The sequence below is a fragment of the Helianthus annuus genome, chromosome 3, assembly GCF_002127325.2.
Source record: "Helianthus annuus cultivar XRQ/B chromosome 3, HanXRQr2.0-SUNRISE, whole genome shotgun sequence".
NCBI classification, from domain to species: domain Eukaryota; kingdom Viridiplantae; phylum Streptophyta; class Magnoliopsida; order Asterales; family Asteraceae; genus Helianthus; species Helianthus annuus.
Window position 1 is genome coordinate 87,869,430 of NC_035435.2, and position 72,089 is coordinate 87,941,518.

At 37.4% G+C, this 72,089-nt stretch overlaps 2 protein-coding genes and 1 non-coding gene across 4 annotated transcripts; 1 reads left to right on the plus strand and 2 right to left on the minus strand.

Moving 5' to 3' along the window:
- The first annotated feature begins 28,937 nt into the window (after nucleotides 1-28,937).
- On the plus strand, nucleotides 28,938-33,301 carry LOC110929044 (stromal 70 kDa heat shock-related protein, chloroplastic). Its single transcript, XM_022172142.2, has 8 exons — nucleotides 28,938-29,694; nucleotides 30,308-30,560; nucleotides 30,653-30,732; nucleotides 30,836-30,978; nucleotides 31,069-31,167; nucleotides 31,247-31,436; nucleotides 31,521-31,919; nucleotides 32,705-33,301. The coding sequence occupies exons 1-8, from the start codon at nucleotides 29,170-29,172 to the stop codon at nucleotides 33,098-33,100; spliced, it is 2,085 nt and encodes a 694-aa protein (XP_022027834.1). The 5' UTR covers nucleotides 28,938-29,169; the 3' UTR covers nucleotides 33,101-33,301.
- A 3,075-nt stretch (nucleotides 33,302-36,376) lies between these two features.
- On the minus strand, nucleotides 36,377-42,245 carry LOC110929045 (shaggy-related protein kinase kappa). 2 transcript variants are annotated; one of them, XM_022172143.2, is made up of 13 exons: nucleotides 41,937-42,245; nucleotides 41,024-41,254; nucleotides 40,858-40,950; nucleotides 39,652-39,711; nucleotides 39,296-39,568; nucleotides 38,637-38,711; nucleotides 38,498-38,554; nucleotides 38,285-38,425; nucleotides 37,727-37,777; nucleotides 37,517-37,612; nucleotides 37,349-37,432; nucleotides 37,123-37,225; nucleotides 36,377-36,714 (listed from the first exon to the last, which is right to left on the minus strand). In XM_022172143.2, exons 2-13 carry the CDS (start codon nucleotides 41,174-41,176, stop codon nucleotides 36,623-36,625), a joined length of 1,278 nt encoding a protein of 425 aa, XP_022027835.1. In that variant the 5' UTR covers nucleotides 41,177-41,254; nucleotides 41,937-42,245; the 3' UTR covers nucleotides 36,377-36,622. The 2 variants fall into 2 exon arrangements, with proteins under 2 accessions (XP_022027835.1, XP_035844100.1); XM_035988207.1 differs by having other exon boundaries at nucleotides 36,403-36,714; nucleotides 41,024-41,182; nucleotides 41,937-42,160.
- An 11,660-nt stretch (nucleotides 42,246-53,905) lies between these two features.
- Nucleotides 53,906-54,012, minus strand: LOC118490969. The gene has a single exon (XR_004890194.1). It is a non-coding gene; the product is annotated as a small nucleolar RNA R71 (small nucleolar RNA).
- Between the last annotated feature and the right edge of the window lie 18,077 nt (nucleotides 54,013-72,089).

Genomic DNA, 72,089 nt, shown 5'->3' on the forward strand with positions numbered 1-72,089 from the left:
AGTACAAAACTTTGCTCACAGCAGATGCTCCTATCTACCTGCAAACCCAGAGAGAGTTTTGGAAAAATTGTACCCTTGACAAACAAGGTGAAGATGTCATAGCCATTAACTCTACTCTACAGGAAAAAGCAGTTCAAATAACACCACAATCCATATCAGAAGTCTTTCAGCTCGATGATCAGGAAGGTAAAGATTCTTTCCCTAAAAACGAGTTAAAAATTGACTTCATTGAGAGAGGGTATGCAGACACAATGATGAAAAGGGATACCTTACAAAAAGGTTTCTTCCCTCCTGCAACAAGATTTTTATTCCATACCCTCCTCATGTGTGTTTCAAATAAAACCACTTCTTTTAATGAAATACCAATGAAGATTCAAAACTTGGGATATGCTATTTTACAAGAAGAAAATTTTAACTATTCCAAGGTAATCTTCAATGATTTGGTTAAAAATGTTGAAACAAGATCATTCTTACTCTTTCCAAGATTTTTAAGTTATTATTTTGAGAAAAAATTCAGTAAGGACGATATTGCTATAATAAACCAAGGTGAATCTTTACAAATGCACAGCTTAACTGCTGAAACTTTTACAAGAATGTCAACACATTGCAAAACACAAGCAGAGGTGCCTGAGCAGACTTTAGCAGCAAACATTGCTCCTCAGGCATCTGCTGCTGAGCCCACTGCTCAAGGTGATCAAGGTAGCAAAACAACTGCTTTGAAACCCACACCTAAAATCACCAAAAAGCCAAAGAAAAAGAAAAATCAAAAACCCCCAAAACCTACCAAAAAGGCAACTCTGGAGGATGAGATACCAGAGCAACTGCCTGTGACAACACTACAGTCACAAGAAACCACTGCTGCTACTTCCTCACAGCAGTTGGTAAAAATATCTCAAACCATACCTGAAACTCCTCCTGTCTCTTCACAAAAAGAACAGGTTGTACAAATAGGGTCACCACATCATGATGCTCTGGAAGCACTCGCTTCCATCATCCACAGCCCAATGCCTGGGGCAATTTCTCTTTCTAAACCTACCTTCACATCCCCAATTCCACCAAATACCAAACTACTGTTGGATGCAATTGATCTGAACCTGGCACAAACCAGTCCTTCTCAATCACCTGTTCATGAGAATATACCTCAACAACAGACTGGGCCTGATGCATCAATCTTTGCTAACCCACCAACACAACCTGAGCAGGTTACACCCCTTGAGTTACAAGTAACTCTTGGTGGTAATCCAAGTGAAGCAGCCACTACAAGTGTTGAACCTACCGGTTTACACTTGCACAGTGGTTACATCAATAAGACTTCCATGGAGGCAATTCCTTCCATAACACCTCTGTTATCTGCTAGTGAGTTTGTATTAACCACTGGTTCCATCAAAAGATTATCAAGTGTTGAAGGAAGAAGACCCCAGTACCAAGAAAAAGGGGCATCAGTTATTGATGTTTGGAGTACACTCCCTAACTCAGCCTCTGATAGAACCACTGCTAGTGGGAAATCAGATGATCCCATTAACTTGGGTGATGGTTTAAAGTACCAGGAATTGACGGAAAGAGTTGAAAAACTGGATACAACTGTTGTAGAAATCAAAGAAATGCTGCAACAGTTGTTAACAGTTCAAATGGTACCATCCACTGTTGTTCCACCTCAAGCACCTGCTCCACCACCAGCAGATGTTACAAATGAGCTCTGGAATCTTTTTCAACCATTTCTCCACCAACAACAACAAATGGCTGAGCAGCAGCATGAAAAACATGTTCAAGAGCTCAGAGAAGCAATGGAGTCTAGTTTCAAAACCACACAAGCAGACATCAAGGCTCTAAAAACACATCTATTGGCAACCACTGGCACTGCTCCTCCAACAGTTCTTTTTATTGATGAAATCCCCTTAGATAATGCCAAAAAGGGGGAGAAAATTAAGGAGTGGATAAAGAAAGGGATTGATAATGGGTTGTATCTTGATACAGAAAAGGATGCAATGCTCAGAAAAATTCTCTTGCCAGATGGTAGCAAGAAGGTTGATGTTACCCAAAATGCACTTGATGATGGTGTCATAAGTGTAAAAAGGGATAGAGCGGCAAAGGATTTGTCAAGGTGGAATGAGGAGAAGAGAGCTTTAATGAAGCTGAATGCACAGGGTTGTTCTGGTGAAAAGGATGTTCAAAATCCTGTTCCAAAAAGAAATCTTACTAGAAAAGTAAGGAAACCCAAATCCACATCATCCAGTCTTCCTAAGCATGCTTCAAAACCACCATCCAAAAGCCACCAACATCAAACCTCCACCCAAAGAGTTGCTGAAACCTCTGTTGTATCAACATCTGCTGGTACTTCAATTGTTACAACAACTGCTCTCACTTCAACACACACCACTTCAACACACACCACTACCACTGCCTTATCACCACCAAAAACATCTCCACCATCACTTCCTGCCATAAAGCAGAAGTGTAACATCCCAAATTTTATCATTTCTAACAAAGCAAATGAATTGACTATCCAGATTGTTTTAGTGGATCAATTAACAGGTTTTGGCGTATACACGATTGTATGTAGCGAATTGCAAGGATCTGGTGTATTGTCATATAAATAATTTCGGAGATGAAACACACAAAACAGAACTGCAGGGACCCAGTTGTTAATTGTGAAATATAATAATATTACTTTGGGAATAAGAAAGCAAATCTAGAACTCCAAGGGGGGCATTGTGTAACATGGGTTATTAAAAACACATTCCAAACCCTAAACGCCATACTGGCGGCAGAAAACTAAAAGAAAGAGAGAGATCGAATGAGGAGGACGGCTACGGGGATGGTGGGGATGGTTCTCGGTTCGGTTGATCTTCAAAATGGCACCATAAGGTAACCTCTGGTTCCAATTATACTTCTTTGTGTTCATTTTGCATGAGATTTGTATGGGGTTCTCTTTGGTTCTGTTTGTGACGATAGAACCGTGGAGGTGCACGGTGGTGCATGGTGTTTGGTTGCCTTAGGTAGCAATGGTGTTTGGTTTCGAAGGCGGCGACAAGTGGAAGGAAGTGTTAGATGATGGTGTTGGCGGTTTGGGGTGACGGTGTGCAACGTCGATAAGGATGATGGTGTGCTCGGCTAGGGTGGTTTACGGCAGAAGAGAAAAACGAGAGAAAGATAGAGTTCGAGATCGGAGATGATTCCACGAAAGTTTGTGAGTGACAACTTCGGATCATGATCAGGTACACTCCGTTTATATTTCCCCGCTTTCATTCAGTTCACTTTGCATTTGTTCGATTTTGGGTGTGGAGGTTGAGGTTTATGGCGATGGTGAAGGTTGGTGATGGGTTATGAGATCTCATGATAAAATTGATAAAGATGTTGTTAGGAGGCTCCTTGAATCGAAAAAAAAATACATTAATGGCAATCCATCTAATAGAGTTTCGATGTGTAAGACACTTTTCAACTTCTTTTTTTTACATCACAATTTATTATTAGGTTGATGATGGTGGGGTTTACATGAGATAATAATGAAGTTGTAGATAGGGTATTTTTCTCTTTACTGGCTTAATATATGCATGAGGTACATGCATAATCATGGTTTAAAAAAAAAACCTAGTAAGCATGTCAGCATAATTTTACTTTGTTATCGTAGGCAACTTGTCTTATTTTAAGGTCTTTGGTAATGTTTAAAATTCATATTCTATCAGGCCGTCCTCGTTGATTGCAACTTACTAGGATCACCTGGCTTTTGGTGAACGAAATTTTACATTCTAGGTGAGTTCTTGAGCCCACTCTTTTAAATGCTTTTAAATCTTTCGGGCTAATGTGTATGCTAAACTCGTATGATTATTTTCATGAAGGAAGTTGTGAAGTTCTTTTTATATATTTAAAAAAAATCATTTTTTTACTCATATACTTTTTAAGTATAAATTGTGAGTAGGGTTATAAGTTTTTATATACCTATTCGTGTGAAGGCAAAATAATATATATATACTCATATCTATATATGTTTACACATATATAAGAATAAATTTATATAGATATATTGTTATATAAATACTCGAGTTTATGAGGGAATATATATATTTATGAGGTGTGTATGTACGAAGGTACATGTATGATGGTTGAAGTATATATATATATATATATATACACGTATGTATTTAAGTGTAAGTTCATAATGCCCTTTATTTAATGTCTTAAAGTTTAAGGGCTTATAGGCATCCTGGATGTATTAAATTGTTGATAAACTTGTAAGATGTTTGTATAGTTACTTTGAATCTGCATATTAACTATACATGAGGATTATTTGCTTGCTCAATTTATGTGCTAGTGTGTGAGGTGTTGGGTCATGCCACAGCTAGGTCGAACAGAGGAAGTCCCCTAGCAGTTTATCTGTCCTTGGGGCAAGAGGAAGTCCCTTAGCAGTTTACCTGCTCTTGGGGCAAGAGGAGAAGAAAAATTCCTTTATCCCTTACTTTGTGTTTGGGATTTAAGGTGAGGAGATCTGTGTTGTGTGTTTGACCCATAAAAGATGAATTTTATTTATGAGGATAAAATAAATACATTTATTTATTTATGATCATGATGTAAATTTAAAGGATGAATTTTAATTATGAGGATAAAATAAATACATTTATTTATGATCATGATGTAAATTATTATATTGCATTATTAATATGTATGTGAATATGAATTTGAATGTGTAAGTTTTGGGTCTTGCCATGACTGGGTCGAAAAGTCCCCTAACTGTTTAGTTGACTTATGTGGGCAGAAGTAGTCCTCATAGCTTAACAGTCCTTGGGGCAGAAGAAGTCCCCTAACCGTATCTATCTATCTTGGTGGGAAGACCCCTCACAGTTTAGAGGTCCTTGGGGCGAAAAGGGTCCTTTTTTCCTTACTTTGTGTTTGTCTTTAAAGGTCGAGGAGACCCATTGTTATGTGCTTGACCCATCTGAACGGATGTTTGAAGTTATCTTAAAGAATGTTTTAAGGAAGTTGGTGTTTATTTAAGACGATGTGATGAAAATGTTTTCCAACTATTTTTATTGTATAACAATATTAAAAACTTGAATTCACTCAGCCTAGCTGACTTTTGCATGCATGTTAGATTGATTTCAGGTTAGTTTAGTTGGATGAACGATGACCTCTTGGATGTGGCATGAAGCTACCCGGCATTGAAGTTGGCATTTCTAGTTGAAGACGATGTTTTAAATAAATGAATTTCAAACATTAAAATTTTGTATTTTAGTTTGGATATTTCCCATGATTGGGAATTTGACTTAAAATTTTTCCGCTGCGTATTCTTCAAATTAAGATAATAATAATAATAATAATATTTAAAATTTTCAAGTGTTTGGACTGTTTATGCAATGATGTCCCAACTGTGAGACACCCGGATTTTGGGGTCTTACAAGTTGGTATCAGAGCTATAGTTCGAGAGATTCGGGCATCCCATAATGCCTGGACTTGAACTGAGAATGGATCAAAGCTAGAAATGCCAATACGGGTAGCCGCACGCCAAGAGTACTCTTTACTGTATTGAAGTTTGTATAGATTTTTTTTTATTGGAGGCTTAATGGCATTTGGTGATTGGTTGGAGGTTAAATGCCTTATACGTTGATGTAGCAAAAAAAAATGTTTTTTTTTTGGTGAGCGTTTTAATGTATAATTTGTTAGATGGGCTGTTAGTGCCTCAAACTCGAGGTGGGATAGAATTAATTAATATTTTTACGTTTTGTGGTATGTTAGGATGTTTTCCCTTTGAATGCCTAAGGGCATGATGTGCTAGGTAGAATTCTAGTACCTTCATGCTTTGACGTTTGCATTGATGTTTCTCACTGAGTTTTAATTGCAACATATGGTAAATTGAATGTTAATGCCCTTGTATTTATGCTTGAGGTATGGTAGGATGTTTTTCTTGAATGTCTATCTGCATTACGTGGAAGGTAAAACACTAGTGTAACCATGGCGGGAAATGTTTAGAACGTTCGCGGTGACATGGACAACCGATAGCACTTGATCAACGTTGTTGGCGGTCTATTGTTACTTCCCATGTTCTGAATGATGACCTGGAATGAATTATGCAAATGTTCTGCCTTGGGTAGGTGGTTAATAACGGTTTGATGATGGCATTTTGCGTTTAGACGAGATTACATAGTCTATCGACTATTATTTGATGGGGTTTATGAGTCTTGTTACATGGATTCGGTGATTTAGACGTTCGTGTGTATATACGTGGTTGTTGTTGGATTATGTGTAGCTATACGTGGCCCGGTGGCAATACTTAAATAGCTTGATTTTGTATTAGCATAATTCTTTGTGGTATAACGATCAATTGTAGACCAATCTATGTGAATAAAGTAGTATAGACATAGCTTATGATTTGTCTGTACTTGTGGTATTGACTGCGTTGTGCGCATGCATGATGTTTAAGGTGATGTGATGTAAAAGGTTACTTTAATGTAACCTATAAAAACTGTGATTATTTTTCTAGGCTTGGTATGGTGTCTAATATGATGATTGGTACGACTGCGTGAATTTTATGGGGTATGTGGGAGATGAGTGGCGGTAGCAAAAAAAAAAAAAAAAAAACTAGATAAATGTATTTACTCAGGTTTAGAGTTTGAGTGGATGATGTAAGAGGTGGGTAGTTGGGTTACTAAAAGGCGATCTTTTGTGCCTTGCTATTTTGAATTTTATGATGGTATTGTTCTAGCACTATTAGTCTAGGGTAGGATATGTCGTGGTTGTGCTTCATAGAATATTCTTATCTTTTCAAATGTCTTTCACGATGGATGATATGGTGCTAAGATGTTAGGTGTTTCAACGCCTTTCTGGTTGTGGGATGGTTTCGTGCACTACTTGAGTTGCAGAACGCGAAGTCTATGGACGAGGTAATGGAAATCAATGCAAGACTCATCTTCGCTTGCACGAGGACTAGCAAGGTAATGGTGAAGAAATGATGGGGATGCTGAAAAATTCAACACATAGTCACGACATGAGGTGACGACTTTCAGGAAGTGAATCCTATGGAAGGTTTCATCAACGCATCTTCTTGGGACTTAGTGATGCTACCCATGATTATGATAGACTACGGAAGCTGAACTTCAGTAGGAGATAATTAAGGGCAGTCAATAGACATTACATCCAGACATCACGATGGTGATTTTAATGGTAGATATGGTATCCATAGAAATGGAAGTATGAACCAGCTCCTGTTGACCATCAGTCGAGTTAGATGAAGTGTCTACGTAGATTGGCATTTGGTAGGTGTTGCACGAGTTTATGACAACAAGGGCAGTGATGATTGTACGACCGATTCTGGATACGGTAAGCCCTACTTTCGGGTACTATGGACAGCGACGACGCATCAGGAAGTTCTCAGGTTCGGAGGCGACATCAATCTGACTGTTGTAGTTAGTAATGGTACTTGCCTGGTGAGTCGACGAGCGGGTGGCAGTTACGTATATTGGACGGTATAGACAATTTAATAACTGATGAAGTAGGCGATGTCATTGGTGACCATGTGGACAATAGTAATGTGATTGCTTGTTATTGATAGAACCCTCAGGTGATGGTCTTCGCGTTGGGGATTGTGGGGAGTCACTCAGTAGTGACTAACCAGTAGAGATGCAAAACCCGAGACATGGATGCTTCGCAAACTGTATGGGTAGTATCTAAGCGAATGATATGAGCCCGAAGGTGGAAAGTAGGCGATGGAGAAGGATCCTTGGTCTACCATGTATGGTATTTGATAAAGACGAAGACAGTGATGTGTAATGGTCACAGGATGTCACACAGAAATGTGGACATGTGTATATTAGGTGCTTGATACATATATGGTCTTTGGCGAGCGGGATTCGGGGACGAATCCTCTTTTAAGAGGGGTAGACTTGTAACATCCCAAATTTTATCATTTCTAACAAAGCAAATGAATTGACTATCCAGATTGTTTTAGTGGATCAATTAACTGGTTTTGGCGTATACACGATTGTATGTAGCGAATTGCAAGGATCTGGTGTATTGTCATATAAATAATTTCGGAGAGGAAACACACAAAACAGAACTGCAGGGACCCAGTTGTTAATTGTGAAATATAATAATATTACTTTGGGAATAAGAAAGCAAATCTATAACTCCAAGGGGGGCATTGTGTAACATGGGTTATTAAAACCACATTCCAAACCCTAAACACCATACTGGCGGCAGAAAACTAAAAGAAAGAGAGAGATCGAATGAGGAGGACGGCTACGGGGATGGTGGGGATGGTTCTCGGTTCGGTTGATCTTCAAAATGGCACCATAAGGTAACCTCTGGTTCCAATTATACTTCTTTGTGTTCATTTTGCATGAGATTTGTATGGGGTTCTCTTTGGTTCTGTTTGTGACGATAGAACCGTGGAGGTGCACGGTGGTGCATGGTGTTTGGTTGCCTTAGGTAGCAATGGTGTTTGGTTTCGAAGGCGGCGACAAGTGGAAGGAAGTGTTAGATGATGGTGTTGGCGGTTTGGGGTGACGGTGTGCAACGTCGATAAGGATGATGGTGTGCTCGGCTAGGGTGGTTTACGGCAGAAGAGAAAAACGAGAGAAAGATAGAGTTCGAGATCGGAGATGATTCCACGAAAGTTTGTGAGTGACAACTTCGGATCATGATCAGGTACACTCCGTTTATATTTCCCCGCTTTCATTCAGTTCACTTTGCATTTGTTCGATTTTGGGTGTGGAGGTTGAGGTTTATGGCGATGGTGAAGGTTGGTGATGGGTTATGAGATCTCATGATAAAATTGATAAAGATGTTGTCAGGAGGCTCCTTGAATCGAAAAAAAAATACATTAATGGCAATCCATCTGATAGAGTTTCAGTTTCGATGTGTAAGACACTTTTCAACTTCTTTTTTTTACATCACAATTTATTATTAGGTTGATGATGGTGGGGTTTACATGAGATAATAATGAAGTTGTAGATAGGGTATTTTTCTCTTTACTGGCTTAATATATGCATGAGGTACATGCATAATCATGGTTTAAAAAAAAAACCTAGTAAGCATGTCAGCATAATTTTACTTTGTTATCGTAGGCAACTTGTCTTATTTTAAGGTCTTTGGTAATGTTTAAAATTCATATTCTATCAGGCCGTCATCGTTGATTGCAACTTACTAGGATCACCTGGCTTTTGGTGAACGAAATTTTACATTCCAGGTGAGTTCTTGAGCCCACTCTTTTAAATGCTTTTAAATCTTTCGGGCTAATGTGTATGCTAAACTCGTATGATTATTTTCATGAAGGAAGTTGTGAAGTTCTTTTTATATATTTAAAAAAAATCATTTTTTTACTCATATACTTTTTAAGTATAAATTGTGAGTAGGGTTATAAGTTTTTATATACCTATTCGTGTGAAGGCAGAATAATATATATATACTCATATCTATATATGTTTACACATATATAAGAATAAATTTATATAGATATATTGTTATATAAATACTCGAATTTATGAGGGAATATATATATATTTATGAGGTGTGTAGGTACGAAGGTACATGTATGATGGTTGAAGTGTATATATATATATATATATATACACACGTATGTATTTAAGTGTAAGTTCATAATGCCCTTTATTTAATGTCTTAAAGTTTAAGGGCTTATAGGCATCCTGGATGTATTAAATTGTTGATAAACTTGTAAGATGTTTGTATAGTTACTTTGAATCTGCATATTAACTATACATGAGGATTATTTGCTTGCTCAATTTATGTGCTAGTGTGTGATGTGTTGGGTCATGCCACAGCTAGGTCGAAAAGAGGAAGTCTCCTAGCAGTTTATCTGTCCTTGGGGCAAGAGGAAGTCCCTTAGCAGTTTACCTGCTCTTGGGGCAAGAGGAGAAGAAAAATTCCTTTATCCCTTACTTTGTGTTTGGGATTTAAGGTGAGGAATCTGTGTTGTGTGTTTGACCCATAAAAGATGAATTTTATTTATGAGGATAAAATAAATACATTTATTTATTTATGATCATGATGTAAATTTAAAGGATGAATTTTAATTATGAGGATAAAATAAATACATTTATTTATGATCATGATGTAAATTATTATATTGCATTATTAATATGTATGTGAATATGAATTTGAATGTGTAGGTTTTGGGTCTTGCCATGACTGGGTCGAAAAGTCCCCTAACTGTTTAGTTGACTTATGTGGGCAGAAGTAGTCCTCGCAGCTTAACAGTCCATGGGGCAGAAGAAGTCCCCTAACCGTATCTATCTGTCTTGGTGGGAAGACCCCTCACAGTTTAGAGGTCCTTGGGGCGAAAAGGGTCCTTTTTTCCTTACTTTGTGTTTGTCTTTAAAGGTCGAGGAGACCCATTGTTATGTGCTTGACCCATCTGAACGGATGTTTGAAGTTATCTTAAAGAATGTTTTAAGGAAGTTGGTGTTTATTTAAGACGATGTGATGAAAATGTTTTCCAACTATTTTTATTGTATAACAATATTAAAAACTTGAATTCACTCAGCCTAGCTGACTTTTGCATGCATGTTAGATTGATTTCAGGTTAGTTTAGTTGGATGAACGATGACCTCTTGGATGTGGCATGAAGCTACCCGGCATTGAAGTTGGCATTTCTAGTTGAAGACGATGTTTTAAATAAATGAATTTCAAACATTAAAATTTTGTATTTTAGTTTGGATATTTCCCATGATTGGGAATTTGACTTAAAATTTTTCCGCTGCGTATTCTTCAAATTAAGATAATAATAATAATAATAATAATAATAATAATAATAATAATAATAATAATAATAATATTTAAAATTTTCAAGTGTTTGGACTGTTTATGCAATGATGTCCCAACTGTGAGACACCCGGATTTTGGGGTCTTACAAGAAGACAGCAAATGTTAAAACATCTGTTGTAATGACAACAGTGGTTGAAACACCAGTTGTTTCAACAACTGTTAGTCAGTCACAAACCACTGCCACTTAAATCACCTCCACTGTTCCACCCAAAACATCATCTGCCTCTCCTAAAATTAAAAGGAGAAAGATTATCATATCAGATGATGATTCTCCATCACCACCACCAACAGCTTCAAAATCCCAAGCACTTGTCACAATTTCGAAACCCATTCCTCTTTCTTCAGCTCAAATCCAAAAGCCATTACCTCCTGCAGGTGTTGTATTTCCTTTGGAACTCATAGCAGTTATGGAAGAAATCAAATCTTTCTATTATGAGGATGACCCTGCCAAAAGGAGTTTGCCATCAATTGAAGGATATCCCAGGCCAAATAATATTGAAGAATATTTGAAAATCAAGGCCAAGCAAGCAGAGGATATCTCAATCAAAAACAAACAAGGGAAATCTGATAGAGAATTTCAGCAAAACTATCAGTTTCTACTCACACAGGTCAGATCTATGGAGCAATTTGCCAAAAATGTATGTCAGCAAATCTCTGAAAGGGCAGATGAGTCCTTGAGAAAAGACTACATTGAAAACATCATGACCTACAAGAAATACAAGGGGGAGAAACACATGTACAAAAACTGGACCATTCCTGAGCTTGAAAAAGAAGTAGCCAGGATTCATGAAATGATCAAAAATAAGGTCAAGCAGACTCCTCCTGAAAAATTCAAACAATTTGAAGCTGACAAGGCCTTAGAGTTGAAGAGAATGAAAGAGGAGCTGGTAACAGCTGATTATGGGTCAAAGAATTCTGTGTCAAAGTGGGGAGAAGCTAGGGTCAGGGCCACCTATAAAAGGTTGGAGGAACTTAGGAAGAAAGATCCAACAACTACACAAAAGCCTGACTACTCCAAAGCAAAGGTCTCAAAAAGACCACCAAAGCTGCAAGCCAAAAGAATCACTGCTCCTGCTGGTGCTGCCATCTACAAAAGAAGGAGTCAAAACCAGTTGGGTGCTGAAACAGCTCAAGATCTAATTGCTGGTAATGACCTTGTAAAAGAGGGCATTAGGTTAATGATAAAAGAAGATCTTGAATTGGAACAATCTGCAAGTACTGCTCAGCCAATCATGATTAGGCCAGCATCACCAAATACCTCATCGAATAAAAATCTCCCAAGAAACCCATCAGGCTCAAAAGTACTAAAGTGGAAAACTGATAAACAGACCCATGTACTGACTGTGTTCAAGTCTGGTGGAGAAGTGAAGAAACTAACAAGGGAACAAGCTCTTGGCCAGAGTCTTAAAGATTTGCAGGATCTCCTTGATCTTCCACTTAACAGGGATGATGATGACACAGATGCCTTAACCTTTGAATTACAACTCAAAGGGCAAATAAGGGAACTGCTGATGAGGCAATAAAGATCTATCAATAATGGAGAGTTTTGGCATTATCTGTTCCAGGGGAGATTGTTGGGATTGAACCCTGCCAAAGGAACAGATAATAAAAGCCAAAACTGGATCAGAGCAGTGGATCCAGAATAAGCAGATGTTATGCATGCAAATCTCTCCCCTTGAAAGTGGTTTCAACATCTGCTGACCTCCTATCCGCTGATCATGCAAACTGCTGACCTACAACTGCTGATCAAGTCAAATACTGTTGAAGAACTAAAGCTCTGCTGCTCAATCTACTGCCTTGTTTCAAGCACTGCTGATCATGACAAGTACTGCTGGGTTCACAGTAGTGGAAGGATGCAGCAGTTGTTTTATTTGTTTATGTAATACAATGTAATATCAGTAGTTAGCTTAAGCAGTGTTTGTGTAGGTCAGTTGTTAGAGTTTGTTAGGAGGTTAGATGTCACTTTCATGGTGACGTCAGCTTAGATGCTCAGTAGTTTGCTAGTGCCTATAAATAGAACAGTGCTCTGTACTGTTCTGTTTAGCTCTTTCACCATCTTCTTCCTGCACGAACAAATACTGAGCTCAGGCTGAGGGGGAGTTTGCGAATCATACATGCATTGCAATCAAAGTTTGAAATAAATTTAATCATTTGATTCTGTGTTGAAAATGTATGATTGAAAGCATTTCTTCTGTTTGATTGTGAAAAGTTTGCTTCCATTTAATTTCCACTGCACTACTCTTTCATTGTTCATCTAAATTCAAACACAAATCACAATCAATCCAAACTCAGATCCTAATAGCTTTTCTTTACGTACTTGCTCCGTTTGACCCGCTTCATCCACAAGCTTCCATCTAGCTCGTTAGGTGTCAAGCTATCATCATATTTCGTAAGGTGGTTAGATTAGTCATAATCATTTACGACTATTCCATCCTACGGGTTTTATGTCGAATTTATCATTCGTCCATATCAAAATTATCATTCGATCTAATCATTGGTCGGTTTGACTTTTTAAAAGTCAATTGACTTATCAACATATTCAAATGCACATTTGGTTCAATGAACTCACTAAGGCATATTTGATCCGACCTCTTAACGAAATCAAATTTTACATACTAACTAGTAGGCCGCGATTTCATTTAGGCGTTTCATATTACTGAAAATGGGCTGTTTTGGTGACTTGTTTAACCTGTTTACAAGCCTTCAAAAATTATGATTTTTTTGTGTGGCGTACCACTCGATGGGTTAGACCTTATGTTAAAATTTCAAGATCTAACTCTTTACCAAAAATTCATAAAAATTCATTTACTAAACTGCAATCAGATTCGTCACTTCTAACTATAGCTTACGGAAAAATTCATTTAAAATTCCTCGTTTATCCGATCGACGAAATTCCCATTGGAGATTCTTCTAATCACTTAAAACTATCTACAGTAAGAATTTGAGATCACAAATCGATCCCTAAATTGAGTTATGACATTCGTAATGGGCTGCAAATTCTGCCAGAAAATGCAGCTTGAACCTTTGATACGGAAAAATTCATAAAACGGTCAATTTTCGTCGAAAAAATGCGATTCCAGTGGGGTTTTAAAGATATTTCCTGGAATTACATTTTAGGCTCAAGAAATACATGTTTTTGTCACTTTTTGTACATGTTACAGCCAATACAAGTCGGCTGTAAATTCTGATCAGAAGCTGATTGAATTCAGCTTTCAATTTAAGCATGTTGTTGACATCATAACACTATTTTTTTAGCAATCAAACCCCTAAAAACATCTCATACATGAATTTAGCTTCAACAAAATCTGAATTTACTTGAGCTAAGCATGATTTCAATATATACTTGTCTAGGGTTTACTCCTAAACACTACAATGTTCTTATTTCATCATAAAACGATCATGCAACCATCTAATTCGGATTCTCTTGGTTTGCTCAGAAATTTAACTAGAGATTTCTTACGAAATTTACACACCTTGTGACTCCTTTTTCAGTGGAGATCACTATTCCGTACTTGGATTTCGGTTTGGTCTTGATTTGAACCTTCGATTTGAGAATTTTGTGAGGAATTAGGGTTTGAAGGGAAGCTCTGGATCGCCCCCCTGTGTTTCTGTCGATCTCCACACACACACAAGTGTGTGTTGGAGTTTTAAATTTTATATTTTATTTTACTAGTTTCGTTTTAAACACTTTTGGCCCCTCAACTTTTCCCAAGTTTCGTTTAGGGTGTTTTAATCAAGTTTCCTTATTACTACAACACTTGTGATTAACTAGGTTATTTATTCCTAGTTATTTCATCTCATTTATATCCAACATTAAATTTATAATATAAAGATTTATATTTTCGGGTACGTCCCAGTTTATTTTAGGTCCCGTTATCTCGGGCTGTTTATAAACTTTTATTTCTTCAAAAGTTTTCGTTCAACTTTTATTTAATATTAGGTTTATTTGTTTAAATCCTAATATTTACCGGGTTAATTTCACCACTAACGGTATTTTACCCATTCATAAATGTTAACGTGGTTTGATTACCAAACCCGTTTTCGGGGTGTTACATTAACCAATGCCCTAGCCGCATTTATGGATATGATGAACCGAATATGTAAGCCATATTTGGATAAATTCATAATTGTCTTCATAGATGATATTCTAATTTACTCTAAGAGTAAAGAAGATCATGCAAAGCATTTGCATTTACTTTTAAGTTTATTAAGACAAGACAAGAAAAGCTTTACGCTAAGTTTTCCAAGTGTGAATTTTGGTTAGAACAAGTGCAGTTTCTTGGACACGTAGTCAATCAGGAAGGAATTCATGTAGATCCAACGAAGATCGAGGCGATTACCAAATGGAAAACCCCTTAATCACCAACCGAGGTTAGAAGTTTCTTAGGATTGGCTGGTTATTATAGAAGATTCATTCGAGATTTTTTTAGAATAGCCATTCCCTTAACCAAGTTAACCTGTAAATCCATTAAGTTTCAATGGGGACCAAAACAAGAAGAAGCCTTTAGAACCCTTAAGCAAAGATTAACCCATGCACCCATTTTAGCGTTACCAGAAGGAGCTAAAGACTTTGTAGTCTATTGTGACGCTTCTATGTTAGGTTATGGATGTGTGTTAATGCAACCTCAAAAGGTTATAGCTTACGCATCTAGACAACTTAAGAATCATGAAGAGAATTATTCAACCCATGATCTAGAACTAGGAGCCATAATTTTTGCCCTTAAGATTTGGAGACATTACCTTTATGGTAGTAAGTTTACCATATTCACAGATCATAAGAGTTTAAGGTATGTGATCGACAGAAGAGCTATGCTGATAACCGACGTAAACCATTGGAATTTCAAGTAGGAGATAAAGTATTGTTAAAAGTCTCTCCTTGGAAAGGAGCGGTAAGATTCATCAAAAGAGGAAAGCTAAGTCCCAGGTATGTTGGACCTTTTGAGATTATTAGAAGAATAGGACCTGTAGCCTATCAGCTACAACTGCCACACGAAATGGCAGGAATACATGATGTATTTCATGTATCTAATCTCCAAAAGTGTTTAGCGGATGAGTCACTTGTAGTGCCTCTTAAGGACATAGAGGTAAATGAATAACTCAAATTTGTAGAAAGGCCTCTACAGATTGAAAATAGGAAAATTAAGAATCTCAAGCATAAGAGATTAGTTCTGGTCAAAGTGAAGTGGGACTCTAAAAGAGGACCTGAATACACATGGGAACTTGAATCAGAAATGCAAAGAAAATATCCACACTTGTTCCAGTAGACCTCGAGGACGAGCTCTAAAACAAGGTGGGGAGGATATAACAACCCTAAACCGACACCCTCGTAAATTTCCGACACTTTAATATATTTTAAAAATATCCCAATATATCCCTAAAAACACCCCATACGCGAAAACGGATCCCGAATACCTTAAATATTAATAAAAATAATTAAAAATCAAGTTTTCAAGTCTGTCGCGGGCCGCGTAGACTTCTTAAGAGTCTTACGTGGGCCGCTAGAGATCAAGATCGCGGCGCAGCCCGGTGATGACACGTGTCATCATCGTGGCAAGTCTAGTTGGTGATCCGGACGAGCTACATGTTGACCTAGATTTGACGCGGGCCGCGTAAGCATATGCTTACATTTACGCGGGCCGCGTGAAAGTCGAATCAGCCCTATAAGTAGAGGGCATCGGATCTTCAGTCTGCTCGTTCATTTCTTTCTTTCTAAACGTAATTCTCTCATAGTGGGCATTATACTCGGGTCTAATACCCCCCTAAATAGCGAGGTTCTACTACGATGTAAGTATCATAACCCCAGGAGACGTATTAGATACTCTGCCCGATTGATCTAGGGTTCCGTAACGGCTGTCGTGGTTCTGCCTGACGTAGTCATTGGAATGTCGTCTTGGGGAGGGTATTACTAATGTTAAAATGGGTTATTATACTAACACACGTGCGTTTGTGTAATTTATAGATTATTCCCAGGAAATCCTTACTGATAACCCTAAAACAGCAATGTGAGTAATCCTCTTTTTGTTAACTATTTTTACAAAACCTTAAATACTTTTCCATGCGAATAACAGTTATTGAGTATTTGTAAGAATACAATTATCATGAGTATGTTGGGTTTTATATACAAAATTTGTTACCACCTGGTCAAGGAGTAACATTTCCACAAGTCGGGTCTGACAGTACCATGGATGTTAATTGATATGTCTTGGAAACAAATATAATTGCGAGATCGCCCTCAATACTATATAGTGGGTTTTACTTAAACTTGATTAAATTGGGATTCACTCACCAGTATTTCCCACTAACAAATATTTTTAAAATGCGTTTCAGGTAACAACCTGTGAAAGCCAAATAGAAGCCAGCTGGACAGCACTGAAGGCTTGGAAAAGTGGCAATAAAGTTACCTAAAATAAAATAGATGTTTTTACTTAATAAAATAAGATGTATTCCTATGAAAACGCGTGTACTTGAAACTTGGGTTTTATCCCATGCGTTTAATGTTATGAAAATATGGTATTTTACTCTGATCAAATATTTCCTAACTACGGTCCTGATGAAAACAATTCCACTGCCAAATTAGACAATAACAAGATACCACCGAAACTGGCTCGCGGCCGCCCGTTCCCGGGAATTTGGGATCGGGGGTTGCGACATAATCAAGAAACTAACCAGGAGAAAATTTATACAGAGAGCGCAAGTTGCTCTGCTTCCCGATCAAGGGAACCTCTCCAGCCTTCGACGCGACAGACACACCAGCAGTGATTTCCCTACTTCTTTTTCTGCTGACCAACTTTGCAGCAGGCTCCTCTTCTTCTTCTTCATCCTCTTCATCGAGCGCGATAGAAGATGGAGTGGCTCCAGCATCTGGGTTTTGAGAGCCCACGCTCCCTGAACTCCTTGAGCCAGCAGCTCCTGTTTTCTTCTCACCTACGCGTGACAAACCTTCAAGTGAGTCACTGGTAATCACATAATCTTCCAAGTTACTCTGGCGAAAGCGTAGAGTACCTTTATCAGCAGCACCGGTCACTGTGCGGCTACTCCCACCCTTTTTGCTGGTCACATCAACATCAATGGTGATAACCTTCTTCTTCTTGGTCTTCTTCTTCTTCTCTTCTGGGTCAATCCCGAGGTCGTGCAACACACCTGCAAAGATGTTAGACCAGGAACTTAGCTCTCCATTTGAAGATCCCACAGATTCCTCGCTGGAAAGATAGACAATATCTTTCCCAGCAGAGGTCATAGCGCGCAAAGGCCGGGGGTTAGGTATATGCGAACCTTCGGCAGAAGTGGGTGGATTGGCGAAAGCTCCAGCAACCGGATACATAAAGTGACCTTTGATTTCTTCATACCAATGCTGTTCCCCTGCTGCCAGTGGGCGCACCCCCATGGATCCACCAAAGGTAGGGAAGGCAGCTTGCCACAAATGTGCTTCTACACTCAAAATCATCAAGTTAAGCACAGGGATTACAAAAAAAAATAAAAAAAGAGATCAAATAAATTGAAGAAGTAACTAACCTCTATCTTCGAACTTCAAGACTAGAACGTGCTTACTATCTGCTGGCCACTGATCGCTCATCCGCGCCGCCACCAGAATGTGTTCACTAAAAATCCGGTTAGGTGTAGGATTGAGCTTCAAATACCAACCTTCCTTCTTAGGAATCGCCAGAGCCTCCTTCTCGATCACATCAGTCCAAGAACGGAAGGTCATGGCAATCGGCACCACCTCCTCGCGAATAAAGAAGAACTTCTGTTTCCAATCATGGAAACTCTTGGGTGGATTCAACAGGATCTTCTTTGATGCTCCGCGATTACTGAAGGAATAGAACCCCATATTTCTGATAAGCTGATAGGAGACCCGAAACTTCTCCACAGTAGGTTCTATATCATGAGCACGGCATAAAAATTTGAAATGTCGAACCCTCACCATTCCAGGTGGACTCATCTACGAAATGTGAAACCCATAATACTGAAATATATGGGCCATGAAGTTCATCGCCGGCAACCGGAAGTTGCCCTATAAAAAGAAGTCTTCAAAAAGTGTAATATATCCCGGCGGTGCATCAGCAGCGGTCTGGTTTTGACCGGGATACCTGGCATCCCATTCCGATGGAAATCGGAAACCTCTTGTGATTTGCTCAAACAAACCCATATCCCACTTCAGGACACAAAGAGGACCTTCTCACCGGGATTATCTTCTGGATGATGTTCTTCAGCCATGGGTATTCAAAGAAAAGACTTCGAAAATATCAATAAAACTTGAAGATCTGCTAAAGATCTTGAAGATCTGCTACTACCGCTTTGAAGATTTGAAGATATAAGAAAGACAAGGGGAGAGAAAAGGTAGCAGCAGTAGAAGAGGTAAGGATCCTCTCCCCTTCGTCGAATATTTATTCCTATCGCATTTAATGTGATGGGTAAACGTGCCGAGATCACCGCGCAAGTGACCAATCAAAAGATGCCACGTAAGGCGGGATTATCGGAGTGACGGTTACCACGCGCGAGTGGGCCTCACTCGCCTGACGGAAAGTCGAACCATCAGGGACAACTTGATGACAGCCGTGTCAGCAGTCAACTCAAACTTCGCCATCAGGGACATTTGCACCAACCCGTCAGAATTCAAAATTCGAGAGTTTCCTGCCCAAAATTACTACACAATCCATGCAGAAGTAACTCAGGCTTGCGCATCTACTCCCAAAAGTAGCAAGTCACCAGCAGCTAAATCCGGTAGCCGCGCCGTAGTAAGTGACAAGCAATTACATGCGCGCGCTTACCAAGGTCAATCAAACATTTTTGCATAACTAGCATTTTTCTTTTTCTAAGTCCAGAGCTCCAACCACTTGCATCGCGCATGGTGCAGCACTGGACTGGGGGGGACTTGAAGGAGTATGGTACCAAAAAGTCGCGCAGACCTTCATCCAGGTCGCGCGCAGGACCAAACTCCTTATTCATCAACTTGCTTATAACCAACCTCGCGCGGTCTGACCATACTCCTTATGTATTGACCGCGCGCGAGGTCTTAACAAGAGAAAACAACACATTCAACTCTTAGCATTCTGAACAAGAGCCTTCAACCACACATACCCTGCGCGGGCTAGTTACGAGCTCAGCAATGGTCGCGCAGGGCTATGGCACAGGGCCACTTCAGAAGGTACGAAAGGTACAAGTGGCTGAAGAAAGGAGCCAATCAGCATTCTCCATGCAGTGCTTAATCGTGCTCCACGATCTTCACTTACCTGCTGATGGCAGAGGGATAACAAGGCCGACAACAGTGACACGTGGCTCCACTCATGGTGCGCCAGCACCGGGGAACTTCTAGAAGCCATTAACGGTCGACGTCGGTTAGACAAAGAGCATATCCTATGAGTTGTCGCCTTGCGGCCCAAGGCCCATCAGCCCATCTCCTCTTACACCTCTCCGGCTATAAATAGGACCCTTCATCCACAGTTTGACACCCCAGGATAACCGGGAAAACCTTGCAACTTAACTAGCTTCCTCAGTGAGTGCCATCAAATTTCGGGACGAAATTTCTTTCAACTTGGGGATGATGTGACAACTCGAAATTTAGAACCTTTCATTGCGTTTGATGTAACATGCTTGTACGTTATGTGACTGGTCAACCGATTAACTTAATGATAAACGTGAACCTTTTATGTGAAATGTGTCTTGTTTGTGTGCATATATATATATACGTGTTATAAGTGAACCGAGAACCCAACCCGAGAACAAAGGACCCGACTCGAGACCATGAGGTCTCGAGTGTATAGTAACCGACTTGGGCCTTTGGGCCGTGACCCCCCTTAACCGGCTTGTAAGCCCATTAGGGTACACCACCTTAGAACTAGTATATAATCTTGGGGGTTATGCAACTTTGCCATTTTCTTGAACAACACACACACTCTCCTATATTCCCTCACACTAAAACCCTAAGAAACACAAGCACACACTCCATTCTCGGCCAACACTAGGATTCTCGGTCAAAGCTTGGAAATCGAAGTTCACCTTTCACACCTCTTAACCGGTTAGTGATCTTTGTTATGTTTTGTGCTTGAATTGATGATCTTGACATTTTGTTTGCTTGCTAATTGTGATGATAAGTGTTGGTTGATAGAAAATTGTATTTGTTGACAAAAAGATGATATTACATGTATGATAATAATGAACCGGTTAACATGCTTGATTTCGGATTGATGATGTTTTGGTGTTTAAAGGAGGTTGAACCACTAGTTTTAAGGAGCATGAAATCGGTTTGCATTTGTCATGAAATCGGGTAAATAAAGGACCGAATTGTGGTCTTTGGTTCAAGTGTTTGATAGTTGTTCATGTATAATTAGGAAGAATGCATAATATGCTTGAACAAAGGTTGAATGTGTTATGAATATGCTTGAATGTTTGAAGAACATGAAGAACTTGTTGAATATGCTTTGAATGTGGGTTAAATGTTTGAATTCTGCTTGTTTGATCTGATTTCATGAATGGTTAGACAATAAAACATGTTTTAGTGGATAGTACAATGTTTGTGTTGCATGATATTCAAATGCTATTGGATAGTACAAACTGTGCAGAAATCAGCAGATGTTGGGGAGCCGAAACCCTGGTTGCGACTCGAAATCTCCACATTGCGACACCAGTTGCGAGTCGAGAACACCTGGTTACGACTCGCAACCATAACATGACAAGCCGAGATCATGGTTTCGAGCCCGGTTACGACTCGAGACCAAAACAGCACAAGCCGAAACCGTGGTTGCGACACAGGTTGCGACTCGCAACCACCAACGGGCAACATAAACAGCATGACCCGCAACCATGTTTGCGAGTCCGGTTGCGACTCGAAACCGCACTAATGGGCTTGCTTAGTTATGGGCCTAGGATAGTGGGCCGGACTTAAGGACTTCTGTATTACTGTTGACGTGTTGTTTTGGGCCTGTTACTACGAGCCCAACTGTTTGGGCCTCACACTTGGACTTTGGGTTTGTATTTGACTGTTACCTGTGAACTGTTTATGTTAAACGTGTTGCCATGATTATTACCTGTGTACAATACGTGTTGAATATACGTGCACTGCTTGGCTTGAATCTGATACGAATAATACCTGTGATAGGACCTAATTGATTACCTGCAACTTAATTGACTTTCCGTGATTAACTGCCGAGCAAACCAAGGTGAGTTCACACCCTCTACAAAGCATGGGATTCCCTGGGTTGGGAACGGGGTTAAGGAACGTGGGTTCCTCGTCCTCCTTGGGTAGGACGGCTATGGCTCAGGAATGTGATTCCTCGTCCGGATGGACGGATAACTCGTACTAGACTAAAACTCTATCACGAAGTCCCTCCTTTTTGTATCGACTTAATCGCCGGGCCAATGGCGAGCGGGTCATTAGTTAGATAGCGCTATTTAGGTCTGACAAACCTCACACCGTGCCGCAGAGGACGGGCGTGAACTAATGGATCTGGGGCACGTCAATGATGATAGACATTGATGTTTTCAGGGCACATAAACATGACTACAGTCAGCAGTCGATATGGTAACGAGTCTAGTGTACGCATGGGGTAGCCCCCACGGCCGAAATGCCTGATAACTAACATGGGGTAGCCCCCACGGCTGGAGTGCCGGAGTAACTGGGAATGAACATGTCACGTTTTTAAACTATGGGGTAACCCCCACGGCAGGATGCCAGAAAAGGAAACTGTTTTCGGAATAACTAAAACAAACACCCAACCGTGAACTCACTCAACTAGTTGTTGACTCGTTACTACATGCTTTGCAGGACCATAGGTACTCAGCTGGAGCTTGCATGGAGGAGAGTCGTTGTGGGACACGAATTGCTGCATACCTTGTTAAACTTGAAAACATTTGAACTTATGTTTTACTTTTGAGACTTATGCTTCCGCGTGCAACTTAAACTTATTTGTTTTGAAACACCAATCGTATTGGTTAAACTTTTATAACTGTTTATATGCTTGTTCAGTATGATTGGTGGCTGGATCCTGGTCAGTCACGCCTCCAAGCGGTAGTACTCCGCATGGTGGGATTTTGGGGGTGTGACACACAGGTTGATTCATTCTATTCCCTCTAATCTCACTACTCACTTACTCCTCAAAATAGTTACTTATTCTCACACCGGAGTCTGGTTAAGAGGGAAACCCCCATATTCCCCTCTTAACGACCTAACGGTGTTCTGTTTTGCAGGATTAGTGGATCATTAAGGAGCTCAGAAAGTGATAAGAAGATTAACCCTTATGGTAGAAACATAAACCAAACTAATCACCCTAAAATTAGTTCTGTGTTTCTTCAGAACTAAAAAGACATAAAAATGTGTTTTACCTAAAAAGCAACGGACTAAAAACACTTCAAAATGTGTTTTTCTAAAACGCATTGAACCAGTGTATGTTTTGTCTGTGAATTGTCTAAACCAGGAAGTAGGAGATCAAAAATTGTCTACGAATTTTTGTCTTCGAAATGAGGAAATTTCCAGAAAATTAAGTTTTTGTCTGTGAATTGTCTGAAGCAGCTCGACCCTAGCCAGGGGCTCTAGCCCTTGGACCCCGACAGGGGCTGCCGCCCCTTGGACCCTGCTCCCAGGGGCGCTTCCCCAGGACCCCCGCCAAGATTACTTTGTAAAACGCTAGGGGTGAGCAAAAGGAAAAACCCGACCATTACCCGACCCGACCCAAAAACCGATCAAACATAAAAAACAGAACCGATTCACTACTCTAAATATAGGGTCGGTTCCGGTCCATAGGTCCAAGTCGGGTTTTACCATGAAAAGAATCGAGAACCGACCCGACTCGATTTTATATGAAAAATTGGAACCGGTCTAAATACCTGGGTACTTGGTTTCGGGTCGGGTTGGGTATATTTTCGGTTCGGTTTGGTTCTCGGTTATTTTTGGTGCGGACCTAAACTTGCTCACCCCTATAAAACACAATGACTCAATTCAAAAACCCAGATAGTAAAAATGCAGTTCAAAAATTTCTTACATAGATCGAAGCCGATTTCTTCAGATTTCTTCACCGATTGTCGAAATTTGAATGTTAGAAACACTTATCAGCGATCGAATCGAACGAATCGAGTGATTCGCTTCAAAATCACAGGAAAAAAATGAGATATTGTATGAAATTAAACTGGGTTTTTTCAAAAAAAGTTGAAGAACACGTTGATTGGGTGTTTGAATCATTGATTGGTGATGAAAATCGCACTACAATGTAGTGATTATTGAAATAGAAAGTGAAGAAAAGGTTGAAGATGGTGGGTTTTGAAAATAGTGGGTTTTGAAGTTACCGCGAGAAGAAGGAAGAAGATTGAATAAAATTAACTAAAATACCCTTCCTCTTTATTTTAAATTTTGCCACATGTCATAATCATATTGCTTTCTATCATTCCTAGCCAAAATAAACTTCCTATTTGATACTCTCCCAACTTTCATAATATAAACTTACAAGACACTTGGTTTATATAAGGTATTCGATAGTTAACTGTTTACGTTTCACAAACCAAATCAATTATAACTGATAACATCAATTTTGGTTTATGCATCATTTAAATAGTTTTTGATTGATGTAAAACATGTTTACATCTTATCTTAATCATATATCTTTTGATGATTGCCAAGTAGTGTTAACATACTAGTGTGTAACAACCCCCGATCAAATTTTCAAAGCAACGTGTGTGAGATTTCAATAGCAAACACAACAAAACACTATTATAGAAAGGTTAGAGAACTCGCTGACTACTCGAGATTAATTTGGATTAGTCGGATCGGACTTTTCATATGTAATTTTAGTTTTATGTATACATATACACATTTTTATAGTTATATAGTTTAAGTAGCTAGGTTTTAACTCTTATTCAACTAATTTTTTAAGTATACGAGATTAATTGTTGGAATTTACATGGTTTGATTGGAAACTGGTCGAAATTTAGAGGTTTTGGCCAGAATATACGGGTTATTTGCTGGAATCAGGCCGAAATCGCCTATTTCTGGTCAGCCGACTAGCAATTAATAACTGATTAACGACAAATTACTCAATTATTGGCCGACTAACAATTAATCGTCGGCTAGTCGCGATTTTTACATGCCTGTAGTATAGGGAGCAAGTATTTGCTGAGAAACCCCTAGAAGTAGAAAGTGAAAAAACGATACCAGCAGCAGCCTACCCATCCTGACCACACAATTTACAGCCAAAGCACATTCTAGATCCCTCCACCTAACCCTCTCCTCCATATCTTCGTCCCCCTTTTATCCCCAAAGCCCTCTTCACTCTTCTCCAGGCTACATAATTCCTTTCACTTGTTCATCAACATCTCTTCATTTCATTTCATGGCATCCTCAACCCCCCATAACCACCCTCTCGAATCCACCCCCTTCACCTCACCCCAACCTAAAACAATCTTCTTCGGCAAAGGCCTAACCAAATCCTATCCTTCTCACATCCAAATTCATTCATAAAATTAAATAACAGTAGAAGAAATGTTCAGCTTCGTGTTGTGGCCGAGAAGGTGGTTGGAATTGATCTTGGAACGACTAACTCTGCGGTGGGTGCGATGGAAGGGGAAGCCGGTTATTGTGAAGAACGGCGAAGGGCATGGACGATGCCATCTGTGGTGGCGTATACCAAGAAAGGCGATCGGTTGGTAGGGCAGATTGCGAAGAGGCAAGCGGTGATAAATCCAGAGAACACGTTCTTCTCGATGGAGAGGTTTATTGGGAGGAAGATATTGGAAGTGGATGAGGAGTCCAAGCAGGTTTCGTACACTGTGGTCAGGGATGAGAATTGGAATGTTAAGCAGATCGCGCATGCACCCTTGGTGCGATAATTGTCCAACTTCTATGTGCATGCCCGCCATTTGGCACACATGCATGGATCTCCATGTTCTATAAATAGAAGTATGGACTTGAATTTGGGTAAGAAAAATTGCACAAAAGCTCTCAAGACACTCACACCCGCACCGCTGCCACCGATACTACAGGCCACCGCGTGTATTGTTAGTTCGTTTCACTAGCGCGTGTTCGTTGAACCTCGGTGTCTCAACTGGTTAGTTATTAGCCAAGGTATATCTTTCTCATCACTAGTTAGATAATCTTATCATTCTGCTCGTATTCGTATGTAACCAGATCCTGTCGGGTTTCGTTTATTGTTGATCACTAGTTTATTTTCCTCTGCGTTCATTTATTAACTCGCTTAATTAATTGACTATTATTTATTGAATCGAATTTTGATTAAAAAAAATTAACTAATCATCATGGATACCCACACAAGTGACATTCAAATTTCCAATATGGTCTACCCATAGCCATTTGCCACTTATAAAAGATGACAACACGTGTGGTAATTATTCTATAGATTAATAATGAAACCCACAAAGTGTGTCAATGAAATATAATATTATTTTATTCAACGCATGATACGTTCATTTATTTATTTTATTTATCCTAGAGAAACTTTCATAAAAGTTAAATGCCATTTTAGTCTCTGTAGTTTGTGTCATTTTGCTAGTTTAGTCCAAATGTTTCATTTTGTGCCTATGGGTCCAAAAAGGTTTCACTGTTGCCATTGTAGTCCACTAGGTTAACTTCATCCATTATTTCTGTTAACGAGAAGGGCAATTCGGTCATTTTATATGGCCGAATTGCCCTTCTAGTTAATAGAATTACATATAAAATGACCAATTTGCCCTTCTCATTAACATAATAAATGGATGAAGTTAACCCAATGGACTAAAATGGCAACGGTGAAACCATTTTGGACCCACATGTGAAAAATGAAACCTTTGGACTAAACTAACAAAATGGCCCAAACCATAGGGACTAAAATGGCATTTAACTCCTTTCATAATATAAACCTACAAGACACTTACGAACCAAATCAATTATAATTGATAACATCAATTTCGGTTTCTGCATCATTTATATGGTTTTTTATTGATGTAAAACATATGTTCATATTATCTTGATCATATATCTTTGAGTAAAGTACAATTTCAATCTCTGGGATTTACACCCAATTACACTTACAGCCCTCATTTGAAAAACCGAATAGTCCAGTTCCCGTGGTTATCAATTGCTCGCATTCAAGTCCTTATTGGAAGTCACCATTAGTTGTTTGTTAAATACTTAAACGTGGACAAGGGTAAAGTGGTAAATTCGCCTAAACTAATCCCAATGTGAACCATATCACTCCTCTGTCTTCCCTTATAAGCTACATTTCAATCCATCCTCCCCCAAAACACCTCTGGCTCCCAAGTACATCCTCCGATCACCCACAAGATACCTGCTTTCAAGTTCGATCAAGTACAACACGTTGTCATACGCCGTGATTATGCGGTCAGAGGAAGTAACAGGTATAACATTTCCTGAATTTCACTTAACAATTAAGTATCAAGTTGATACAATTCAATGAAGATCTTAATCTTTGAACTTGCAGCTGGTTTAAGGGTCCAATGTTGGAACCCTCTGGTAAGGATCCAAATGCGACTGGTTGTTCGGGGTGTGGGGAGTGATAGTATCGAAGTGGTGGTGAACACGGGTCGTGTCAGAATCAGGATCAAGCTTGTGCGATATTGAAGTGTTCGTGTTCTTTAGGGAGAAAACCCCATATTTATGATGCATACTTAGAAGCTAAGTTTAACTGTGATAATGGGTTTTTGGGTTTTAGCTGTTGACGTTCATGCTCAACCCATTATGAAATCATGTGATTAATATGTAAGTTTTGAATGATTTGAAACTAGTAAATGTAGTTTTAATAATTAACTTTTGACTACATTTAAAACAGTAAATGAATGCAGGTTCTGATAGTGATTCTTTATTGATACTGTAGTTATACACAATAGGGATATTGTTGTAATGTAGGTGTTGTGGGTTTTGATGGTACTGGACAACATGCATATTCAACCATGTTTGTGATAATCAAGCCCTTAACTTGATCAGGGATTTGTAGGATATAGGAGAGTTATGCATATTCAGACTTACTTATAAATAAAACAGGGATGAACATGCATTTGGTTTGCACAAAAGGAGTTATACTTTGGTATACACATGTTTGTGATAATCAAGGCCTTAAATTGACCAGGGATTCGTAGGATTTAGGAGAGTTATGCATATTGTGACTTAATTATAAATAAAACAGGGATGCAAATGTATTTGGTTTGCACAACAGGACTTATACTAAGGGTTCTGATAATCAAGGCCTTAAATTGACCAGGGATTCGTAGCATTTAGAAGAGTTATGAATATTGTGACTTAGTTATAAATAAAACAGGGATGCAAATGTATTTGTTTTGCAGAACATGACTTATACTAAGGGCTGTGATAATCAAGGCCTTAACTTGATTAGGGATTTGTATGATTTAGGAGAGTTATGCGTATTCTGACTTACTTATAAATAAAACAGAGATGAACGTGTATTGACACTAAGGGTTGTATACTAGTTTTGACTAGGGTAAACCATTGAATGGTAATTGTATGTTTTGGTTTGAAAACTTGTTTGCTTAGTTTTAGATAACTTGTTTGTTTCGGATGAACATGTTAAAACAGAAATAAGGTGTTTGGAAATTGAGCAAACAGATGTTACAAAGGTCAAAACAACATTCTAGTTCTGGTAGTGAAACCCATCTGAATTTCAAAAAGTCAAACCCATTTAAAGTTCAAATCTGGTTACATGTGTTGCTATGGGGTTTTGTTGTTGTTATTGTTGTTAATACCTTCATGGTGCATATCAATTCAAGTTAATCGGTGCTTAGTTGCTAGAGTAGGAATTGTTTTGAATATGAAGTGAATATGTAATTTATATGTTCAGAGATTGAAACTGTAAATAAAGTTATGAGAGTATTTTAGTCTTTTCATTGAATTATAAATGATCATCTAGTGGAGAGATTTGATTACAAGCAATTGACAACTACAAATAACTAGACTCTTTAGGTTTTTCAAATAAGGACTAAGGGGCTGTTTGGCTAAGCTTATTGGAATGACTTATTTACTTATTTGCTTATTTAAAAAGCAAATAAGTCATAATGGAATGATTTATTTACTTATTCCTCTTACATAATAAGCTAACCCAAACACCTTTTAACTTTTCAAAAAGTAAATAAGTAAATAAGTCACTAAAATAAGCTTAGCCAAACAGCCCCTAAAAGTATGATAAGTGTAAGTAGGTTACTATGAATCATTCCATAGCAAACACAACAAAACAATATTATAGTGAGAGGAAGAAAGTGGAAAAACGACACCAGCAGCAGCCTACCTGTCCTGACCACACAATTTACAGCCAAAGATCATTCTAGATCCCTCCACCTAACCCTCTCCTCCATATCTCCGTCCCCCTTTTATCCCCAAAACCCTCTTCACTCTTCTTCAGGCTACATAATTCCTTTCACTTGTTCATCAATATCTCTTCATTTCATCATTTCATGGCATCCTCAACCCCCCATGCCCACCCTCTCGGATCCACCCCCTTCACCTCACCCCAACCCAAAACAATCTTCTTCGGCAAAGGCCTAACCAAATCCATATCCTTCTCACATCAAAAATCATTCATAAAACTAAATAACAGTAGAAGAAATGTTCCCCTTCGTGTTGTGGCCGAGAAGGTGGTTGGAATTGATCTTGGAACGACCAACTCTGCGGTGGGTGCGATGGAAGGGGGGAAGCCGGTTATTGTGACGAACGCCGAAGGGCAGCGGACGACGCCGTCTGTGGTAGCGTATACGAAGAACGGCGATCGGTTGGTAGGGCAGATTGCGAAGAGGCAAGCGGTGGTGAATCCGGAGAATACGTTTTTCTCGGTGAAGAGGTTTATTGGGAGGAAGATGTCGGAAGTGGATGAGGAGTCCAAGCAGGTTTCGTACACTGTGGTCAGGGATGAGAATGGGAATGTTAAGCTTGATTGTCCTGCTATTGGAAAACAGTTTGCTGCTGAAGAGATTTCAGCACAGGTATATTTTAGTTAATTATGCTTCTTTTATTATAGTTAATTTAGGATAAAAAAAAAGATTTTGTAATTGTTGATAATGGTGTAAATTATAGAACTAGTATCTTCAAGGAGTTTCCAAACATAATTGTACAATTCTGTTATGAAGATGATAGATGATAGATGATTTAGAGGGTGTTTGGGATTACGTTTTGAAGTGATTATTTGATTATTGCGTTTGTAAAACATAAATAATCTAAATTAGTGTTTGGATGAAAAAGTGATTATCTGTCTCCAAAACGCAGTTTTGGAGAAGCATGTACCTACATGCTTTTTCAAAACGCAGTTTTGAAAACGCAATATCTATTTTGAAAACGCATAATCTATCTTGAAAACACAACACCAAACACCCCCTTACAATCTATAAATTGTTGACTTGTGAATTATAGAATAAGCATACAACCATAGATAGTTATTAAACATCATTTCATGGGTCATGTATATGCATCAAGTGTGTGGTATTGCTTGTAAGTAAAGTTTAGTGAGTTTTGGAGTTGACTTTACGTTATGGTATGTATGATTGATCATTTGGAATCTTTCTTTGATGTTACTCATTTTTTAATTACGCTAACAAGCAGGTTTTAAGAAAGCTTGTGGACGATGCTTCGAAGTTTTTAAACGATAAGGTGACCAAAGCTGTTGTGACTGTTCCTGCTTACTTTAATGATTCGCAAAGAACAGCTACCAAGGATGCCGGTCGAATTGCTGGTTTGGAGGTTCTTCGTATTATTAATGAGCCTACAGCCGCTTCGCTAGCTTATGGATTTGAAAGGAAGAACAATGAAACTATATTGGTTTTCGATCTTGGTGGTGGTACTTTTGATGTTTCAGGTGAGTAGATTATAAATAATGGGGTTTCATTTCACAGGCATATTTGTCTCAATTTGTCGGTATTTATCTTGATGTTTGTTTCTCATTTGCAGTTCTAGAGGTTGGTGATGGAGTGTTTGAAGTGCTGTCTACTTCCGGAGATACACATCTTGGTGGTGATGATTTTGACAAGGTATAGTTTAAGGCCCATATGTCGTTACTCGTTATTCATTTAACGTATTTATCGAATAACCGGTGATTAACGAGCTTATGTTTCTTGTATGCTACCAATGCAGAGAATTGTTGATTGGCTTGCAGCGAGCTTCAAGAAAGATGAGGGCATCGATCTACTAAAAGACAAGCAAGCTCTGCAACGTTTGACTGAGACCGCCGAGAAGGCTAAGATGGAGCTTTCCACTTTGACACAGGCTAATATTAGGTACACAAATCATTTGCGGAATTCATGATTGTGGTTGCGCAATTATGTTGAGGTTATTTGCTAATTTTGTTATCTCTTTTTCCTGCTTAGCTTGCCGTTCATTACTGCCACCGCTGACGGCCCGAAACACATTGACACCACCCTTACACGTGCAAAGTTTGAAGAACTATGCTCCGATCTTCTTGATAGGTACTTATCTTTTCGTAACACTATATTGGTTGTTTCTTTTAAAGATGGTGGAATCATTGTGTTTTAATTCTTCGTTCAGGCTTAAACGACCCGTTGAGAATTCTTTGAGGGATGCAAAGTTATCTTTCAAAGATATCGATGAGGTGATCCTTGTTGGTGGTTCTACACGTATTCCAGCTGTACAGGAAGTTGTCAAGAACCTAACCGGAAAAGAGCCAAACGTTACAGTCAATCCCGATGAAGTTGTCGCCTTGGGAGCTGCAGTTCAGGTAAAACAGTCATCAGGAATACGTATTTACGTTGCAGCATAAGTAATTTAGCGTCAGATTTAATTATTTTGTTTGTTTGTTTAGGCTGGTGTTTTAGCCGGAGATGTGAGCGACATCGTTCTTCTAGACGTGACACCGTTATCAATCGGTCTAGAAACCCTCGGTGGCGTGATGACAAAGATTATTCCACGAAACACAACACTACCCACTTCGAAATCCGAGGTTTTCTCTACGGCTGCCGATGGGCAAACCAGTGTCGAAATTAACGTTCTTCAGGGTGAACGAGAGTTTGTTAGAGATAACAAATCTCTTGGTAGCTTCCGTCTCGATGGTATCCCACCTGCCCCACGTGGGGTCCCACAAATCGAAGTCAAATTTGACATTGACGCAAACGGTATCTTGTCTGTCACCGCCATTGATAAGGGCACCGGAAAGAAGCAAGATATCACCATCACTGGTGCTAGCACATTACCTAGTGATGAGGTAAATTTCTTTACGATGTCCTTTTTATATCCATTTTTTTTCTGAATTTAACTGAACTGCCAAACTGCAAGTAGATGGGTTTGGCAGTTTAAAGGTTTGGTCCAACGTGTCTGAACCAGCTGTTTAACTTTTATGATTTGCATCCATTTTAGAATTATGTAGCTATGTACATCTATTATAATCATTAACGATCTTTATAATTTTAAAATTTTTAATATAACCTAATAATTTGAAAAAGAGTAAAGTCCACGGATGGTCCCTGTGGTTTACCAAAATTTTGGATTTGGTCCCTGGCTTTCCAAAAGCACATAGATGGTCTCTATGATTTACACTTTGTAATGCATTTAGTCCTGAACTTTTTCCAAAAGTACAAGGATGGTCCCTGCGGTTTGCACTTTGTAAAGCGTTTAGTCCTAACTTGGACATGCTAAATCCTTTAGATTTGTTGGCTGGGGACTAAATGTGTTACTAAGTGCAAACCACTGGGACCATGCGTGTACTTTCAGAAAGCTAGGGACCAAATCCGAAATTTTGGTAAACCATAAGGACTGTCTGTGTACTTTACTTTTTAAATAATTAAAACTCGCTTAAACCGCAATAACTAGTCCCTTAAACCACCAAGCTGGTAGAACCAGTAGAGCCGCCCAACTCCACCGCTTTGGTTTTGTTATTCGCCAAAACCGTAATAAGTTGTTCGGCATGTCATTTTCGTGATATGGGCGTCGTTTAGATGTGTGATATGAAACTAAACTTCTAATCATCTTGCTGTATTACTATCTTAACAGGTAGAAAGAATGGTTAACGAAGCTGAAAAGTTCGCAAAAGAAGACAAGGAAAAAAGAGACGCCATCGACACGAAAAACCAAGCGGATTCAGTTGTGTACCAAACCGAGAAACAGCTGAAGGAGCTAGGAGACAAGGTTCCGGCTGAGGTGAAAGAAAAGGTGGAGGCTAAACTCGGTGAGCTCAGGGAGGCTATCTCTGGTGGGTCAACACAAACCATAAAAGACACCATGGCTGCACTCAACCAAGAGGTGATGCAGCTGGGCCAGTCTCTCTACAACCAGCCCGGTGCACCAGGGGCTGGGCCAACACCACCGGGTGCTGAGCCGTCGGAATCATCATCGGACAAGGGACCAGACGGTGATGTGATCGATGCGGATTTTACCGACAGCAAGTGAGATATTAGATTGAAGTAGGTGATAATTTTTTTTCATAAAATGATGTATGAAAAGGGTAATAGTAGGGACTAAAGAGTTTTGAGAGACGAGATCCCTTGGAAGAAAGTGGGTGGTGAGAATGAGTATACATACCATGCAACGTTATTAATGATTTTGTTTACATATTATTAATACGTTTAAAATGATTTTTTCTTGGGATTATTATGTTATTTTTGTGTTGTTCGGACATCCAAATTACAGCAGTCTTTGTTTGAAATTACATGTTTAGAAAAGTAAAATATTATAAGCATGATTCATTCAAATAATATAACAAATCAACAAAAAACTATTGTGGTTAGCATCAAGCTGCGCCATAGCCAGCAGCCACTTGTAATCTGGGCTAGCTCTTCAGTAGTGGTAGGGAGAGCACTCCCACTTCTACTAGGACCTGGGTTAGTTTGCATCCACCTCCCACTCAGCGGCCGCATCAGCTCTCTGAATAGCAGAATGAGCCTACTGCATAGCCTCTCTCTGAATAGCAGCATGAGCCTACTGCATAGCCTCTGAAGCTATCTGCTCAGCCTCCCCCATTCTCTTCTTCATCTCCGCCATCTCTGCCTTCAGCTCAACGATCTTGAAATGGATGTTGTGTGTGGCAGCCTCATCAATAAGAACCAACCCGACCCTGTAAGGAATCAAACTTGAGTTCATTGCGAGCAGAACGTGCCGCAAGCAAAGGAACAATGTGCTCCACTGTCTGCCTCATGAGGGGTGGAACCCATGGTGCGGTGAAGGACTCGCCAACCTCAAAAGCTGGAGGAATCCCCTCCTCATCAGTTCAATCGTGAACCTGATCAACTAACCAACCCCATTGCCTAGCAACAGAGACTCTCGCCTTGTTAGGTGGTGGCGGCTGATGGTGGTGGCGGTTGATGGTTGTGGCGGCGGCTAGTGGTGGTGGAAGTTGAGATTATTAAAATCTAATAACTAAGTTCGTGCCACATCAACCAATAACTAGGTTCGTGTCACGTAAGTTGCTACGTCAGTAAGAAACTAACCCAGTTAGAAAAGGATTAATAGTTGGCAAATTCTTACAAGTTGGGATTGTCAAAAGGAATTTTTGAAGTTAAGATTAATGCCGGCCAATCAGGGCCGGCTCAATGTTTTTGGTGGCCTAAAGCAAAATAAAATTTTGAGGCCCTTTTCCATATCAAGTGCTTAACTATTAAGGTATAAACTAGTGTTTAACAACATCATCAGAATCAAGTGTTTAACTATTAGCAAATTCGGGGCATAAATTATCACTCAAAATCAATAGTTTTAACGATTACCTTCGAGCAAAACCAACTAATAGAATAGCAAGCAAGTTAGGCAAAACTAGGATAACTATGTTCTAAAAGACTATCTCTACCAAAATGATAACTGCAAAAATAATCAACTAAGTAGTCTAGCAAAAAAATCGAAGCGATTACCTTCTGCTTCAAGCCTGTAGATTCGATGCTATTACACATGTTGGCGGAACATTGATGAACTATTACACAAAAGTCATTACGGGACCAATTCAAAGCTATTGCATACAAGTGATGAATGATCAAAATTACCAAAAGGGTAATTAATAAAATTGAGAATAAAACAAATGACTTTTTCATTAAATTGTAATGTCGTTTCATTGTTCAGAGGGAGTCGTTTTTTAAATTTTCTTGAAAGACCTAACTTTGACTTTTGGGCCTACAAGCAAACACAGCTACTACCTTCTTTTGTTTGCTTCCCCTTTCATTTAGTTAACCCAAAACAATCAGCACAAGCCCAAGTATATCAAATATATATATGACAAAAAATCCAAGATGAGAGGCCCTAAAAGTTGGTGGTCCTAAGCTAATGCCTCATTTAACTTGCCCTTCAGCCGGCACTGCCGCCAATGAGTGAAAATTAGAATTATTAAAATCCAATAACCCTTTAAATAAATAAAGTCTTACATTAAAAAAGTTGTGATTTATTTAAACAATTTCTTTTAATATTATGTAATAATATAAACCCGAAGATGTATATAGCTACTACGTCTAAAGAAATGGTTATATCAAACAACTAAACAAGATCATTGACACGAAAAAACAATTGTTGTACTAGTCATTTTACAAAATAATTGAAAAATTATAAATCGAAATCTTTTTGAAGGAAGGTCTCTTCGGGTTATCAAGTTGGTCGAGAAAATAAAGGAAGACTCCTTTTTGTGGATTAAGCATCGGACCAACCTCCCTAATGTCACTTGGGAGAATTGGCTCGTTTTCGATGTTTCTGGTCTTCTGTAGTTTGGTTTTCTTGTTGTCTTCTTCTGTTTTTCTGTTGTAGCTTCCCAGCGGCTTGCTGGCTCTTTATATATAGATATAAAGTGGTTTGCCGTTAAAAAAAAAAAAAAAAAGTAAATTTACACATAGAAGTTTGGAAGATGGAAGTTTCAGAGGATTGTTGAAGTTTTGAAGATTTTGTCTAGTTTACAAGAATCTCGAGGGTTATTATGTAAGTTTGTTTGTTGTTGTTAAGATTTTAAGACCATGTGTAGTGGGGCATTATGGGGCATTATAGGGCAAAAAAAACGCCCCCTTCTCCATTACATAGGGCATTATAGGGCAAAGAAAAATGGGTTTGGCGTTTTAATGAAAACGCCTAAATGAATTGTGGAAGGTTTGAATGGGTTTGACTAGCCAATGAGAAAATAGTTTTTTTTTTTTTTTTTTTGTTTAATGATTGGTAGGGCATTATAGGGCATTATGCCCACTACACCACTTTTGTTATAATGCCCAAATGTGACTAGGATGCCACATGTCATATAATGCCCCATGGTGGGGGCATTATAAATTGCTACCACTACACATGGTCTAAGTTAATAAACTGAGGCCATGATTTGCGCTAGATTCTTACATTAGAAGAAAAGCAAGGTGTGTACTAACCACTAAACAAGAAAAAGTCTTTAATTTGTCATGATTGAGCGGTAGAATAATATTTAACTGTATCGTATTGTCTTGTCTTGACAATTATAGCAAATTTATCCTATTTCCCTTCTTTCAACAGTGAAAAAGAAAAGGCATATTTTTTTTAACGGTAGGATTCTATGATTATAGAATAGGTCAAACAGTGGACCCCGATTATTCATACGAATTAAATCATCGATCAAGCCAGATGGTGTTCAAACAGGCCTTGTAACTAAGTTTTTGTTTTTAACCTACACTTTTGATCGTTCAAAATCCAATTATCGTTTTCTTACTTCGCAATCCATTTCTAGTTTCTAATAATCAAAAGTAACTCTAAATAAATTTATATCTCTATTAAATAACTACAGTAATGTTTAAAATAAATAAAATAGTCTGATTATTTGATACATTTATGATTTCATACGAAAATAAATCAACCAAAAAAAATAAATTAAAGTAAATACCATCTTCCTGCAATTTGACACCATGCCTCAACTCAAGTCTCATACTGAAAACCATAAAAAAAAAACACATAATAATAATAAGGATATAACAGCTGAAAAAATAAGCAAACTCATTGATTGTTCAAAGCCATAAATAAGTTCTGTTTTCGCGCATGCTCCGGGATCAGCCTTTGAACAGTCTCAGGAGGAATGCCTTCAAGCTCTGCAACACAATGAACATGTTTAGTGAGGTTGAAATTTCGACCCGTATATATAAAATGGGTCAAATCAGTTGTGTAAATCTCAAACGAGCCAAATAGGTTAGCTAAATGGGGAACAAGTCAAACGGGTCAACATGTCAATAACTGCTGAAACCGACTGAACCACGCAAACCAAAGCAGACCATCCAGTTCGATTCGGTTTGAAACAGCAAAACCTAATATTAACAACGATTTCACTTAATAATTTTTTAACAAATTTTTTATTAATTTCTTTCATCAAGTAACCAGAAATTTTACTATAAAATGACAGGTAAACAGGCAACAAGCTGCGCCGCAACCCCCCTTTTGAATAGCAAATCGTATTACAGTCAACAAAAGTCAAATGTGTACTTTTGGCAGCATCAACTTACCTTGGGGTTTAAAATTGAAGAGTGGAGGAAGTGGGCGACCGTTAAGAAGACGCGTAGTCGGATCTCTTAATTCATCAAAGAACGGATGCACACAAGCTTCTAACTGTAGTTCAACGTTCAAAAAAAATAAAAAATCATTACTTCACCACTGCCCCTCTTAATTCTAAATTCACAATTTTTAATTTTTATTTTAGTAATTCTAAATTTACTATTTTAATTTACTTACAGCAGTGCATCTTAAATTGGGTGAATACTGGAAAAACCTACAAACTAAGTCCACAGCTTCGGGAGGTAAACGTTTTTGGAACACCTGAAATATAATAATAAAGTGACAGTTAGTTTCTCACATAACTATAATATAAATATTATTTATCGATGATAAAAGAACGTATACCTTGTGCCACGGATGAGGTTTTATTTGTGGGAACCTAAATTCAGTATAATTTGGGTTCATGCATTTTATCTCTTCTCGTGTCGGTGTTCCCAAAACCTGTATAACAATCATACAACATAAACTCGATCAAAACACCCCTTACATATAAGTTTCATTTCCATATCGAAGAAGTTCATATTAACTATTAAGCAACTGAATTAACGTACGTACCTTAATGATCTCTACTAACTGATCAACGCCACTTTCTCCAGGAAACAATGGCTGCAAACGAAATCGACCAAAAGAATAATTAAATTGTTTTTTGCTTAAATAAGAAAGAGTAAAATGCCATTTTCGTCCCTAAGGTTTGGTTAGTTTTGCGACTTTCGTCCAAAGGTTTGTTTTTCTGCATCCAAAAGGTTTGAAATCTTGCCATTTTCATCCGGCTCGTTAACTCCATCCATTTTTCTCCGTTAAGTCAAGGGTATTTCCGTCTTTTTTTGTTAACTTAAAGGGGCAATTCAGTCTTTTTCACTTTATGTACAAGCATTTAAAAAACCCTAAACCCTAAATAAAAAAATATATAGGTTAAAAGACAAAAATACCCCTGACTTAACGGAGAAAATGGATGGAGTTAACGAGCAGGATGAAAATGGTAAGATTTCAAACCTTTTGGATCCAGATGCTAAAAACAAACCTTTGGACGAAAGTCGCAAAACTGGCCAAACCTCAGGGACGAAAAAGGCATTTTACTCAATAAAAAATGAAAACGCTACGAAGCCAAAGTACCTGTCCAAGTAGTAATTCAGCCATCACACAGCCAGTTGACCAAATATCTATAGCGGTTGTATATTCGGTGGCGCCAAATATAAGCTCTGGAGCGCGATAATATCTTGAACAAATGTAGGAAATATTCGGTTCTCCTTTTATCTGATAAATACGTTAAAGAATTTAGCTAAGTAATTAATTGGAAAATAATACGAACATCTTTATATGACTTACCAAAACTTTAGCACTTCCAAAGTCGCAGAGTTTCAGCTGATGCGTATGTGGATTTACCTTAAAGTGCACAAAAAAACACATGTTTTGTAAGTAAAATGGACCGAATTAAACAGCTCGTCATCGTAGAAAAGAATCTTACTAGCAAATTCTGAGGCTTGATGTCGCGGTGACAAATACCAATGCAATTATGAATATAAGCAAGTGCTCTGCATATCTGCAAAAAAAAAAAAAAAAAAAAAAAAAATCACACAAGATAATAAGGCATACGTGAAAGTCGGAAACCAAATTATAAGAAATAAAAAAATCAGTTTGCCAAAATTGTTGATTTGTAAAAAAGTTAACTGCCATTTTCGTCCTATTGGTTTGTCCAATTATGCCAGGCCATGCCAAATTTGTATCATTTCCGTCCCTAACATTCTTGGAACATGCGAGTTCCATCCAAAAACTTAACGTCTGTTAAAACCTGCCATTTAATAAAGGGTAATATCGTCATTTTCCATTTTTCTTTCTATTTCCTTTTTTTAAACCCTATTAAATCTTACCATTTAAGAAAAAAAGGGAAAAGGAAAATGACGATTCTACCCTTCATAAAGCGGCAGGTTTTAACAGATGTTAAGTTTCTGGACGGAACTGGCATGTTTCAAGAATGTCAAGGACGGAAATGGTACAAAATTGAAATTTGGCCTGGACTGGCATAATTGGACAAACCACAGGGACGAAAAAAGGCAATTAACTCTTTATAAAATGATAATTCTATTAAAAGGGTTAATCAAAGATGAAAAGTTAAGAAGCACATGCCTGATAAGTATACAACTTGACATATATCAAAGGCATTCGTTGGTTCATCCTAGTGTAATGCCGCGCACTGCGGCTAACCGTTTCAGGAACAAAATCAAGAACAAGATTAAGATAAAGCTCTTCTCTATCAGTGGTTGAGAAGAAATAATGTTTCAAGGACACAACATTAGGGTGGTCCAACATTTGCATAATTTGTAGTTCCCTGTTCTTATAACGCTTGTCTTGAAGTACTTTCTTTATAGCCACAATCTCTCCGGTCTCTCTGCATTTAGCCTGCAACAAAAACACACAAAAATGATGTCCAAACCCGCAACTAACCATCCGTAAAAAAAAAAAAAAGAATTAGCTCCGCTTACTTGAAAAACAACTCCAAAAGAACCCGTTCCAATCACATGCTCAGCTATGTAACTAATCGTCTGTCATAAACCAAATTATAAAAAACTCAAAAGAAGATACTGACCGTCTCCGTCTGTCATAAACCAAATTATAAAAAAAAAAAAACTCAACACAAGATATAACGAACAGGCATCGGGCGTTTATGAATGTGATCCACTACGGTTGATTATAGCGAATAGCGGACAATAGTAACAAGCAACCTATACGCTACGTAGCACAGGCACTATTTTATGTTTACCGAATTACCGATACACTAGAAGAAATTTTTAGAAATATTTTATATGCATATCATATCCAAATACGGTGTTTCTAGGGTTGTAAACGAACCGAACGTTCAGGGAACAGTTCGTGAACCGTTCGGTGGGAAGTTCGTTTATGTTACGAACGAACATGAACAAGAAATTCCGTTCGATTAGTTAAATGAACGAACATGAACAAATGTCTTGTTCGTTCAATTGTGTTCGTGAACGTTCGGTAAGGTGTTCGTGAACATTCGTTCATTTGCGTTCGTTTATGTTCGTGTTTTAATTAAAGATTTTTATACTTTCATATATTTTATCTATATTTTTTATACTATTAAACTTTTATTTATATCATTACCCTAACAATTAAACTAGGAAACCCTCTTTCACCTTGTTTATAAACCATTTCCCTTTCTTTTCTCATTATTTACATCGAAGAATATGATCTACCTCCGTTCCACAATAAGGGATTCAAGTTCTATTGCTACTCTCTGGGCCATCCACCTTTATCCTTCATCGCGTTCGCCAAATTTATTCGTGAACACGCTTATTTCCTTAACGAACGAACACGAACATAAAATCTCGTTCGGTAAGTGTTCATGAACCATTCGTGAACACATTTATTTCCTTAACGTACGAACACGAACAAGGCCTCGTTCGGTTCTTTACAGCCCTAGGTGTTTCTATACGCATATTTAACAGAAAAAAACCCTAAAATCCAGTTATTGTATACGTAGCTATTAATATTAAAACCAAAAAAAAACTAAAATCCAGCTATTTACTCGCTATGGAGGCGCCAAAATCAGATAGCGATGAATGAGCGCTTCGCTACGCTATAGCGCTTGCTGTAAGTGCTATTAACATAACAACTATGGTCCACTGCAATGAAAAAAGACTAATGATAATACATGTATTACTTCCAACCTGTTTAGACTGACCATTACGACCACCGATTGTTGTTCTTATTACATGCCCCGCTTCAGTCCCCACACCGTGTACTATCTCTGGCTCACTATCCTGAAATAATAGTAAATTTGTCATTCAGAGTGTCCATTAAGAGCATGTATCAAAGGGCATGTATCAAACTTACACTAACTCTTTCATCATCGTTGTCTGACTTGTCCCTAAGTCTCATCTCAAGCATCTCCCGGCCCAACCAATCAACCGAACTAGACGATTCATCGAACCCACTAGCAGTTCTCGAACTCCCAACCCCACCATGTCCTAGGCTGGCTGAAGCCATCTTGCACTGCACACGAACCAAAGATGCTAACAACGGTTACACTCCAGATTCCGCCGCATACACTTGTTGAATAAGAATCTGTGTTCATAATGCAGAACAAATTATATCGTAAACTGGCATCAAACATTGCATAACATCTAACATCTCCTCCCACACAAGACCAAGATTCAAAGTGATCCAACATTATACAAATACAGTGTAATTTCAGATTATTTTATAAAGGAGTTGGCTAAACGTACCCACGTTACTAAAATGCACCCCTACTGATTTGACTGGTTTTTTATTTTATTTTTAAAAGCCGTATAAGACGTAACATATAAACGGTCGCGTAGCATTCGAACGTCATCTTTTTACACATCCCCGTGTAACAACTGATTTGACAAGGCGTACGTTTAGTAATACCAAGAGATACGTTTAGCCCGTGTAACAACTGTTTAGCCCAACCCCTTATAAATTTGAATTTTGTCGCAAAACAATGCAACCCACAAAAGGGTTGTGCTAAACGTACCCCACCCCGGGTTATTTTAACCGAATATAAACCCTCACCGGTGTACGTTTCGGATACAGGGATACATTTAACCAACCCCACAAACACAACATAATTCATCATCAGTCAGATCTAAGCCAAAATCACTCCAAATTAACCTCTACAAAATTAGTTAAAAAAAAAACACATATCACACTATCAACACCGATCAAAAGCAAACTGCAACACCCATGATTTAATCAACCAAAAACAGCACAAAAAAACATTGCTCACCTAGAAGAATCTGAGAAAATATCCGACAACAACGTGGGCATTTGACAATCAATCAATCAAATGACAGAGAATGAAGATTGGTTTTTGTTTGTGGTTTGATGAGGAAAAGTTGAGAGTTATCTAACTGGGGTTTTGTGCCTCTATATCCATCTGAAAATGGGAATGAGAAAGAGGGGTTTTTATCGCTTTTTGATTTGGGGATACTACACACACTAGTACTGTTCGGTTGTAAGAGAGAGAGAGAGAGAGAGAGAGATGAAGAAGGCTTTTGGGTTTCTGACAAGTTGGTGACAGAAGTTTGTTTTGATTTTACATTTAATTTACCATCTCCACTCTTCATTATATGTATACATGTCTTGTCTTTTGATTTTTTTTGGTTATTGATTTGATGTCAAAGTACTTTATGCTTGTAAATTTTCGTTTTCCTGTTCCAATTGGTTCCTTATTTTTTTTTAAATATTATATTTTTTAGAGTTAAATGACATTTTAATGTATGTGTTTTGGCCTTTTTTTTTCAGTTTATTTCAAAAGTTTGAAATGTTGTCATTTTATTCCAGATAGTTTCAGACATTACCATTTTAGTACATTAGGTTAATTTTATCCATTTTTCTGTTAATGAGAATGGCAATTCGGTCATTTTATATGGCCAAATTGCACTTTTAGTTAACAAAATGACATATAAAATGACCGAATTGTCCTTCTCGTTAGCAGAAAAAATGGATGTAGTTGACTCAGTGGACTAAAATGGCAACGTTTGAAACTATTTGGACTAAAATGGCAAGGTTTCAAATTTTTGGACTAAACTGACAAAATGAATCAAAACACATGGACTAAAATGACATTTAACTCTTTTTTTAATAGCGAACAAAAGTGCGGTTACTCGGGATAACCCAATGACAAAATAAAATCCCATACGTCTGTGATCACAAAAAGATGGGTAGCTCAAAGCTACCATCTCCAGTTTCGGGAAAAACTCGCTACCTAAGGCTAAAGGCCCACTACGATAAAACCCGATTGAAATCGGATTTGAACTTGAAATCTTCACTTCTCCTCCAATGTCGATTGAGGTACACTCTTACCTCATTAGCTAAGAAAATAATTATTATGATGCTAAATAAATTTATACTACATCATAATAAATATAATGATAAAAAGTAATTTTATAAAATAGTTTGATAATTATAACTTTTTTTTTAAATATATAGTAAAATCTTTGTTGGCTTTTAAATTAACTTCCTCTCGCAACTTTTAAATGGTGTTTGTTTTTTAAATATACCATGAAAACGAGTATTTTATTTGTTTTAAGATTTCTATAGTTTTTTCTAGTTTAAAAAATTAATGTTTTTGAAAAGTTTGGTCAACTTCAAGGGATCAAAGTTGAAGAAGTTGATGACAAAATACATGTGATTTAAGATAATAGACACGCCATTTATAACAACCCTTCAAAATAAACCGACACCATAAAATATATTAAAGTACCCCAATATGTCCTAAAATACACCCCATACGCGAAAACGGGCCCTGAATACCTTAATTTTCATAAAAATTAATTAAAAACGATTTTTTATGGTATCTCGCGGGGCGCGTAAGCCACCCCCTTGACCTACGCGAGCCGCGACAGCTCCAAGACGGGGCAACACCCGGTGCTGCCACGTGTCGAAGCTAGGGCTGAGTCGGACAAGCTAGGGCCTACCCTAGCTGCCCTCGCGGGCCGCGTAGCCCCTTGCTACGTCTTACGCGGGCCGCGTAAAACCCAAAATCAGCTCCTATAAATTTGGAGCTCGGGCCTTCAGTCGAAACTCGCTCACAATCTTTCCTTCTCTCGAAATTTCACATAGTAGGCATAATTCTCGGGTATAATACCCCATTAAATAACGAAGTTCTGCTCCGTTGTAAGTATCATAACCCCGGTTACGTATTAGATACGCTGCCCGATTGATCTAGAGTTCCGTAACGGCTGTCGAGGTTCTGCCCGACGTAGTCGTTGGAATGCCGTCTTAGGGAGGGTATTACTAATGTAAATATTAAGGGTTATTATACTAACACATGTGCATTTGTGTAAATTATAGATAATCACCAGGGAACCCTTACAGAAAACCTAAGACAGGAATGTGAGTAGTCTCCTTTTTACAAACTGTTTTTACAAAGCCTTAAATATTTTACAATGTGATTAAGCAGTGATTGAGTCTTTGTAGTCTTCCATTACTGCCGGTATGTTGGGGTTTTGTATACAAATTGTAAAACACGTTACCATTGGACAAAGAGTTAGCCAATGTGTAATATGACCCACAAGTCAGGATTGACAGTACTGAATGAGTAACTGTGTAGATATAAACATTGTAGTCGCTCTCAGTACTGCAAATCAATAAAACTCTTCTTGATTAAACTGGGATTCACTCACTAGTATTTCCCACTGACAAAATGTTTTTAAACGCGTTTCAGTTAAAAAAATGTGAAAGTCAACAAGAAGCCAGCTGGACAGCACTGAAGACTTGGAAAAGTGGCTATAAAAGTTACCTAAATAAAGAAGGCGTTTTATTTCAATAAAATGAGATTTATCCCTATAAATCAGTTTGTAATGAAAACTTGGGTTTTATCCAAATTTACTTATTTATATAAAATATGGTGTTTTACTCTGATAAAATATTTCCTAACTACGGTCCTGATGTAATTTCCGCTGCCAAATTGATAAACACCACCAACTCTGAATCTCGCGGCCGCCTGTTCCCGGGACAGATAGGGGGCGAGGGTTGCGACAGAAGGTGGTATCAGAACTAAATCACTGATTCAGCCACAGAAGTGTTATGCTGACACCAAAATATTATTCAATATGCTAGGAAATAAATTACGGAAATACGTGTATATTTGTATTTTATTGTTATGTGTTATTTGACTATTTGTTAGTTACAGTATGAGCGACCAAGGACTATCCGACGCGTACCGTCAGTTGTCTGGTTCGCCTAGAAGCGAAGGCGCCTCTTCACAGCCTGCCCTCTCAGGGTATTCTGCTGATAATGAAGAAGGAATATTCGTGTTTAAGGCTCAGTCTGAAGAGCCATTCCCTCCAAAAAAGAGAGGATGATTCAGTAGGGGAGCGCATGAACGTAGGAAACGAATGAAAAAGTTGCAACAACAAAGAGTCTTAGCAGCCGCTAAAAGAGAAACAAATGCCCATACACAGGATATGCTTAATAGGAGTTTAGCCAATTTCCATATCCTAGCAACCACTGCTACCGACCCTTGTGACAACTGTCAAAAAATCCAGGTACCCGTACAATTAATTAACAATGATTAGTGCCTAATGTCGGTGCTAAATTACAATCAACTACTTTTGGATTACTGCATCATACTTACATGTGCATCACATATTGCATAATGTCACATCATTATTACATGCAAACCATATTGACATAAATGATGCACAAAGCACAGTTAGCACAGTTAGCGGATAACTCAGAAAAATGCTGACAGAACTCATCACAGAGACAGACAGTGCAACGAGACGCAGAATAAGCCAGAAACCGAGTATTACACTAGTACAGTGTGTAGGAAAGTGAGGATCACAAAACTGCCGCTCTAAGTAATAGTTTAAGTGCCGGAAAATGCCTAAAACTCATCTAAAGTGTTGAATTTAGCAAAATTCAGCATAAATCAGCTTTTTAACACACTAAAATTACGCAGAAACATGGTAAAATGGTCCTGAATGCTTTCCTAAGTGTCGGGAATTAAAAGTGTCACAAAAGGGTACATAAAGAACACTAAACTGTATACTTTAGCACTTTAACGGACCAGTATCTAACCCAACAACCGGACACTACCCGAAACATCAAAATTACACTAGAACATTGTTTTAACATTACCAAGCTAGTTATGATCCCCGAACATCATAACACCTACTAAAAAATATCTAATAACCAAGATATGTAACTAATACTTGAAATTAAACTAGATGGTAACTAATTGTTAAAACCTAAGCTAATACCCCCCCCCCCCCCACCTATGTAATCGGCCAAGCATGGCCCCACCAAGATTATTTGTTGAATTTTTCATTAGATCTTGTTGCAAGATATGGAACACTTTATCCAAGAGTTAAAAGAGTAGGATGGTTATAAGTAAAATCTTAAGGATCATAATCTCATTCTCACACACACACACACTAACACACACCACTCTCTCTCCTTCTCTTGCTCACTCTCGGCCGAGAACAAGGCCACACACCACCACCATCTTCATCCAACTTTCATCCATTCCATACTCATACAAGGGTGCTAGAAGCTAAGTTAGGAAGCTTGGAGGGTTTGGAGATTGAAGGACCTCTTTCACTTGCTTTTATCCACCACATTCATCGTCTTCATCTTCTTGAGTTTCATCCCTAGCCTTGTGTAGTAGTAAGGCTCTTATAATCTCTTGTTACTTCTTATTTAGTTGGTTAAAAGATGATGTACGTTGTTAATCTTGAAGAACATCAAAGAATAAGAAGATAATCTCTAACATAAAGCTCACTAACATAAGAATATATGTGGTTTTAGTATATGGGTGATACTTGATGATTGATTCTTGTGTTTATGATGTTAAACATCATATGAAACTTACTAGATTATGATTAAACACATGATCTAGCAAGTTAAAGTGATGATCTTGTAAAAGATCAAGATGATCATCCTTATGTGTAAGCATGAACTTGAAGTATGAAGTGTTTTCTTGAATGATGAAGTATGTAACATGTTATTAGTCATAAACATGGATGATTTCAAAACTAGTTTTCTCAAGAAACTAAGTTAAATCACAAGATTTACATAAACATGATTTTTAAAGAAACTAATCACATTTTTAGTGATTAATCAAGTGTAGAAACATGTTACTAACAAGAAAAATTCAAAAAGAAATATTTTTAGAAAATCATTTTACAAGTTGTAAAGATCTGAAATCTTCAAGAATGATGTTATTAAACAAATAACCACACTTTAAAAGGTAACTAAGCTTACTAAACACTCTACCAAGTTACTACAAATTTTTATAAATTTTCAAGTTCATGAAGTAGTGTAAATGGCTTGATTTTGGCACTTGGTAAGTATTGTTTGATTTGTTGATGAATTGAGATGATTTTTAAAAGAAAATGATATGCTTTGAAAGCATGGAAACCTCCATTTTTAAGAGTAAACTATGGCAAAATTTTTAAAGAAATTAAACACTTAGAAAAATATTTTTAAACAAGTGTTTACAAGTGTATTTTAACCATGGTTTTTCATATAAGAGTTGCCATGAATTTTGTTACAAAAAGTATAAATATTGGAGGTTGGGTTTTGTAAATAAAAATGACTAAATATGTATTTGAAAGATATATATATTTAGAAGACACATGTGTGTGATTGTTTGTATACTTTGTGTATTAGTTATATTATTTTAGGACTTGAAATAACACAACTTAACAAAATACCAAGAAATTACAATCCAAAATATTACCAAAAATCTTAAGAAATAAATACACAAGTTACGCACATAATATTGTAAAACCGAACGAAAGAATGTAACTTACAAAATATTCCAGAAAATACATGTATAAGTATATTTTTGGTAAATGATATTTTGGACTCAAAGAAATGAAAATACGATTTTTATGATTATCACAAAGTTACATCATACTTTGACAAGAAGGAAATATATAATTTTTGGCGATTAAAAATATATATGTTTTCTTGGAATTACTAGGAGATATAATGTTTTCGGGAAAATATATATTTTTTGGATAAACTTGAAATACATTGTTTTTGGGATAAAAAAATAAGTTTATATATATTTTTAGACTTCAAAATATATTATTTTGGAACTACAAATATTTTTGCCAAAGGAAAAAATTATAAATAATTTTTCTAAATGATAATTCTTAAATATATATTTTGGGAAATATATATATTAGTGGACTTTTATTAGAAATAATATTCCGGAAAGTCTAACACAAAAATTAAGTATAAGAATACCTAACAATTACATGAAAATACGTATTCTCGTACGTATAAAAATCACACCGGGATACGACACCGATACATGGCAAAAATATACAAATACAAATATACCCATCCTTAGGAAGTATTAAAAATAGGATGTATTGTTTTAACAATTATTCCAAAAATTAATTCGAGTTAAAATATTAATTATTTTAACAAATAGTTGCATAACTTGGGATGATATCAAAGACATAAAAGAAACGTAACTCAAAAACATTAATACTAAGACAAGGTACGGCCCGTTCGTCTAATAGACATTAGTACATTGTAGGTAGTCGTGTTTGCTGAAGGAACTTGAGTTACGATTATTGAAGACGCAAGACTGTGAGTTCATGCCCCCCTTTTCTCTTAACTGTTTTCAGTTTTATAACTTCGGGGGGTGAAATACATGTTTCAAATGATTACAAAATGCTTACAAACAAATACAATTGGTATGGTTAGCTAAGGAAAGTACAGTAGATCATGTGAATGGGTAGGCGCACTCTTAAGACCATTAATCCTCGTAATAGGACCGAGGGGCATGAGTGATAGATCTATTTGGGTGTAGCGAGCCCACACCCATGAGGACTAGGGTGGCCCATGAGGTGACTATGTCTTACAGCAGGAGGCCCGATACAAATTTGCTAGGTTTGAGCCTTCCTACGCCGTTGCACGCATGTTAATGGCCTTGCAAACCATTAATCGATCCGTTTCCTTGTTTTGCTTTCATATCAGGATTTACAAACATATATACATACACTATTCACAATGGTTTTGTACATACATATACACAAACACATGAACTCGCTCAACTTTTGTTGATGTTTTCAAACTACATGTATTTCAGGGAATTAAGTAGATCTGGCGGGTGTTCCAAGCTGCGTTATGAATAAAAAGATGTCATCCGAAGTCATTAGGGTTTAGGAGATGTATCTTAATCCTGGACGAGATACATGGTTCTAAACTCGGTTTTATTTAAGGTCTTTTGTCGAGTCTTCGTGAACTCTTTAAAACATGTTGTGGTTTGTAATTTAAATTTGGAGTCTACGTTTCAGACAATTATGTTGTGATATTTTCAAACTTAATTTATGGATGAACATCTAATGGTTTAATCATATAGTGTTGTTATGATTGAATGCAATGGTATTAAGAAAGTCACACCATAATCACGCTTCCGCAAAAGTCAGGGTGTGACAACCCTAACCTGGAGCAACGGATAGCACCCCAACCACTACCACCATTACCCAACCAGCCAATGGAAATAGAAAACAACCCAGAAAATCAAGTTGAAATGCATGATTTTAATCCAGAAGAGATACCTAGGGTACCAGCACCCAATCCATTAGTCCCAGATTACGACCCATGGTGGGACGACAATAGGGACTATGTGCAACGTTACCCCATACCAGAAGACATTCCCATGCCGAATCTAGGAGCTTACCCAGGTTTGGACCCTCTAGATCCCTACTACGATAGTGATCAATACATTAGGGAAATTTTAGAGAATCCTTACCCGTACCAGGAACCCATACCCCAGATTCCAAACCCAGTCCCAGAACCTGCACCCCCAATGAGTGCAGAAAGTGTGCAAGAACTCAGGACATTCGGTGAGGAAATCTTAGAAAGTAGCGAGAGGATGAGACAGGTTGGAGAGCGACTCGTCTGGAAATACGACGAGCGCAATATGGATTTCTGGATGAATCCATATCAGTGAAGGTGATGGTAGAGGAAGTAATAATAACAACAACAATAATAATAATAATAATAATAATAATATAATATAATATAATATAATATAATATAATATAATAATATGTGTGTATGTATGAAAAAAAATCATAGCTATGGATGCCTACTAGTAGTGTAATTTTTATTTCAGTCGTATTGTAATTTTAAATTTCAGTATTGGTTTGTATTAGATGCCTAATATATATATAAGAAAAAGTAAGTCGCAATGCTCGACATTTTTGATCAACCTGCGTGTTACGTGATTGATTGTATTAAATATTATCTTGTGATATTAATACGTGGTAAATGTTTAAAATTCAGATGGACAACGAAGTGAACCAGGAAAATCAGAATGACAATAACCCGAATAATGAGAATCCAAACAACAATAACAATGGAAACCAAGTGGATAATAGTGCTATCCAACACATTGTGGCACAAGGAATTATAGATGCAATGCCATTTATTATTCAAACTGTTAAGGAACCTGATAATAAAAGTAAACATAGCAGTAAGCGACCAACTGAACCGGAACACAGCATAAACAATGGACCTGTACTTCAAGTGCCCATTCCCAAAAGAAGAAGAACCATATCTTATGGTTGTTCTTACAAAGAATTCTGGTCCTGCAAACCAATAGAATTCTTGGGCAATGAAGGACCCATTGCAACTATACGCTGGATAGAAAAGACTGAGGTTGTCTTAAAAATAAGCAAGTGTGCGGAAGAAGATAAGATAATGTTTGCTTCCAATCTGTTTAAGAACTCAGCCTTAGAATGGTGGAACACTATCCTTCAGTCTAAGGGAAGTGATAGGGTTTATAATATGTAATGGGAGGAATTTAAGAAAACGGTAGAACGGAAATTCTGCCCTCCCAATGAAAAGGAACAAATAGTAAATAAATTCCTGAACCTTAGAATGACTGGAGTAGATAGTAAGGGTTATACTACTACATTCTTTAAATATGCTAGAATAGTACCAACCCTTGCATCACCTGAACCAGTATTAATCTCCCGTTACATCTGGAGATTAATTGGGGAGATTAGGCATGTAGTCAAGGCAGCTAGACCTCAAACTATAGAGGAAGCTGTAGAACTAGCAAATACCTTGACAGATGAGTTAGTGCGTACACAAGAAGAGGATCAAAGGAGGAACCTAGCTCAAAAGCTTACTCAGGAATTCTGTTCTGGAACTTCCAACCGTGGAAAAATGTAGGTTCTACCTCTGCACCCTATTGCAAATATTGCAAAATGAAGCATTCTGGAAAATGCTCCATCTACTTCAACTTCTGCAAAATGTTTGGACACAAGGAAGAGGACTGCAGGAAGAAACCTAACAACAGGATATGCTACAACTGCGGAGAACAAGGCCATATCAAGCCAAACTGTCCGAAACTAGCTCCAGCTACGAAAAACAAGAACACTAAAAATACTAGAGCATTTGTTCTGACTGCAAATGAAGCCAAAATGATTCCGGATGTGATATTCGGTACGTTTTTAGTTATTGATGTTTTTGCTAAGGTATTATTTGACTTTGGTGCGAACCAAAGTTTTATTAATACTTCGTTTTGCAAACTTCTTAATCAATCATTAACTAAACTCCCAGAAGAATGTCTAGTAGAGACAACAAATGGAGAAACCATTAAGATTTCTGAAATCTTGCAGGGGGCAAGAATAAAATTTTTAAATAAAAAATTTATGGCAAACCTTTACCCAATGAATCTGGCAGGATTTGATGTTGTGTTAGGAATGGATTGATTAATAGCCAATAAAGCCAGTATTTTATGTGATCAAAAGTCAATTCAAGTAAATTCACCAAAAGGTGAAAAAGATCACAATTAAAGGAGATAAGCCATCTAAATCCACAAAATTCATCTCTTTGATGAAAACATCAAATTATATCAGTGTATTTGATTTCTATAATCACTAACACTAAAGGAAAGGAATTGAAAGATATTCCAGTAGTATCTCAGTTTCCAGATGTATTTCCAGAAGAATTACCAGGACTACCGCCCGACAGGGAAGTTGAATTCAGAATCCATCTGCTACTAGGAACAGCACCGATCGCCAAAGCACCTTACCGTTTGGCACCCGCCAAAATGCAGGAACTGAAGAAACAATAGACGAATTGTTGGAGAAAGGATTCATACAGCCAAGTTCGTCACCGTGGGGAGCACCGATTTTATTCGTTAAGAAGAAAGACGGATCGATGCGTATGTGCATTGACTACCGCGAATTGAACAAGGTCACTATTAAGACTCGATACCCATTACCGAGAATCGATGATCTGTTCGATCAATTGCAAGGAGCTCGATTTTTCTCCAAAATCGATTTAAGGTCAGGATATCATCAATTAAAGGTACATGAAGAAGATATTCCTAAAACCGCATTCAGAACAAGGTATGGCCATTATGAATTTACTGTCATGCCATTTGGTCTAACCAATGCCCCAGCTGCATTTATGGACATGATGAACCGAATATGTAAGCCATATTTGGATAAATTCATATTTGTTTTTATAGATGATATTCTCATCTACTCTAAAAGTAAAGAGGATCATGCAAAACATTTGCACACACTTCTAAGTTTATTGAGAAAGGAAAAGCTTTATGCTAAATTTTCAAAGTGCGAATTTTGGTTAGAACATGTACAGTTTCTTGGACACTTAGTCAACCATGAAGGAATTCATGTGGATCCCACCAAGATCGATGCTATTACTAAATGGAAAACCCCTGAGTCACCAACCGAGGTTAGAAGTTTCCTAGGATTGGTCTGTTATTATAGAAGGTTTATTCGAGATTTTTCTAGAATAGCCATTCCCTTAACTAAGCTAACTTGTAAATCCGTTAAGTTTGAATGGGGACCAAAACAGGAAGGAGCCTTTAGAATTCTTAAGCAAAGACTAACCCATGCACCCATACTATCGTTACCAGAAGGAACTGAAGATTTTGTAGTTTATTGTGACGCTTCTAAGTCGGGTTATGGATGTGTATTAATGCAACGCCAAAAGGTTATAGCTTACGCATCTAGACAACTTAAGAATCATGAAGAGAATTATTCAACCCATGATCTAGAACAAGAAACAGATGGAATTTGGAGATTCCATAAGAAAAAAATGTGGATACCTAAATTAGGAGACCTACGCCACCGTATATTAGAAGAAGCCCATACCTCTAAGTATGCGATGCGTCCCGGAAATGATAAGATGTATCAAGATTTAAGAAAGAATTTTTGGTGGATAGGAATGAAAAAGGATATAGCAGCTTATGTTTCTAAGTATTTAACATGTTCCCAAGTCAAAGCTGAACACCAGAAACCCTCAGGTTTATTGCAGCAATTAGAGATGCCAGTTTGGAAATGGGAATTAATAACAATGGATTTTGTTACTAAATTACCCAAAACAAGAAAAGGTAATGATACAATCTGGGTGATTGTAGACAGGCTAACTAAGTCAGCTCATTTCCTACCAATGAAGGAAACTTTCAGTATCGAACAATTAGCTAAGTTATATGTAAATGGAATAGTTTCATTACATGGAATTCCTTTATCAATTGTTTCTGATAGGGATAGCCGTTTTACCTCTCATTTTTGGGCAAGTTTCCAAAAAGCAATGGGAACCACGTTGAATCTAAGCACAGCTTATCATCCGACCACGGGCCGTGTTCACTGAGCACGGGGCCGTGGTGAACTTTCTGACCAACATTCTTTTCTGTTTTTATTGCAGGACTTGGAACCAGACGCCACATCTGAACCTTCTACATAGTGTATGAGCTCCAGTTCTAATAAAGACATAAAAGAACCTCTAGAAGAACCCGAACGCTTTCTCAGAAAAAGACTTAAAGCTAAAAACCAAGAGAAGGTTTCGGGGAACCCACTTCCAATGGCGGACCAACGTACCCTAATGGATTACCTACGACCCACCGTGGGTAATCTCGGCGCCGCTATCAATGCACCGAATGTTGAAGCCAACAACTTCGAACTTCGGCCACATTTGATACAAATGCTTCAAAACTCCGCAACCTTCCATGGGCTTGCGGACGAGGATCCCCATCTACATATTACTAATTTCTTAGAAATATGTGATACCTTTCGGATCAATGGAGCATCAAATGACGCCATCCGCCTTCGAATGTTTCCATTTTCACTAAAAGACCGAGCAAAAGCTTGGCTCAACGCCCTCCCAGTTGGTTCGGTAAACACCTGGGATGAACTAGCCCAAAAATTTCTATATAAGTATTTCCCTCCCGCTAAAACGGCTAAATTAATGACTGAAATTAATACATATTCACAAGAGGATGGGGAATCCTTATATGAAACTTGGGAAAGGTTCAAGGAGCTATTGCGAAAGTGTCTCCATCACGGTCTTGCGGTATGGCAACAAGTATCCACTTTCTATAATGGGTTGTTGCCACACACGAGACAAACACTTGACTTTAGCTCCGGAGGACTTTTAGGTAATCGCCGCCCACATGAAATATACAATCAAATCGAGGAAATTGCTCAAACCAATTTTTAGTGGCACACTCCCCGAGGCAATAAATCTATTGCCCCGGGCGCCCATAAGGTTGATGAAAGCACTTCTTTACAAGCCCAAATCGAGGCCCTTTCTTCAAAAATTAAAAAGTTAGAAATGACAAAAACGGTCTCGGTAATGGCTTGCGAAGGGTGTGTTGGGCCACATGAAAATTGGAGTTGTATGAAAGAAACAGATGATCAAACAGAGTCGGTAAACTACATTGAAAATAGACCTAGGCCGTCGGGTCCTCCAACGGGTACCTACAACCAAGGATGGCGTAACCACCCTAACCTTGGTTGGATAGAACCCGACAATAGTAGTAACCAACAAAGTCTAAACCAACGAACAAACTTTCAACAACCAAGAAATGAGTCACAAACATTCCCTCAACAATAAGGTGGACGAGAAAGGCTTGAAGATACTATATCTCGCCTCATCTCCGACACTGAAAAGAAAAACTCGGAGCGATTTCAACAATTGGAATCGAATTTTAGAAATCAACAAGCTAGTATACAAAATATTGAAAAACAAATAAATCAACTAGCTCAAAATTTCTCCGAGAGACCACAAGGCGCGTTACCAAGTAATACCGAAACAAACCCAAAAGCACAAGTTCATCTCATAACATTAAGAAACCGTACCGTGGGTCCCGCGGAAGCTCCGCCACCACCAACTGAGGAAAGCACAACACCGCCCCAACAAGATAAGGCTTCTCCTCTACTTCAAGAGCCCACCAAGGCTCCTCCGGTTTCGTACCCCGGTAGGTTAATTCGTCAAAAGACTAATGAGCAATTCGCAAAATTTAAAAGTCTACTAAAACAATTGCATGTTAATATTCCTTTCATCGAAGTCCTAACTCAAATGCCTAAATACTTAAAATTCATGAGGGACTTCCTCACTCATAAAAAGAAAATTGAATCACTGCAATTAGTTAACCTAGGCGAAGAATGCTCCGCCCTCGTACTCAACAAACTCCCCCAAAAGAAATTTGATCCCGGAAGCTTCACAATTCCTTGCTCAATCGGGGAATCCCCCATTCGTAATGCACTAGCCGACCTTGGGCTAGCATTAACCTCATGCCCGCATCGATGTTCAAACGACTCGGCCTAGGAAAAACGAGCCCTACCAAGATGAGTATACAACTTGCCGATAGGTCCGTCAAATACCCGCAAGGTGTCGCTGAAAATCTATTGGTCAAAGTCGACAATTTCGTCTACCCGGCCGACTTTGTCATACTAGATATGGAAGAAGACACCAAAGTCCCCCTCATACTAGGGAGGCCATTTCTAGCCACCGCACAAGCAGTGGTAGACATGAATGACGGAACACTCACTTTGAAGTATGGGGATAAGGAAGTGAAGTTTGGGGTTGGAAAGAGAATAGAGGACGATGACCCGGTAAATTACATGAAGGTTATTGATTCGAGTTTGGATGAGGCTCTCCGACGGTGCAACATGGGATGCAAAACATCCCGCTCGGAAAACATATAACCTCACTTTGGGTCTAGCCAAGGACCCTTATAAACGTGGCGCACCACGGAGGCATTCCGCGGAACTATCATTAGTTTAGTTTAGTCTTTTAGTTTAATTTTAATTTGCAGGAATAAAACACACTCGTGATGGTGAAGGATAACAAGGGAAATGAGAAACATCGCCCCAAGCACGAAAACAGGGCCATCCGACAATAATTTCTTCATTATAGTAAGATCAGCACTGGCCGTGTCCGCCCAACACGGCCCCGTGCTGCACACTCTGCAGAAAATTGCCCAGTTCAGGTAACTGGACACGGGCCGTGGTCGCTGAACACGCCCCCGTGTCCAGGCTTCTGTTTCTTTTCTTTAATTTTTGTCACCGGCACCTGAACACGGGGCCGTGCCCAGTCACCACGGGGCCGTGTCCAGGATGCCAGTAACATAAAATTTTGCTTTTAACACAATTTTACACATTCAATCAATCTAAAAACTTATTTTTGGGACACATTAAGGACAATGTATAATTTAAGTGTGGGGGGGGGATGCTAAAACCTTGAATCTTGCAAGTCCTAATAACAAGCCTTGCACAAAACTCTATTGGAACCTCTAATCACCCCAATTTTTTTTCAAAAATTTTCATTTTTCTTTTTACTTGTCTAAGTTTAAGTTGGGAATTCAAGTTCTAACAAGGTTATATTTTTACACGTTTACAACCGATAGCGTCGTGATAAAAAGAACCAACATAAGAAAATTATGAAACGGCCATGACAAACTTAGTTAAAATTTGATTATATATACTTGATCACATAAAAAAACCCTTTCCCACAAAAGTGAGTTTTGAGCCTTTATCGAGCATACAAATACATATCTTTACACTAAATGCTCATTTTTCGTTTCTTGTGTGAATAGCCGCTTGGTTCATACGACTCTAGAACTTGCCACGACAATACATTCCCGGTCCTTACCAACTTAAACCCGAGTAAGTAAATGATGGAGGCATTAGGACTAACCCCTTTTCTTTCTACACCATTATTTTTCAATTTTTTTTACCACCTACCCAAAATCCCCCTAGTTAACCCCTTTGAGCCTAAACCTTTTCATTTCTTAACCCAAAACAATCACCCTTTTTAGCCACCTAAACCTTTTTATTTTACCTTTTTCTTTTAGTAACAACGTTCGGTTTTCTAATGACTTTCCTTAAAAAAAATTATAAATATTTTGATGAAACCAAATAAACAAACACGTTCATCAAAAATAACTTTGTTTGAAACAAATGGTTCATCAAAATAAATAAAAATGTGAAAAATAAAAAGTCTTTCAAAAACTGACGTTTGTTACGCTTTTCGCCCTTTTACTAACCACTAACCCAACCACCCACCTTTTGCCCAAGCCTAACCCTTCACCCAAAAGTCCTCTTGATATTTACAAAGGTATATAGTTAAAAAGGAGGAGGATTGATTGCTTGGCAAGCTTATGGTAGGAGTAAGTTCCATGCCGCTCTCGAGTGATTCACTAAAAATACACCTTCGGCCGAGTGTTGAGTGATTCCCCGTGAGGTATGTGAACTTGTATATAAATGTAATTTTAAAAAAGGTATGTTATGCCTTAATAAGTAATTTGTCTTATGAAACGTTTTTAATAAATCATGACGAATAGGATTGTAAATAAATAAAAATAAAACCTAAATAAAGAATCTTGGAAATCCCGACACTCTATGACAAGCCCAAAAACTTTCTCTTCTACACATTCCATTTGTGAGTGAAAAAGCCACATTATAAAGAGTTTTACTTGAGGACAAACAAAGATTCAAGTGTGGGGTATTTGATGTGCACAAAATGCAACATATAAATTACATCAATTGTGGCATAAAACTAACCCTTTTTTAGTACTAATGTTGGAAAAAGTGTGCTTTTGTCTTCCTTTTGTATTTTCAGGATTAAATGAGCTCAAATGAACAAAAGAAGCAAAAAGACAGCTAAATCTAAGATAAATACAAGAAAAGGAACAAAAGTGGCATGCCCGACCTCCCGACAGCATCTTCCCGAGCAAAACAAAGAAGACAGAAGACTGAACACGCCCCGTGCTCGGCGAACACGGGGCCGTGCCCAAGAGTCAGCAGAAAAGACAAACTAATAGAAGCTTCTGTTGCCCACCACGGGGCTGTGCCCAGCGGGCACGGGGGCGTGGTCAACTTCCTGCAGGGGCATTTATTGGAATTGCGAATTGCAATTAATGAAGAGAGAGAGTCAGATGGACACGGGGCCGTGCCCAGCGGACACGGTGCCATGCCCGAGCTTCTGTTCAGCCTATAAATAGGAGTGTTTGGAGCTCTTGCAACTGATCCCTTGGCACACCACCTCTCTCACACTTCACCCACCACCCACCACCACCATAACACCATCATCCACCACCATCATCCATTGTCCATCGTAGAGTGTGTGAGTCGTCTCGGGATCCAAGATTGATCGTAAGAGTTCTTGACAATCAAAGGTCATGTTTGCCTAAGTCTCTTACATCACTTGGTGAAGACAAGTGTTTAGTGTAATACTTTTTATTTTTAATCTTTTGCACTTTTTAATTGGTTTTGTATTAATGACTTTAATTACTAGTTTCTTATGTTGAAGGTGATTCTTCCTTATCGTTTGTCCGTGGTGTCTTGGCATTATTTTACTGTCTATATAAAATAAAAGATTTTCACCATTCATATCTCCACGGTCTATATGGAGGTATGTTGGCTACCTGGTCGGGGGTTAAGGGAACGGTTTTGTAAGAGTTTTGCCATTATTCAGTGTATAGATCCTGCAAAGGACCTGGGTCAAATTTAGTAGGACCTCCTTCAATACCCAAAGGTATTGGATGGCGGGGGTCCAAACTCTTTGATCCCCTCATAAGTTAAACTACTAGTAAAACTTTAACCCAGTTACTTAGGACTGTATCCCTGCTGACTCAGACTACTTAGCTGAGGGTAACGTCGCCTTCAAAAGAGGGGCCTACCACATTATGCATTAATAACTTAATTAATTATCTTTCAATAATCCGACCCTTTAGGATTGTATCCTTGTTGACTCAAACTACTGTGTTGAGGGTAACATCGCCTTCAAAAGAGGGGTCTACTACAATAACTAAGATAATCTCTTAAATAAGTGTAAAAGTGCGAAAATAATCAAAGGTTACACTACACACGAGTCGGATCCAAGTGATTCATCTTGTCTATCTGTTTTTTTATTTTATTTTATTTTTCAGCATTTTAGTTAGTTTTATTTTCGTAGTATAAAAACCTTTTTCTAACTTTTTGATTTGATTAGACGTTGAGGATAAACCGGTACTAAAAACTCTTGTGTCCTTGGACGACCTCGGTATCTTACCAACACTATACTACGTCCACGATGGGTGCACTTGCCCATATGTGTGTTTAGTGTTAGTAAATATCGTGTTTTATAAATTTAAAACTTGGCTAAAAAGTGTAAAAAGAGCTTAAAATATACACCTAATATATATAACACTTCACACGCATCAGTACTGAATGAGTAATTGTGTAGATATAAATATTGTAATCACTCTCAATACTGCAAATCAATAAAACTCTTCTTGATTAAACGGGGATTCACTCACCAGTATTTTCCACTGACAAAATGTTTTTAAACGCGTTTCAGGTAACAAAATGTGAAAGCCAACTAGAAGCCAGCTAAGCACTGAAGGGCTTGGAAAAGTGGCTATAAAAGTTACCTAAATAAAGAAGACGTTTTATTTCAATAAAATGGGATTTATCCCTATAAATCAGTTTTTAATGAAAACTTGGGTTTTATCCCAATTTACTTATTTATATAAAAGTTTTACTCTGATAAAATATTTTCTAACTACGGTCCTGATGTAATTTCCGCTGCCAAATTGATAAACACCGATACCACCAACTCTGAATCTCGCAACCGCCCGTTCTCGGAACAGATAGGAGGCGGAGGTTGCGACACCATTGTTGATAAATAGCTCAATCATGGAAAGTCTGTATAAATTCATAAAGGTGAAATTGGTTTTTCCAAGTAATCTCATGCATAAAAAAGCTATGACTTTAAAGATATATTCAAACAATGAAGAAACGGATCACGTTTAGAGTAACCAATGATCTCTTAGTATTGATTTTACAATAATAAAACCTCTTAACTTATATCGCAGTAATAAAATTTTGTTGAAGCGAGAGTATGACTAACAAATTATGCACAAAGAATGTTACCTAGGAATCTTACTGGTTGGTAGTGTGAGAAAACAAGAAATTAAACGTCATAACCGATAATCGAATCATAACCAGTATAATTGAACCGATTTTAACCAATGACATAACCAATGGTTATGGTTATGAAATTTGTTTAACCGACCTTGTGGGTATGGTTATGGTTATGGAGTTTTGATTAACCGATATAACCGAAACCAAACTGAACTTATAATATTAAGTCTATATAGTGGATTGCCGTTTAACACTAACCATGTAGATGTTTTTTTACTAAGATAAAAGTATGTTTGTAACAAATGATCCAGATGTGGGTGCCATTTATTTTGATAAAGAACTGTACTTTTAATCAAAGGCTTAAGTATGTTTTTTTTTTCTTAAGAAATATCTTGTTAAAATGGATCTCACATTGGTAGTTTAACCAAAAATGTAGTCTTGGTTGTCTTATTAAAAAAAACCAAAGCTAAGTCCAATAGGTTAGAAGTTTTGAACTTTAGCCGAAAGTTAGTTTTAGTTAAAGTTTTTGGTTAATAACCGAAATAACCATAACAATTAACCGTAAACAAAGTTTGGTTGTGCCGTTGTGGTTATGGTTAATGGTAAAAACCAAACCGACTCATGCACACCCTACAAGGAACGATCGGAGAGGATTGCTTATTATCTTTGAAATGAATTTGTATAATAGACTAGGGATTTTGTTATAGGTTTTATATACTGATTACAAAAGTTGTACCATCCGAAGAATTGTTTACATATAAATTATTTGTGTGTATTCATTGTTCTTCAACCAAACAAACTCAAGTGATGCTAGCCAACAAACTCAAAATGTCAACAAGGAAGATATAGATTATGAACGAACTTAAAAACTACCTTTTTCTCTATGTGTGCGCGCATGCGTTGGGGCAAAAGGGTTCAACACTTTAATTTATTCAAGACAATATGGGAGGAGATAGAGAGTCAAAAGATAGCATCCTTTCATATCTAAGTATTGAATAAACTAATGCACCTTTTACAGTAAGAGGGCTTTTAGAATAAACAATATATTCTTTATACATGTTCTTGATCATTTTGCTTAGATTGTCACTAATAACGTGGACATGTTGTATTTTGGACCACATAGACCTAACAAAGTTTTCAACTCAAATATTTTGATGTTGGTTTCTCATCCTGTTAATTTCGAAATAAACACCCTTTCAACATATTTTTTTTGTTTGTTGATGTGTCCAAAGGTCAACAATGGTTGGTTAACATGTTAATTTAAGCTAGTGAACTCCAACACAACTCTTATCTTTTTTCATGTTAAAGTATTTACCCCAACTTAGATACATTTAAAATCATACAATGGGAACATAACCATGTAATCTATTTATCTACAGAGATTAAATAGGATGGTGGGTTTATAACATGTTATAAGTGGCTCTAAAACAAGTTTGTTTTTTTTTGTTTGAAATGGTTGTCGGACCAACCTGAATAATTGTAATACAACCCATTCACGGTCGCGTTTTATTAAACGCTGGCAGGGTTTACGCATGATACGGCGCGGGTGACAATTTGCATTGTGTTACTCGTTTTTTAATATTTCTTGTTCGTATAATATTTATTGTAGCACCATTATGGTATATATACGTCATAAGGGGAGGGGGTGGTCCCTAGTGATAAAATTTCATCACTCACAATATCCAATCATGTTCTGCCATGTCAGCAACCATTTTTCCATCACTCGCAACCTTTTTTAGTGGGGGTGGTCATCACTCACCACCACACCCAACAATTTCCCCAAACCAATAACTACCCTCACAAAATAATATCATCACGGCGTTGAAAAAATAACGAAATCGGAAACCGTGATTGTATCACGCGTTATACTTGGAGGTGGGGGTGGGAATTTGTGATGTTCCACGCGTTATACTTTGTTTTCGTGATACAATCACGCACCGCCCCGGGCGGCCTAAGCGAAGCCATCGATTAATCCATTTCATTGTAGTGTGCATGGCTCAATCAGTTCAGCTATTATCCTCAACCGAAGGTGAAACCCAAGCGGTTAATCTATTTTATTAATCAATCGGTTTTTTGGTTAGTCGATTCGATTATATTGGCGGTTTTTTGTTCAGCTTGTTTAATTTCGGTTAATAGCCAAAACAACATTTGAGCTAAAACTTTTACTCAAAAATACATGAAATTGAGGTATAAATACATAAAGTGCAAGAATAAATACATGAAATGAAGGTATAAAATATGAAATACATGAAGTGGAGGTATAAAAGCTGAAAATATATGAAAATATGAAAGGTTCGGTTAGGTTAATTTTGGTTAAACGAGGGTACAAAAAAACTGATAAACGGTTTTTGATTAATTCGGTTTTCGGTTAATCGGTCCTCGGTTAATTCAGTTTTTGGTTGATTTAGGTTCGGTTTCGTATGTTTTCAGTTCGCTTTCGTCTGTTTTCGATTAACAATTGAGTTGTTGTTCACTCCTAGACATTGTTATTCACGTAACATTTTAATTTTTAATCAAAAAAAATAAACTATAGTTATACTACACTCAAACTAAAGAGAATATAATGTTTGTTTTTATGGTGTAATTTTTTTCATAAAAAATATTATAATTCAGATGTTGTTCACTTCTAGACATCGTTAATCATGTAACATTAAAAAAATAAATTACAATTATACTGCACTTAAACTAAAGAGAAATGTTTTTATGGTGTAATTTTTTTCTAAAATATATTAAAATGTACAAAAAAGTTATGGTCGTTTAAAAATTGTGAGGTGGTTACTTTTCTATAAAGGGAATAAAAGTAACTATAAACTAATTATTAAATCATATGGTACAATCCTTAAAACATATTATTGATTTTTTAATCCCAACTTTCCCTCGTGATCTTTTAGATGACCATAATTTTTTCATATGTTAATAACTAGCTTACAACCCCGTGTATTACACGGGTTGAATGACGAAAAATATAAATTATAAACTTGTATATAATGCTTATTAATGAAATAACTTATTTAGATAAATTAGTAAAATAAAATATCAGTTATATTTTCGTTACTTGTACATATGATTTGATACTTTATTAATAACTATTGTTTATATCCAAATAATATATTTTATCTTAACAAATATATATAGTTAGGGTAAAATGAAAACTTCTACGAGTTTTGAGAACTTAAAGAACTCAACCTTACAAAATGTTTTTTTGAATTTTTTACAGAGGGTGTGAATGAGCGGTTAGAGACTCAAGGTGTGAAACTTTTTTTTATTTTGGATTCAAGTGGTTAAAACCACTAAAATATAGAGACTTACAAAGTAATTTACTACTAATTAAAATTTGAAAGAGTAAACTGCCGTTTTGGTCCCTGTGGTTTGTGCACTTTTGCCATTTTAGTCCAAATCTCAAACTTTTTAAATCTGAGTATCTGAGGTTTCACATTTATTGCCATTTTGGTCCAAATCTCAAATCAGGTCAGATTTCTAAAAAAGACCTGGTTTTTGTCCTTTTCCTCAGGGGTAATTTGGTCATTTCTTTTATTATTTTAACAAATTATTAATTAAAATAATTAATTCTAAACTTATAAAAGAAACTCAGCAGCAGATATCATCCCCCAACCCAACATCATCTTCTCCAACCAGAGAGAGAGAGTGACGGTTCTGGTGACGAAAACCTCATTTCCGGCGACGGAAACGCTAACGGAACCTTACCGGATGTTGTTTCACCGGAAAACCGTCGGAAATTAGCGGAAAATGATAAACGATCAGAAGCGGAGGTTTCTAAGAAGCGGATTACTGGTGGCGAATAGGAGAAGAAGAAGACTGTGGTGACTGGTGGTGATATCGATGATGATTGGGCAGGTGTGAAGACGACGGAGTTAGATGCGGCGTTTTGTGCGGCGACGGAGTTTGTGGCGGCGATTGCAGCGATCGGTTGGTGCAGAAGGTTTCGAATGATTTGCGCTTGAAGTTGTATGGATTGGGGGATGATATTGGGTGGTGATTGCAGTTGTTAGAGGCGGTGGTTATTGCAGTTATTAGATGGTTGAATATAGGGTTTTGATTTTGGGTGGATTTGGTTGATAAAGGGTTGAATTTAGGATTTTGATTTTGGGGGAAAAGGGGGATGATGATGGTGATTAGGTGATGTTGAGGAGGGGAACGGTGGTTATGGTGAGAAGAAGGAGATGGTTCCTATGTTGAGAAGGAGGTGGTGGTGGTAGCTGTTGTCTCAACGTCTTTGGCAATCATTTTTCTGCTCGTGGTGCCGGAATGATAGCGATGAACAGGTCCGATTTTAATTTGGGGAAGATCAGGGTTGGAGAAGATGATGTTGGGTTGGGGGATGTTATAATAAACAGGTCTGATTTGTTAAAATAATAAAAGAAATGACCAAATTACCCCTGAGGAAAAGGACAAAAACCAGGTTTTTTTTTTTAAGAAATCTGACCTGATTTGAGATTTGGACCAAAATGGCAATAAAAGTGAAACCACAGGGACCCAGATTTAAAAAGTTTGAGATTTGGACTAAAATGGCAAAAGTGCCCAAACCACAGGGACCAAAATGACAGTTTACTCAATTTGAAATCATACGTTTGATCTCTAACTATATTAAATAATATTATACTTATTATATTATTTGATACATTTATATTTGTTATAGATAATTATTCCATATATAAGTTTTCAAGTTTTTTGTGCATCATCAGTTGTACATTGAGCTTTGGCAGTTTTTCAAAAAAAAACTTGATTTTTTACTTTTAACCCAAAGGTTTTTACCTTTTTCAATTTTAACACTACATAATTTGTTTTTTAACTTTAACCCAAAGCTTTTCATTATTTGTAATTTAACTTCGCAACTTTTGTCACTTATACTTTTCATCTTTCGCAAATTTTCGTTTTACTTATAGTTCTAATTTTTTTCGAGTTAATACGACGCAACATGCATGTGTGGTTCAACGATTTTACCTCTATTTTCCCATGTTTGACAGGTTCGTCGTAACACGCATATCCCAGGTCGAGTCAGTGTTGGTGGTCGATGACGGTTGTGTGACATTAGTACTATTTGACATCGTTTTACGCCCCGCCGCAACGCGGGGTGTTCTTTGGGTTTTTCAAAGAAAAAATAGTTATGCATATGGTTGTCGTAACGTTGGCTTTGGGGGTTTTCCAAAAAAATTGATTTTTTTACTTTTCACCCAAAAGTATTTCATAAATTACTTTTAACCCAAAACTATTTGTTTTACTACTTCTAACCCAAAACTTTTTATCTTTTGCAATCTATCCTCATAACTTTTTTTACTTTCAACTTGGTCCTTTATAGTTTTCATTTTCCGCAAATTTTTCGCTTTATGCTTGGTTCTAAATTTTATGACTTAACACATCGCAACGTGCGTCTTTGGTTTAACGTTTTTACGTTTCGTTCTAATTTTGCGAGTTAACACGACGTAACGTGCGTGTGTGGGTGAACGTTTTTACATCGTCTATTTTTTCCCCGTTTGACAAGTTTAACATAACGTGCGGGTCCTATATCGACTTAGTTATAATGAAAGATTCCCCGCCGTATTGCGGCGGGTCGCAATCCTAGTTATTAATTAAATTTGAATTTAGACGTTTATCTCTAACTATATTAATTAATATTATATTATATTTTGTGTATAAAATTAATATGTAATACTATTATTAAAAGGGAGGAGACACCAGAGAGTGACATGTGTACAAAAAGATTTTCATTTATTAGTATAGGAAGATAGGAAGATTCCTATTAGAAGTTACACCTATGAACATTTTGCGGAAACCCTCTTATAACTAAATATGTTTTGTATTCATTGAATCTCTTTCGTTTTTCAAAACATTCTTTGTTATTTTATTCTTATTTCTTGAATGATAAACTTCATGTATAAGGTTACCACACTCTAAATTGGAGAATCTCGTATTGCCCCACTTTGACCAGACTATGTTATTTTAACCGGGCCCAGGCTGGCTTCAAAGTTTGGCTTTTTGGGCGTTCCCTCGGGAAACCATACGCCGGCTGCCACTTGACAGTCGTTGTACCACCACAAGAGCAAAACTCTCTGATGTAACACACGGTTGGACGAAAACCCGGTTAAGTTCGAAAATCAAACTGACAACCTCACACAAAGCCTAGTCATCCAATATATCATGTAAATGAGTTTTCTTTTAATGTGAAACTGAAAATATGAAAAATGAACAATCATATAAGTGATATTGTGATATTGGTTGGGTCCACACTGATGAGTACGATGATGAGAGTTAATTGGTTTTGTTCGAAAATTAAAAGGAGAAGTGGGTCACATGTTTTCATATGGACCCGACACGTGGTAGATGGTCCACTAAACAAGGATCATGCTTTGACCCCTTTACTCACATATGTCCTCGTCACTTGCACCAATTTGCCATCATATAATCTTTATTTCGTAATTTATAAATAGTTCATTTTTAAGGATATATGTAGGCTGGAAACAAACCAAATGTTTAATGAACAATTCGTGAACCGTTTGACGATACGTTTGTTTATGTTCGTTTATTTGTTACGAACAATAAACTTCTTTCGTTAATCTAAACAAACAACATGAACAGATAATGTGTTCATTTATGTTCGCTCGTTTATGTTTTTTTGTTTTTGTTCACTTAAAGGTTTTTATATGTTATATTTTTATTTTATTGGTTTTAGTTTTTTTTTTTTTTTTTTTTTTTTTTTTTTTTGAAATCACCAACATCCCCCATTTGACTATTTTAATTTCAGCTTGTGTTAAAGCATGAGAAACTTCTTTATTTTTGTGTTGGTTATCTTTATGACAATTATGTAAACTATGTTAGGATAATTATGTTAAGTACTTATTTGTTTTTGTTGAATTGTTCGTAATCTTTGTGATGAGAAATGCAGATGTTATTCTAAAATGAATATATATTCGTTTGTATTTGTTTGTGTGCATGAATGTTCGTTTGTGTTCATGAATGTCCATGAACATTTGTTTATGTTCTTGTGTTCGTTTGCGTTCGGTAAATGTTCGTGAACAGTTCATGAACACGTTCATTTCCTTAATGAACGAACAGAACAAGAAATATCGTTCGGAAAGCATTAGGGGTGTTCATTTTATCCGAAACCCGAAATCCGAACCCGACCTGATGCCACCAGACTCGAGAAAGTATCATACCAGAATTACATGAACCCGGTGTATGGCAAACTCGAACCCGATTAACTTTAAACAGTTTGGTTAATGGATATAGTTTTGGTGATTCGAGTTAACCCGAACAACTTTCAAGCTCATATTTAAATCCCGACGAATCCTCCCTTGAAATACTTGATAGTGCACCTCTTAGATTTTTGTTTTCAAAGTTTTTATTTTGTGTGTGCTTTTAAGAATTTTTGTGTGTTTTTTAAGCAATTTACTTGATATTCACTACCAATTTTAAGTTAAATCACTATTATATTATATTATATTATATTATATTATATTATATTATATTATATTATATTATATTATATTATATTATATTATATTATATTATATTATATTATATTATATTATATTATATTATATTATATTATATTATATTATATTATATTATATTATATTATATTATATTATATTATATTATATTATATTATATTATATTATATTATATTATATTATATTATATTATATTATATTATATTATCTATCATATTCAAATCACACCCACTTATATTATGGTTATGCTTCTATATTCAAAATCATAGTCAAATCCATATATATATATATATATATATATATATATATATATAAGGTAAAGGATCCTGTAAAAAAAGGCACAAAGTGTGAGAAAGCTAAGAAAGAATCTCAGCCATTAGATCTTTTGATCTAATGGTTGAGATCAATAGGGACCAAATTGCAAATATTTTTGTTAATTTGGAGTGAATTGAAATTTATAGGGGCAATTGTGTCTTTTTATCTTTCATTTGTAAATCAAATCCCTGCAATTTCGTTCTCTCTCTTATACACGATCATAATTTCTCTCTCTCTTTTCTTCTTCCATGTTCAATCAATCGGAAGATTATATGTTTTATTTGTACCTTCGGAAGGATCCGTTCGAGGAGCAGGTTAGCACTGGATTTCTGAAGCATCATGATGCAGAGAAAGAAAATGATGATGACATTCGAAAGTGAAATTAACGGTGCCGGAAAATTGAAACGGAAAACCATTGCATACGTGATCTTCTCTGATGTGTACAAAAGGTTTTTCAATTGAGTGAAGGGATGTTACAAGTACGAGCCGAGGTAGGTCACATGAAAGGTGTCAAACTTAACTATAGATCGACTTTTTTTTTTAAAGGAAACTCCATGTATAAGGTTATCACACTCTCTAAATCGGAGAGTTCCGTATTGCTCCACTTTGGAGAAGATGATACAGAGGTGTTATATTTCTTTCAGTCATGGTGTTTATTTTCTTTTCTGAATGGTGTTATTTTCTTTTCTGAATGGTGTTATTTTGTTTCTGAATGGTGTTATTTTGTTTCTGAATGGTGTTATTTTCTTTTTCTGAATGGTGTTATATTTATTTACTGAATGGTGTTATATTCTTGTACTGAATGGTGTGATATTTTATTGACTGAATGGTGTTATATTGTTTATTGAATGATGTTATTTTTTGTTTACTGGATGGTTTTTTTTGTGTCTGAATGGTGTTATTTTGTTTCTGAATGGTGTTATTTTGTTTCTGTATGGTGTTATTTTGTTTCTGAATGGTGTTATTTTTTGTTTACTGAATGGTGTTATATCTTGTACCGAATAGTGTTATTTTGTGTACTGAATGGTGTTATATTTTTGTTTACTGAATGGTGTTATATTATTTTCGTAAAAACACCATGAATTGAACTATGAATTTTTTTAAAACACCATGTCATGAACATGACTCTGATTCTGTGAATGATGCAAAAAAAAAAAAAGGATGATGTTATGGATGGTTATATTCCTTAAATCAAGGATTTTCTCTCTCCAAATACTTAAATCAAGTATTACCATATTTGAATTTGTTTAATGCATTTACAATCTTACCCTTTTCAATTAATTTAGATCTAATGGTTGAGATTCTTTCTTACCTTTCTCACACTTTTGGTCCTTTTTACAATAACTCCACCCTATATATATATATATATATATATATATATATATATATATATATATATATAGATAGAGAGAGAGAGAGAGAGAGAGAGTAAATTGTCATTTTAGTCCCTAAGGTTTGTCTCAAATTACCAATTTAGTCCAAATAATTTTCTTCTCTTCTGAGTCCCTAAGTTTTCTATTTTTTGCCATTTTGATCACATTGACTAACTTCGTCTAAAAACCTTAGATTTAATCAGAGGTATTTATGGCATTTTCATTATAAACTTTTCAACTTACCATTTTAGTCCAAAACTTATTTTACATAAAAAAATTAAAAGAAAAAAATTCAATGTTATTATTATTAGTGGGACCCACCCCCACCCTCCCCTTCTTCATCAAAAGCAGCAGCTGCTAGAGACCCCCCTCCCCCAAGCACCACCATCAGCTAAAAACGGTGACCCATTAGCACCACCACCACCGAGTCCACCTCCGCATGCGAGAACCACCACCGGGCCCTCTAACTCCACCACGAGCAACACCACCCAATTATCTACCATCAGATCTAATAACCCCCCACCGCCCCTTCACATTTCCGGCAACTGGAACAGCACCAACGCCATCGCTACAACCCTCTAACGATTAGCACCACCAATAACCCAAAATCAATCCGAGCCAAATCCCATCAGATCAGAAACCCGTCGCCGCCCCTTCTCCGCTCAAGAGCATCTACCTCCGGTGTTGATAATGATGACGGTTGTCAACATCCCCATCTCTGACCACCGTCGCATCACCGTTCCCGACCACCGTTACGTTTTATCTAGCGACTATGAAACCATACACCACCTTCACCTAATCGATCAAAACTACCAGTTCAAACCCCACCCTCTACCAGTTGCCGCCTTTTTTTCTCTCTTCGGCATCTAGATCCAACTGGTGTCGGATCTGAACCAACAAGACTTGATAGCCCGTGTGATAGGCAGAGTAGATTATGTCTGATGAGATTGGGTCCATTGTTGATGGTTCTAAGATTTGGTTGCTGTGGGGTACCGAATAAGGTGGTAGAAGGTGAGGGTTTGACCAGTGGTCAAGGGAGGTGGTTGTTTGGCCGGCGACAATTGCTGTAAAGGGATGATGAATGTGGTTTGATTAAGCTGTTTATGGCATTACAAATAAAACCAAAAAATTTATAAAAATGGTTTTGGATGAAAATGGCAATTTAGAAACCTTTTTTGTTAATGCCAAAAATACCCCTGGTTATAACCAGGTTTTTTGAAGGAGTTAGGCAATGTGATCAAAATGACAAAAAAAGGAAAACTCAGGGAACCGGAGGAGAAAAAAAACTATTTGGACTAAAATGACAATTTACTCTCTCTCTCTCTCTATCTCTTTCTCTCTCTCTCTCTCTCTCTATATATATATATATATATATATATATATATATATAATCGATATCCTTTATAATAATATACATTGATATTAATCATATATTATATTATATTTATGGATATCGACTTCTCTTAAAGGCTAAACTACATCGATGATCAGAGTATCAGACCCAAAACCAAAACCTGTTCCAACCTTACAATAAAGTTTCGTTATCGAATTCCATTCCATATGACTTTCAAGTTTCAATCCACTTTTCACCTATGCTAAAGGTTTGATCTTTTACTTTTTATTTGACATTCCATATGACTTTCAAGTTTCAATCCACTTTTCACCTCTTTTGATCGTTTACTTTTTATTTGAAAATAGAATGTGTTTTGCATTCATTTTTTAAGAAGTTGAAATCTAGAGTCGATAAAACTATACTTGTCACACCCCCAAAATACCACATGCGGAAACCCCTGCGAGGCGTGTGACATACCAGGATCAAGGCCACCAATCACATTGAACTCATGAATATAATTAAATAAAACTTTCATTCATTAACGTAAAGTGTTACAAACATCTCATATCATTTATTGAATACAGCGGAAGCATAACTCATTTGTTAAGTGTTTCGTAAACCATGTGTACATAAACCATTAAGCTTGTATTGGGATTCCATGTATCTCGACCCATGACCACTCCAGCCTCCCAGATAGCAAGTTCCATGAGATAACGGATATCGTCTTGCCTGCCAAGGTTGCTTCTCCATGCCCCGTATGGGTTCAACTTGAAAATTCTCTCCCTTCAGTTCTCCAGCTTGAACAGAGCGAGTCTAATCAGATAAGTTAGAGTCGATAGTGAGCTACAAAGCTCATATACATTCAAGTTCCACCGTCGTAATCCTCCAAAAGTTCCATCCAACGATGCCATTTACTGATTTAGCTCTTTCGAAACCAGGGTACACGGGAGGCCCTTGTGATCGGTCTAAGAAGCGCATTTGGTACCGTCCAAGTAATGCCTCCAACTTAAATCCAAAGACCACGGTTTCCACCGCAGGTTGTGATTCGTGCAATTCTCCTTGTAAGTCTACTGTGTAATCTATCACCTTCTCATGTTGCATCGGCGTGTAAATGAGACTCTGATTTGAACCTTCATGGTATACCACTAAATCACCCGTACCCTCGGGTAAAGACGATGCTCGGTGCATTGCAGAGTTGGGATTCACAAGCTGAAAAGGCATCCTCCTATTTTGTCTTCCACGAACACGGCACCCTGATGTGCTAACGAGATTAAAGCGGCGCGATCTTCGAAAATCTTGTGATGAATCTGCGATAGTATCTAGCGAGACCAAGAAATTGTTGTATCCTCGAAGGGATCTTTGGTGTCGATCAGTTCCTAACAAAATGGACCTTAGCGAGATCCACGCGCATTCCCACTTCGTTGTTTATATGACCAACAATGTACCTCTCGAATCCATAAGTTACCTTTACCAAGACTTCGCGCGGCATGGCTCCTCTCTCAGGAGCCCTAAAATTAGGATACATATGTCGCCCATGTTGTTCCTTTCTCCTGATGTTGATTCAAAATGTCATCAACACACACGGTCGATTCATGTGGTCCATAAAGCTGCTGGTGTGTTGATTAACTCAATGGTTATGGTGTACAAAGTCGCACTGGCCGTATTGCGTTCGATATGCCGTTCCAGGGACATTCTCCCCTTGGACTTCCATCTGATAATAGCTTGCTCGTCAATGAATCCTTGAAT

Excerpts from the sequence above, each read along its gene's own strand:
- LOC110929044 (XM_022172142.2), top strand. The coding sequence starts at position 29,170 with ATGGCATCCTCAACCCCCCATGCCCACCCTCTCGGATCCACCCCCTTC. Across the intron at positions 30,979-31,068 it reads TTGACACAGGCTAATATTAG|CTTGCCGTTCATTACTGCCA; the intron begins GTACACAAATCA and ends TTTCCTGCTTAG. Across the intron at positions 31,437-31,520 it reads CCTTGGGAGCTGCAGTTCAG|GCTGGTGTTTTAGCCGGAGA; the intron begins GTAAAACAGTCA and ends TTGTTTGTTTAG.
- LOC110929045 (XM_022172143.2), bottom strand. The coding sequence starts at position 41,176 with ATGGCTTCAGCCAGCCTAGGACATGGTGGGGTTGGGAGTTCGAGAACT. Across the intron at positions 37,778-38,284 it reads CTGAATTACTACTTGGACAG|CCATTGTTTCCTGGAGAAAG; the intron begins GTACTTTGGCTT and ends TTTCGTTTGCAG. Across the intron at positions 37,613-37,726 it reads AGTTAGTAGAGATCATTAAG|GTTTTGGGAACACCGACACG; the intron begins GTACGTACGTTA and ends ATTGTTATACAG.